General features: G+C 44.4%; 3 protein-coding genes across 5 annotated transcripts; all 3 read right to left on the bottom strand.

The window, feature by feature from the left end:
- Positions 1-13872: 13872 nt before the first annotated feature.
- On the bottom strand, positions 13873-15476 carry LOC123044222 (SPX domain-containing protein 6). Its single transcript, XM_044466900.1, has 2 exons — positions 14687-15476; positions 13873-14586 (listed from the first exon to the last, which is right to left on the bottom strand). Exons 1-2 carry the CDS (start codon positions 14885-14887, stop codon positions 14083-14085), a joined length of 705 nt encoding a protein of 234 aa, XP_044322835.1. The 5' UTR covers positions 14888-15476; the 3' UTR covers positions 13873-14082.
- Positions 15477-18374: 2898 nt separating this feature from the next.
- Positions 18375-37208, bottom strand: LOC123044221 (pentatricopeptide repeat-containing protein At1g63330). Of its 3 annotated transcripts, none has more exons than XM_044466897.1 (5): positions 36757-37208; positions 33425-36162; positions 32740-32819; positions 32564-32652; positions 18375-18601 (listed from the first exon to the last, which is right to left on the bottom strand). In XM_044466897.1, exon 2 carries the CDS (start codon positions 36007-36009, stop codon positions 33829-33831), a length of 2181 nt encoding a protein of 726 aa, XP_044322832.1. In that variant the 5' UTR covers positions 36010-36162; positions 36757-37208; the 3' UTR covers positions 18375-18601; positions 32564-32652; positions 32740-32819; positions 33425-33828. The 3 variants fall into 3 exon arrangements, with proteins under 3 accessions (XP_044322832.1, XP_044322834.1, XP_044322833.1); XM_044466899.1 differs by having other exon boundaries at positions 32564-32646; XM_044466898.1 differs by lacking the exon at positions 18375-18601 and adding an exon at positions 18630-19889.
- A 16878-nt stretch (positions 37209-54086) lies between these two features.
- LOC123044220 (uncharacterized) lies at positions 54087-60320 on the bottom strand. The gene is made up of 4 exons (XM_044466896.1): positions 59859-60320; positions 59675-59725; positions 54705-54838; positions 54087-54347 (listed from the first exon to the last, which is right to left on the bottom strand). Exons 1-4 carry the CDS (start codon positions 60240-60242, stop codon positions 54236-54238), a joined length of 681 nt encoding a protein of 226 aa, XP_044322831.1. The 5' UTR covers positions 60243-60320; the 3' UTR covers positions 54087-54235.
- Between the last annotated feature and the right edge of the window lie 11769 nt (positions 60321-72089).

Below are 72089 nucleotides of genomic sequence, written 5' to 3'. Positions count from 1 at the left end.
CCTCCCCACAGATTCCTTCTAGAAGGCTTAGATCGATGGCCCTTGATCGCCGCTAGGGTTAGATGGACGGTCCTTGTTCAGTGCTAGGGTTAGCGGGGTTTGGGAGGGGTTTTGAGCGGTCAAAGCTATGTTTGACCAGATTTCAAATGAGCATAATAAATTAAATAAAAATCAAAAAAATAAAAAACCTGCGCACATAGTCTTCTTATGCCATATACTAACGATTTAAGTTGATAAACAAGGTTTACATACATTTAAATGATAAGTTCATGTGTATTATGTGATATCTCGAGTATCTCAAACTCTCTTGTATGAAGTGAAGAGAAGTGTTTTGGGGAAATGAACATGAAAATTTCAAAAAACTCACCACAGCTTCATTTTGGAGTGACTAAGAAGGATCCAGGCTTAGTTTTTCATTTTGATGTTTTAGACTTGTTTAAATCTTGGTCAAAGTTAAGTTTGACCAGAATTCAAATGAGCAAAACAAATTTAAAAAAATTCAAATAATGGAAAAACCAGCGCACATAGTCTGTATATATAGAATATATGTGTAGGAAAGTTATTTGGCTGATTTAGACAATGTCGAAAAAAACCTTGCTTAGAAATGAGGTCGTTTACCCTACCTTTGGACCCCTCTTTTTAGCATATTTTTCATGAAAATTTCAAAAACCTCACCACAGCTTCATTTTGGATTGACTAAGGAGGATCCAAGCTTAGTTTTTTCATTTTGATGTTTTAGACTTGTTTAAATCTTGGTCAAAGTTAAGTTTCACTAGAATTCAAATGAGCAAAACAAATTTAAAAAATACAAGAGATTTAAATCAGCCAAACATGTGCTGATTCAAACATGTGCTCATTCAAACATCATCCAACAGATTTAAACATCATGTCAAACATAGTTCTAACATAGATCCAACATCATCCAACAAAAATACAACATTATTCATAATGTTTCATAATTATTCATAGCGTTGGGGCTTCTGTCTGTTCCTTGAGCTTCTTGCCATCACTTTTCTCCTCGTGCACCTTGTGCTCATTGCTTCTTCTCTTCTCCTCTTGGTTGTCGGTACCTTGCGCGTCTTATTCAAACCTATCATAGAGCTGTGCAAAACATAAAGGGTACTGAGATCATGTCAAGTGATAAATGTACAGTAGTATTTGACCCTTGCAATATTTACATACCTAGCAGAACTCACAAGAACATAAGGTTGGTCACCATTTGGAGCCTCACTTGGATCATCATTTGGAGCCTCACTTGGATCACCATGATCACCATTTGGAGCCTCACTTGGATCACCATGATCACCATTTGGAGCCTCACTTGAATCATTATTTGGAGGATATTTTGGATCATCGTCAAAATCATGCCGCTGTTGACCATCATCATTTGGAACCTCGTCAAAATCCTCATCTGATGCAACCGACTGTTGACCATCATTTTCATCATCTGTTGAGGCAACCGGCTGCTGACCAACATTTTCATCGGAGCCTTCATCGAAACTCTCTCCAAACGCTAGATCTACTGTGTTATCATAATACTTACCAAAATGACCAGACCCACCACACCTTGTGCACTTATGCTTCCTCGCTCCAAGTCCAGCTCCTTTGTTGCGAGGTCTGATTCGACTCTTCCTTAGTCTACCTGCTGCTCTCTTCGGAACTGGAGCGCAAAGCTTAAATCCAGGGTCCACCATGTCCCATTGTTGTTTTCCCTCCATAGCAGGCAAGGCATAAGCATATGTGGCTTTGAACCTTACAACAGAGTAGTAATCATGCACATATTGATGTATGTTCCCTGTTGGACCTGGGAGAGAAGTGATGAAAAACAAGGCATGAATGCATGGCAAACCCAGTTATCTGCCATTGCCTACAACTGCAAGTTCTAGCTTCTAAATCCACTGGATATCTCCATTCCCTCTTCTCTTTATCCAAATATGACATCTCTGATGTGGTACCCGAGCAAACAGTCATGTTCATTTCCAAGCCTGTTGTTTTCTGCTTCAGTTCATTCATCACGGCAGGGATGATAATGTGGCTGATGTCTACTACGCAACCTTCTTCTTGTAGACGTTGTTAGGCCTGCAAGTGCACAGGTTTGTAGGACAGTAGCAAATTTCCCTCAAGTGGATGACCTAAGGTTTATCAATCCGTGGGAGGCGTAGGATGAAGATGGTCTCTCTCAAACAACCCTGCAACCAAATAACAAAGAGTCTCTTGTGTCCCAAACACACCCAATACAATGGTAAATTGTATAGGTGCACTAGTTCGGCGAAGAGATGGTGATACAAGTGCAAAATAGATAGTAGATATAGGTTTTTGTAATCTGAAATAATAAAAACTGCAAGGTAACTAATGATAAGCGTAAACGGTATTGCAATGATAGGAAACAAGGCCTAGGGTTCATACTTTCACTAGTGCAAGTTCTCTTAACAATAATAACATAGATAGATCATATAACAATCCCTCAACATGCAACAAAGAGTCACTCCAAAGCCACTAATAGCGGAGAACAAACATAGAGATTATGGTAGGGTACGAAACCACCTCAAAGTTATCATTTCTGTTCTATTTATTCAAGAGTTCCCTATGCCCTGTAGGGGGGCGCCCCCCTATCTCTTGGGCTCCTCGAGTATCTTCTGACGTGGACTCCAAGTCTCCAGGATGATAATCTTCCAAAAAATCACGTTGCCGGAGGTTTCATTCCGTTTGGACTCTGTTTGATACTTCTTTTCTTCGAAATACTAAAACAAGCAATAAAACAGCAATATGGGCTGGGCCTCCGGTTAATATGTTAGTCCCAAAAGTAATATAAAAGTGTATAATAAAGCCCGTAATCATTCAAAACAGATAATAAAATAGCATGAATGCTTCATAAATTATAGATACATTGGAGACGTATCAGCATCCCCAAGCTTAATTCCTACTCGTCCTCGAGTAGGTAAATGATAAAAGAAAGAATTTATGAAGTGTGAATGCTAGAAGGTGCACAAGTTTGATCAATGATAATTTCAATCACCTTTTCTAGGATGATAATATGTCATAACAGTAGTTCATCTCATAAAATTTCTCATGATAAAGTAACAAGCAATTCACATGTTAAAGCATAGACCATAAACTTTCTTGAAAACTAGCAAACTTCATTCTCAGTCATCAAACAATTGCAATTCATCTTATTTTTAGGAATAGCAAACTCCACATACTCAACTATCATATAGTCTTCTACAATTGCTAACACTCACGCAATACTAATGGTTATGGAGTTTCAACCGAACACTGAGAAAGATAGGGGCTTATAGTGTTGCCTCCCAACGTATTCACCTTTGGGTGATGTCAACAATAATAGTTCATGCTAACTTACATCCAATTGGATATATATATCAGGATCACCCCAACACAAAGTGCTTGCCAAAGGATAAAATGAAAATGGGAAAGGTGAAGATCACCTTGACTCTTGCATAAAAGTAAAAGACATAAAGTAAAAGATAGGCCCTTCGCAGAGGGAAGCAGAGGTTGTCATGCGCTTTTATGGTTGGATGCACAAAATCTTAATGCGAATGAACGTCACTTTATATTGCCACTTGTATATGGACCTTTATTATGCGGTCTGTCACTTTTATTGCTTCCATAACAAGAGATCGTATAAAGCTATTTTCTTCACACCAAAAGATCATACATATTTAGAGAGCAATTTTTATTGCTTGCACCGATGACAACTTACTTGAAGGATCTTACTCAATCCATAGGTAGGTATGGTGGACTCTCATGGAAAAACTGGGTTTAAGGATATTTGGAAGCACAAGTAGTATCTCTACTTGGTGCAAGGAATTTTGGCTAGCAAGAGGGGGAAAGGCAAGCTCAACATGTTTGAATGATCCATGACAATATACTTTAACTGAGATGTCGGAAAACATAAACCATTACGTTGTCTTCCTTGTCCGACATCAACTCTTTAGCATGTCATACTTAATGAGTGCTCCCAACTATAAAAGATGTCTAGGATAGTATATTTATATGTGAAATCTCTCTTCCTTCAATATTCTTTCATGAATTGTTCAAATGACCAATACAATGCTTGCTAACCTTCAATAAATTCACAACCTCTACTTCTTAGATGTGAAGTCATTACTCCCCATGGGATAAGAAAATGAGACATATATAATTTCATATTTATGACAATCAACTCATTCAACCATTTACTCATAGGATATAAGTGAAGCACACGAGTAAATGACAAACTACTCCAAAAAGATATAAGTGAAGATCAGTGAGTAGCTAAATAATTATGCAACTATGCGAAGACTCCCTCTCATTTAAGAATTTCAGATCTTGGTATTGTATTCAAACAGCAAGCAAAACAAAATAAAATGACATTGCAAGGATAGCACAACTCATGTGAAGAAGCAAAAACTTAGGCTCAACCGATACTAACCGATAGTTGTTGAAGAAGAAAGGTGGGATGCCTAGCGGGGCATCCCCAAGCTTAGATGCTTGAGACTTCTTGAAATATTATCTTGGGGTGCCTTGGGCATCCCCAAGCTTGAGCTTTTGTGTCTCCTTAATTCCTCCCATATCATGGTTTCTCTATTTCTCAAAAAGCTTCATCCACAACAAACTCAACAAGAACTCGTGAGATAGGTTAGTATAAACCAATGCAAAACCTTATAATTTTCTACTGTAACAAATCACTAAAATTATTATTAAACATTGAATAATAAATGCCTCTGCATATTTAATACTCCTATCCTCAAATAGAATCATTAAACAAGCAAACATATGCAAACAATGCAACCATAACAGCAGTCTGCCAAAACAGTATAGTCTGTAAAGAATGCAAGAGTATCAATACTTCGATAGCTCCAAAAATTATGAAATAAAATTCCCACTGTAATAAATTTATCATAGCTCATTATGCAAAAAGTTTCAACATTATATCGTCCTCTGAATTTTCTGGGAATTTTTGCAACAGCGGTAAACTTTCTGTTTTCAAACAGCGACATGTATACTAGCAAAATAAGCATGGCAAAGGCTATCCTTGACTTTTTTTTAACTAAAAATAAAGATGCAAAACATTATTCTAACTAACAGAAAACAAACACTAATAAAAGAAAATGACACTCAAAGCAAAACACATATCATGTGGTGAATAAAAATATAGCTCCAAGTAAAGTTACCGATGAACGAGGACGAAAGAGGGGATGCCTTCCGGGGCATCCCCAAGCTTAGGCTCTTGGTTGTCCTTGAATATTACCTTGGGGTGCCTTGGTCATCCCCAAGCTTAGGCTCTTGCCACTCCTTATTCCATAGTCCATCGAATCTTTACCCAAAACTTGAAAACTCCACAACACAAAACTTAACAAAAAACTCGTAAGCTCCGTTAGTATAAGAAAATAAAACAACCACTTAGGGTACTGTAATTAACTCATTCTTTATTTATTTTGGTGTTAAACCTACTGTATTCCAAGTTCTCTATGGTTCATACCACTTAATACTAGCCATAGATGCATCAAAATAAGCAAACAACACACGAAATGTAGAATCTATCAAAAACAAAACAGTCTGTAGTAATCTGTATCAAACGTATACTTATTGAACTCCACAAATTCTACCAAATTAGGAAGTCCTAAGAAATTTGTGTACAAATCCAGAGCAAAAAGAATCAGATCAGAAGAACGTTTCTGTGAATTAAAAAAACTAATTTATTGGGTGCAAAAGTTTCTGATTCTCAGCAGGATCAACACAACTATCACCTTAAGCTATCCTAAAGGTCCTACTTGGCACTTTATTGAAACAAAAGCTATAAAACATGATTACTACAGTAGCATAATCATGTGAACACACAAAAACAGTAAGGATACATATTGGGTTGTCTCCCAACAAGCACTTTTCTTTAATGCCTTTCTAGCTAGGCATGATGATAGCAATGATGCTCACATAAAAGATAAGAATTGAAATATAACGGGAGCATCATGAAGCATATGACTAGCACATTTAAGTCTAACCCACTTCCTATGCATAGGGATTTTGTGAGCGAACAACTTATGGGAACAATGATCAACTAGCATAGGAAGGTAAAACAAGCTTAGCTTCAAAATTTTCAGCACATAGAGAGGAAACTTGATATTATTGCAATTCCTACAAGCATAAATTCCTCCCTCATAATAATTTTCAGTAGCATCATGAATGAATTCAACAATATAGACAGCACCTAAAGCATTCTTTTCATGATCTACAAGCATAGAAAATCTACTACTCTCCACATAAGCAAAATTCTTCTCATGAATAATAGTGGGAGCAAACTCAACAAAATAGTTATCATGTGAGGCATAATCCAATTGAAAACTAAAATCATGATGACAAGTTTCATGGTTATCATTATTCCTAATAGCATACAAGTCATCACAATAATCATCATAGATAGCAACTTTGTTCTCATAATCAATTGGAACCTCTTCCGAAATAGTGGAATCATCACTAAATAAAGTTGACACTCTTCCAAATCCACTTTCATATTCATCACAATAAGATTCAACATCCTCCAAAATAGTGGGATCACTACTTCCTAAAGTTGACACTCTTCCAAACCAACTTTCATCAATATAATCATCATAAATAGGAGGCATGCTATCATCAAAATAAATTTGCTCATCAAAGCTTAGGGGACAAAATATATCATATTCATCAAACATAGCTTCCCCAAGCTTGTGGCTTTGCATATCATTAGCATCATGGATATTCAAGGAATTCATACTAACAACATTGCAATCATGCTCATCATACAAAGATCTAGTACTAAGCATTTTAATGCATTCTTCTTCTAGCACTTGAGCACAATTTTCCTTTCCATCATTCTCACAAAAGATATTAAAAAGATGAAGCGTATGAGACAAACTCAATTCCATTTTCTTGTAGTTTTCTTTTATAGACTAAACTAGTGATAAAACAAGAAACAAAAAGATTCAATTGCAAGATCTAAAGATATACCTTCAAGCACTCACCTCCCCGGCAACGGCGCCAGAAAAGAGCTTGATGTCTACTATGCAACCTTCTTCTTATAGACGTTGTTGGTCCTGCAAGTGCACAGGTTTGTAGGACAATAGCAAATTTCCCTCAAGTGGATGACCTAAGGTTTATCAATCTGTGGGAGGCGTAGGATGAATATGGTCTCTCTCAAACAACCCTGCAACCAAATAACAAAGAGTCTCTTGTGTCCCCAACACACCCAATACAATGGTAAATTGTATAGGTGCACTAGTTCGGCGAAGAGATGGTGATACAAGTGCAAAATAGATAGTAGATATAGGGTTTTGTAATCTGAAATAATAAAAACAGCAAGGTAACTAATGATAATGAGTGTGAACGGTATTGCAATGATAGGAAACAAGGCCTAGGGTTCATACTTTCACTAGTGCAAGTTCTCTCAACAATAATAACATAGATAGATCATATAACAATCCCTCAACATGCAACAAAGAGTCACTCCAAAGCCACCAATAGCGGAGAACAAACATAGAGATTATGGTAGGGTACGAAATCACCTCAAAGTTATTCTTTCGGATCGATCTATTCAAGAGTTCGTACTAGAATAACACCTTAAGACACAAATCAACCAAAACCCTAATGTCACCTAGATACTCCATTGTCACCTCAAGTATCCATGGGCATGATTATATGATATGCATCACACAATCTCAGATTCATCCAACCAACACAAAGTACTTCAAAGAGTGCCCCAAAGTTTCTACCGGAGAGTCAAGAACGTGTGCCAACCACTATGCATAGGTTCATGGGAGAAACCCGCAAGTTGGTCACCAAAACATACATCAAGTGGCACGTGATATCCCATTGTCACCACAGATAAACACGGCAAGACATACATCAAGTGTTCTCAAATAAAGACTCAATCCGATAAGATAACTTCAAGAGGGAAACTCAATTCATCACAAGAGAGTAGAGGGGAGAAACATCATAAGATCCAACTATAATAACAAAGCTCGCGATACATCAAGATCGTGCCATAGAGAGAACACGAGAGAGAGAGAGAGAGAGAGAGAGATCAAACACATAGCTACTGGTACATACCCTCGGTGTCGAGGGTGAACTACTCCCTCCTTGTCATGGAGAGCGTCGGGATGATGAAGATGGCCACTGGTGATGGATTCCCCCTCCGGCAGGGTGCCGAAACAGGCTCCCGAGAGGTTTTTGGTGGCTACAGAGGCTTGTGGCGGCGGAACTTCTGATCTATCTTGATATTCGATGGTTTTAGGGTACGTAGGGTTATATAGGCGAAAGAAGTCGGTCGGGGGGTGCTCGAGGGGTCCACGAGACAGGGGGGCGTGCCCTGTAGGGGGCGCCCCCCCTATCTCCTGGGCTCCTCGAGTATCTTCTGACGTGGACTCCAAGTCTCCAGGATGATAATCTTCCAAAAAATCATGTTGCCGAAGGTTTCATTCCGTTTGGACTCCGTTTGATATTCCTTTTGTTCGAAATACTGAAACAGGCAATAAAACAACAATATGGGTTGGGCCTCCGGTTAATAGTTTAGTCCCAAAAGTAATATAAAAGTGTATAATAAAGCCCGTAATCATTCAAAATAGATAATAAAATAGCATGAATGCTTCGTAAATTATAGATACGTTGGAGACGTATCAGTGGTCCATGAATTTTGCCTCGGCTATTCCTGCGCGATAATGAAATTTCTGCATGTATTCTATCCTTATCATGTCAAGCAAATCCACCACATAATGACCCTTTAGTTTCTGGATCGTTGAGTTGAAAGACTCTGCTAGATTATTGTGCACATAGTCAACTTTGCTCAATTCACTGAATTGGCTTCTGGCCCATAACTTAGAGCGGTGTGTTTCCAAGTATTCTTTCACTTTGGTATTCATGTATAACTGCCTCAAGTGGTAGTTGTGCTTCTTCACACTACAAGTCAAAGATGCTGGCCATAAATTGTCGGTATACACCTTTCCTTTGAATTTCTTCATGAAATTTGTAGCAAGGTGACGCATGCATTCCCTATGCTCTACTCCAGAGAACACATTGTCCACGGCCACTTCTAAACCTTTGTAGGCATCTGTATGAATGACCAACCCATTGGGATGTGCAATAGCCCGGCGTAGATTATGCAAAAACCAAGTCCAGCTTTCCTCAGACACTGTCTCCAGCACACCGTAGGCAACTGGAAATACAAAACTGTGTGCATCAACTGCACAAGCTGCTACTAACTGTCCTTTAAACCCCCCTATGAGAAAAGTGGCATCAATAGCCAAATAAGGCCTGCAGCCTGCCAAAAAAACCCGGCGACAAGCCTCAAAGCAGACAAAAACCCTCCTAAAGCATTCCTTGGTCTTTGTCACTCCCCTGAATGTGTACTCCACGGTGTGGTGATCAATATCTACAATACTACCTGGGCTTGTCCTCTCCACTTCACCTTTGAATGAATACAACAATTGGAAACTTTCCTGCCAGTTACCATAAATAGAATCCATAACATGTTGTTTACCATTGAACAACCTCATGTATGGTAAATCTATCTTGAACTTATCTTTGATGTTCTTCTGCAAATCCTTTGGACCAACTTGCTGGTTTTCTTTCACCCACTTCTTTACTTCTTCTGCCACCCATCTTGACTTGGCTCTACTGATTGTATCATTCCTAAGGGTTGATTCCTGGCATGTGTGCTTAAAAGGGTTCGCTTTGACCTGAACATTAGTGCTATTTCGCATTTTAGATGTGAGCAGCCTCCATGAACAACCCTCAGTCGGACAGTGCACTCTGTAACGTACTTAATCGCTCTTGTCAACTTTGAAAGTACGTTCTACCTTGATGCAGTATGTCACAAGTGCATTTCTACACTCATTGATGGATGCAAAAACTATACCTTCTTCCATATGAGGGTTCAAAGGGTCCCATTCAACACCTGCAAGGTCTTCGTCCTCACCCACCGCGTCATCATCCACACGGACTGATTGTGACCCTCATCTTGGTTTTCAGCCCGAGGTGGCCGTCGTAAATTTTGAATAACATCAGAATATAACTTCTCTTCATCAACCCCAGAATTGTAGTCATCAGGCTCCATTTCAAGGGGGACCCTACTGCCGTTGCCCACACTTGACGAGCCACCACGTTGCCGTGCACCAAATGAACTGTTCTAGCTAGAGATGCCATTACGATGACTTGGTTCTCCCCGAGATGTTGCACCCGCCATCCTAGGTCCAAATGCCTACTGAAGCACATCAATTTGCAGCCTCACGTGAAAATTATCTTTCTCTTTATGCCTAGCAAACATGGTAGCTAGCTCTTCGTCATTACTAACTGTCACCCATTTCTTTTCCTCATCATAATATTTGTATACCACTTCATCAAGCAAACCCCAAGGATATTGGCTACAAAGTACCTCCCCAAATTGTCTGAAACTCCATTTACTAGCCATTGGCAACCGATAATCGAAACCTCCTTGGTATTTCTTCTTATCCTTTGCATCGAATATGTACCGGTTCCTTCTAATTTGCACCAAGAAAGCAAACCGCAACTCCATCCTAACCGACGAAAAATAGAGACGCAATCAGCACACTAATTGGGCAAATCTACTTGAATCAACTTTCCAAATGCACAAATAAGCTCAATCTAAACAGGATGCATAACTTACCCCTCGGGAACCCAGTCGTGGACGCGGCGGATCTCCGACCCGATGCCTGCCTCGCCAAATACTCTGGGGTCGCCGCTGCTCGCCATTTCGCCCTGGGGTTCTTCCTCCTAGTTCAAACAGCTCCAGCAGCTCCCCACCTTTGAGCGCTCCGCCCGGGCGCACGGAAGGAGGCCGCGCCGCGGGTCGAGCAGGTGGCGGGCGCCCCACCCGTGCCGTCGCAGGAAGGTGGCGGGCATCGCAGGTAGCGATGGAGCGTCGACGCAGGACGGTAGCGGCGGAGCAGGCTGTGCAGCTGGTGGCGGGGCAGCTGCTGGCTGTGGCGCAGGTGGCGGCGGCAGCGCAGGACGGCCAGCCGGCGGGGCAGAGTGATTTGGGGATCCTACGAATGATTTGGGGATTTAGTTGCACGAGCCTACATGTCAGCTCCGGACCCACGCCCACGTGGTCCCACGTGTAAGCTCCGGGCCCACAATCACTAACGCCGGCGAACGGAATGGACTCAAATATGACCGTTTGGCCTCGTCATAGTAGTTGTGCATGGACTAGGGGCAAAACTGAGCATAATTCGCATCTGAGGGCAAAACTGAGCACATGGACACCACTGAGGGCAAAAGGATAATTAACCCTTGTATTTTCTACCCTCCATCAATGCAATGATACGCTTCGTGCGTATTCACGAAAAAAATTAAGAAATTCTCGAAGAACCTAACATAAAAACCATTTGCAATTGCCATGGCCCACAATGAATGGTTGCTATCTACCGGGGTCCCTTTTTAAGCCCCGCACAGTAGAACAATTGTTCTATGGTAATTGTTGGTAAGATAATAATAAAGTATGCTACAGTGGCATAGAGAAAATAGAGGAAAAGAACAAAAAGAAATTTCTAGGCTAAAGATGCAAATTAACCAATGCAAGCTCTGGGAAACTGGTTATCTTTTTCTTTCCATTTTTTTACTTACGCCCGGTTTTTGCTGGGTTGGGATGCTTGTCCAGTATGTAAGAACCCATTATCTCTTTTTCTTTTTCTTTTTTTCTTTTTTGCAGGGAAGAACCCGTTATCTTCGTCACTTTCCACAAATGTTGGCATGTTTTGCGCCCCCTTTTCAAGGTTTAAAATTTTGGTTTGAGGCAAATTTCCAGACTTTCAGGTATCTCAGAAAGTCATGTCAGAATTGTATTCTTTAAAAATCTTCAGTTTAGGACTAACTTTCACCAAAATCTGCTTCGTATGTGGTGGCGCCACCATTTTAATCCCTTCTCTAGAGAAACAAATTCAAAAAAGTGAGGTGGCATTATGTGATGCATCTGCTGTCATCGTCTAGGGAGTAGTAATAAGCAAAGACTAATCGCCGGGGCCTGCTGTGCCTGGCGCCGTCTCACTCTCACCGACAGTTTTCCTCGTATAAAACTGCCACCCATCAACTCTCTACGTCTCTTTCAAATGTATGTGGACCTGTATGCGGATGCAACTTGGCGTTCTCCTTGTTGGAGTTTTGGCATTTCCGAGGGATATCCTCCGTGTTTGTTCTTTGGCAAATACGTGGGCTTTACTTCACTTCATCATCATGTGCCATCAATCTAGAACAAAGGATATTCCTCTCATCTTCCAACGAGAGGAACAGAGGAGATGCCAGATGCGTGCTGTGCGTGAGGAGTATTTATGTATTATCATAACCTCTGATTACTCATCGCAACCATTTTGTAATGAAAACCGGCAAAGCCTCCTATAATAGTCTTAGGTTCTTAGTAGCAGGGCAATCTTGAAAACAGACACTGTTAACGACCATTGATGTCGTCTTATGGCCCCTTCGCGACATTATTACGGCATATTCGTTTCGTCCAAGGAATCATCTTGCGCTTGCGTGGTTCGAGTTTGACAGAAATATTTCTCTAGTCACATAAACCCTGCGCGTCGAGCTGTTTTCATTATCACCCCGCGCGCCATCAGGCCTTATCATCTTCGCGATGGAGATTTCGGACTTCTGACTGAATAATGGGTTGACTCGTGTGATCTGAAGATTCTGGAAACAGCATGGCCGTTTGAGCAGATCATGTCACACCAGCTATCAACGTCCAACGTTTTTGCCCTGGCCTCTTGGCCCATCAGGAGCCACGAGGCTACGACTGAATGATTTGCTTGCTCGCTGTTGATTTGTTGAGCAATGCAGCTTCGTCATGCTAAAAAATTACTCGTTCATATTTTGCACTAGGGTGTGTTTAGATCTCAGTCGACGTCTCAGTCGCGTGACCAGCTGGGTAATGAAGCAACGTGAAGAACATCAGGGTTCTTCCGACGCACACAAGAAAAAATAAATCAGGGTTCTACCGGCTTGAGCTGATTACCACGGCTGCACCGGAGGCGGCTTTTTTCGGTTGAATACTTTCTGGACATGCTTCTTCCTTCTTATGCATGAATCAATTTGATTTCTCATGCACCAGAGGCGGCCGCGCATTTTAAAATGCATGGCCCATTTTTCATCCATCATGCAAAAAGAAAAACAGACTCGGCTTGCTATCTCATTGTTCGAGTTTTAGCATTTTGGAGGAATATTTAGAAATTCGGAATTGCCTTGCAAATTAAGTCCATCTTCCTTTGCACCTACTACCTACCGTCGATGCTGGAGCGAGAATATACCCATCATCTTCCAACATGAGAGGGAGAAAGAATCGATAAAAACAAAGAGAACGGCGCGGACTATGAAACTTGTTCTTACTCGCTGCAACAATTTTATGACAAGAAGCTGCTGAATCTCCAACCAAAATCGTAGGCTGTGCACATTGACAATAAATAGTTTATCTTCGTCGCTTTTGATGTAGTCTTCTGGCCGCTTCGCTACAATATCAAGGTATATTCGTTTCGGCGAAGGAATCATCTTGCGTAGCTCAAGCCTGACGGAATTGTTTCTCTAAACATATAAGCCCTCGGTGTCGATTTGCTTGATCCAGTCACATAGCATTATCAGCTTCAGACTAATGGATTAACTCGTGATTGGTCTGGAAAATCTGAAACGGTATAATCATTGGGGAACGATCAATTTTCTGTTGTACGTTTTGCCTTGACCTCTAGACTCATCAGGAGCCAGAGCTGAAAGAATTGCTAATCTGTTTCTTAGAAAATCAGAACCATAATTTTTGTTTAGCATCATGGCAGTTTGAATTAGATATAATTTTCTACGACGCACTCAATTAGATTTGACGCTGGGTCAGTGTCCCGACAAAGATTTAGGAGCATAATGCACAGTAGGATGAATTTGTATGCTCACACCTTGTTACCATCTTACACCAGCATGTGGAAAATGAAAAGGAGACAAAAAAGAAGTTAGAAACTACAGATAGCCAATTACATATCTGTGGGCTGTGGCTGTGGTGGCTGGGGAGACCACCAAGAAGAGGCCGGCGGGGATCATTGGACGGGGAATGGGGGGCGGCGGCTAGAAGGAGCGGAGCCAGTCCGAGTCCGGCAGGTTGAGCGGCGGCAGGGAGTGGCGGCCGCGCGTGGAGCTGCCGCTGCGCACGTCCTGCATGGCCAGGAGCGCCGACACGGTGTTGCGGAAGATCCTCTGCTCCGCGGCGACCAGGGCCTCGCGGTCCCGCCGCGCCGCCGCCTGCCCCTCGCCGGGCGCCGTGGGGAACACCGCCTCCATCATGGCCTCGCACTCCCTCACCATCAGGGACACCGCCTCCGCCGTGAAGAAGGGCTGCACTAGCACGGTCTCGATCACGGCGAGCCGGATCCCGGCGCCCGTGCGCTTGTCATACTTCTTGAGAATCTTGGCCAGGCCGATGTAGTTGACGCTGCTGTAGTTGAGCAGCAGCACCATCTCGCCGTGGAAGTTGACGATCTCCCTCCGGATCGCCGCGATCTCCGCCTCGTGCGCCGCCGCCGGCACCGCCGGCTTCCTCTCCAGCGCGCTCCTGATCGCCCCCTGCAGCTCCTGCTCGTACAACACAAAGAAAACAGTAATCGTCAGAGAAATTCACAGCGCAGGCGAAGCCATTGGGGCTGACTGGCTAGTGATCAGCGCAAACACATACCCTGTGCGTGATGATGAAGAACTCCTCCTGCTCGATGAAGAAGGCGTTGATCTTCTCGATCTGAACGTCGAGGCGGGCGACGAAGTCGGCCGGCGAGACGGCGCCGATGACGGGCTTGAGCTCGTTGTAGCTCAGGAACTCGTCCTTCCACGCCGGGAGGCTCTGCTCGATCTGCCTCTTGAGCCACTTTCCAAATTTCATGGCGTCCAAATCAATCAAGAGATCACCGACTGCCTTCGGCCCAATTAATCCGCAACCGATCGGCAGCTGGTAATCAACTAATGACCTCGTCTCCTCGAGAGCAATGCAACAACAATCTACGATATGAAGGGGAGCAAGCGGTGGTGTTGATGGATTAATGAGGGGTGAAGCGGCGACGAGTGCTGGTAATATAGGCGCGGCCAGCGTGTACGTACGTGGTTAGTGAGGTAAGCGGTTGGAGGAGAGGAAGAGGAAGAGGATGGTGACGTTCTCGGAATATTTACCGGCATATGCTAAGCGTGGCAAGGGGCGTGAGGCGTGGGGCGGTGTGCGTGAGGCCGCGCTATGGGCACCCGGTGGTTGAGAACCTTCTGCTCTGCTCTAGCTTAAATATTAATAGTATCACCGGTAGTATCTCGTTTGTCTCTCAAGAATTAAATTTTCTACAATCAATTTTTTCCTCAAAAAATGATTTCATAATACTTTCATAGAATTTGAATTTGATTTTAAAAACTCCAATTCAAATATTTATGTATGGATGTCGCACGAAAATGGAAGATATTATCTCCATGAAATCCCAATGTTTAGAATTTGAACCTTGTATTCACACAAAAAATTCACTCGAAATCATCTGAAATTTGACCAGCATTGTCCGCATACAAAGAAGCTATCTTTGAGCTTATCGGTAGGCCGGACCAGGTTTCATAAAGCGTCAGTATTTAAATTTATACCTTGTGTCTAGACTATAAATTGTCCACGAAGTAGTTTGAATTTTTTACAATTAGTGTTGTTTAGGTATCGAGGAGCAACTCTAGGCATATTGGCGGATCATTTCGTGCAAGTGAGTACCCACAAACTTTGATTTGTAACTATTCAACCTCACGTTTACACTATACAAATTTCGTAAAAATTGCTTGAAACTCCACGGGCACTATTGACGTACAAAGCAACTTTGAGCTTATGGGCGGATCATTTTGTGCAAGTGTGCCTGACATACTTGTACAGATGGTTTTTGTAAAACTTCGGTATTTAGATGTTTAACCTTGCAGTTACACTATAAAATTTTCACAAAAAATAGTAGGAATTTTTATGGGCACTCTCATGCGCAAACTGGCAAAGGCTTATGCACTCGTTAGGAAAGATGAAAAAACTGTGAAGGCTTATGCACCGTCTGGAAAAACATTGAACTTAGATTTTATTCATTTATTGAGTGCCTAGTTGGAAACCCAAGTTTAGAGGGGACGAAGTAGGGTGTGGACGTGGCGATTTCGGTGTCGGGGATGAGAGAGAAGGGCGTTCATTGGTCCTGGGACGACGGATAGAGAAAGAGTGGTGACTGGAATCCGGATCACACAAGAAGCATATTCCCGCAGGGAAACCGTGGGTGCAGCAGCGACTTTTGTTCCCCCGCAAGACGGGGGGCACTGCACTGCGCGAATTGAATTGTAGTCGCGTTCGCACGTAAAGGAGGAGCGACGAGAGGGAGATTCCATAGGATCTTCTCTTCTTGTTGGCCTTGGAGTTATGTGGCCTGCCTTGCCTGCCTTGATGGTTTTCCGGTGGGTGGGTGGTGTTCCCTTTGAAATCCGACAGTTTCTTAGGTGCTTCAGTGGGCTGCCTGATGATCCTTACGAGAGAAGAACGGGTCCAGAATATTTTATGGCATTATAAGCTTCGCGTGAGAAGCACTCTCCCCTCAGGCCCTCACCGTGTAGTATTTTATCCTGTTGAATTCAACATGGATTACAGATGGGGGCTGGATAGTGGTACTGGACGAAAAATATTGGGCCAATCGATATTTTCTAGACCGTCCGATCTAAAGCGAACAATCAGATGGCCTTCTACCACCTCCTCCGCCATTGTTCATCGTTTTACAGCCAGCCTCGCCGTCGTGCTGGGCCACCTCCCGTCCATCCCTAAGTCGGTGACCATCAGACTTTTTTTTATCCGATGAACCTGCACCCCCTCCCCTCCCACACCCCAAACCGTTAACCTTCGAAATCGCCTCCGCCTGCCGCTGGCTATGGCTCGTCCTGGTCAAGGCCTTGCCGGCGTCCCCAGGGCGAGCGTACCCGCTATGCTCGCCCCAGTGCTATCGGCGACGACCTCGATGCTCTGTTGTGCCTTCTTCCTTCCCAACACTGATCCAAATTCAATTTCCAGACAACTTACTTCCAACTAAATTGTTACATATGGGTGTTCAATAGTGGCCATGACCCTCAGAGCTCTCAGAGCTCCGGTTTAAAAAATAAGTAGTTTTCGTTCTTTCTTTTATGTGGTGATGCTTTTGAGGGAGATATTCAATATTTTTAGTGAACATGACGAAAACCAAAATGAAAAGAAGAATGGAATTCATGTTGAACTAACAAACCAATTTCCACAAAAAAAAAGAACTAACAAACCAAAACCAACCAGGAATATTTGCTACTGCCCAGAGAAGAACATTTTTCTAAAAAAAAGGAATATATCCAAAACTGCAAAATGTTGTTCTCGAAGCACGGTACCAGCAAGCCTTGAAAAAGAACACACTGTAGCATATAAACATGCAGAACCGCTCAATTGACATATTATTATTTTTTCTTTAAGATAATACTCCAAATATATATTCCCTCCCATATAAAGGATGGCCCTTAAGCCTAACCAGTTCCAGTTCATGGTTTATTCCGGAGCATATCCACGGATATCACGCTTTTGGCGTCTCATCACAAAGTGTTCTTCTGCCCTTTTTGTACGTCATCATTCTAAAGCTATGTACAAGTAGATACTTAGACTAGAAACAGTTAAAGATGGAGGAAACATTTGTTAGTGCAAAGCTCTAAATATATTATAGTTATTCCAGCTAGAGAGGCTTGTGCTCAATTATTTTGGAGATGGGGTTATCCTAGTAAACCTTTTGTAGATATTCTTTTCCTGGTGAAAAGTAATTGTTTCGTTATATATCCTTTGCAAGAACAAATGACCTATTGTTCCCTCTTCATTATACAAGTAGTACAAGTTAACTGTTGGTTAACCACATTTTGAAGGTGCTGATTGCCACTGGGCAGCCAAAAAATGAAGTAAATAATATGAGAGACATGAATTGATGTGCTTGGATCTTAATCTCATGATTAGAACACCTAAAACTAATCAGAGATCGGACACTCACGAGAAGGAGTTGAGATTTTTAGGGGGTGGCCCATGCCAGCGGCCGTGACCCTCCGGCGATGTGGACTTCGTTAGGGAAGAGGAAGCAGCAAGACGACAGTCATGTTGGGGGTCGCTAACACTACCATCTTTGGTGTCTGGTGGTGGCATATGACCATTCAAACCTCCTTATCTATGTTTTAGGATCGGTAGTTAGAAGTATAGGGGGTTTAACCCATAAAATGTGTTTGTGCATGCGCGCCAGAGATGCTAAGGGACTGAAACCAACTTTGGTTTTGGGTGCCAGGATAAACATGTGCGTAGGGTAAGAGACATTTCTCCCCCACTTTCTCTCGGTTTGTTATACCAGGAGATTAATTTCAACATTCTACCCCTTTATCATAAGGTTAACAAGCAAACATCATAGGCCAACTCTCGATAGAAATAACAGACCAAAATAAAGTGTTACAATGACAAAAGAAATGTCACTGAACCTCTGTACTTACAGTACCATATCTTGAAATGAAAAGCATAATACTTTATGGGAATTGGTTTATTTGACTGTCATCAAAAGGATCTCCGGACCTATGCCTGACAACATAACCATAGAAGGGTCAGTGATAAGCCTTTAGCAAGATGAACCACAAAACTTATGAGACAAACATCATATGTTTAATCTTGGATTCTACTTCCAACAACATTAATATAGTGTCAATAGTTTTGTTAACACAATTGACATGTTATTACTCGCATAGAGCATTGGGTGTTCATAATCACTATAACTGGTTTAAAGGTGTCGTCTACTACTTTTAATTTTGGGGAAAGAATTCCTTCGGAATACAACATGTCTGGTAGCCTCTTAGCATAACACGAACTAGTTTGCATCACTAATGATGCCATGGTTGTCCTTTCTTGAGCTTTCCCATGATGTAGCTCTTTCCACAAGAGTGGAGATGTAACATGACGTAGAGTAGAATTCATAATATCCACACACACCTCACATAAATAACAATTTAACAATTTCCGACCAACCTACAATTTCAAGGTTACTTGTATCCTTATAAGAGAGTGTGTAATCTTTTTTATTGTGCATACACTGCAAGACTTGGTGGCTGCTTTCGAGTAGTGTACATTTCTAGATTTAGTGTATGCCGAGTATCCCCAACATAAATAAGGATATGTTCATATTTGATTACATATGGTGCTTTTGACAACTGAAGCATAAAGAACTGGCATTATCAGGTCAGTTTTAACTGATTCCTCGGTCATTGAAATGTCACAATTTTATCACCCTTAACATTCGGAGCAGGTGAGACAGAGTACTTGAGCCTAATGTGTTTCCTACATACTCTATCGGTGCATATCAATACAATATGACTTATACTCCTTTTGGACTCATGTCCCGGTGAACCTCCATACAAATACTGCATGAGGCATCATCAAATCTCTTGGTTGGCCAATGAGATTTCATCCACAAAAGGCAGTGAAACTCACACCGCAGACTTAAGGTACCATTGTATAAGCGCTTGACTTAGTTCATAACTTGAATTATTCACAACATGCCATGTTTCCTATCTTTCATGACAAAACATTCATGTTGAGCCACGCAGGATATTTAAAAATTCAATCAGCATAAAAGCATGCCAGAGTGATAACACAAGCATCGTGACAATTCCTCAGTCAAGACAGGATGATGCCATTGTGATCAATCCCTTCTCTCTTTATTATGAGCCTTTTGGTGGCTACAGGCCATTGTTTGAGCCTCCCAAAAACTCCCTCAAAATTACGTTTAGTTTTGCAGAGCCATTTATGGCCTACCATTTTAACTCACTTAGAAAACTCTACTAAGTTCCATACACCAGAGCTCGTAGTCTTCACCCTATATGGCAACAATACACAATGAGCAATCATGCACCAATTAGTCATAGGGAAATATTGAGGCTCAACATTAGGTGATGCAATAGAGATTTCCTAGTCCTTCTTAGTCCATGATGCATAGGAACTCATATCGCATGATTTGTGTTCCTAGGCTCTTGGTGATTACTTTACTCTAGTAGAACATATATCACATTCTAGAGTCTAATGTCTTAACATGCATACATTTTAGTTCTTGGTCCACATCACTTTGGCCGGACAAGAACTCAATAAAAAACATGTCACATGATTATAAACAAAGTTCACCTGAAATATAATCACAAGCCACAGCAATGTTAATGTCATAACTGAGACTGGACCGACAAACTTGCTTCTTTAACATTAATGTGTGCTTTTCATTAGGGAGTAAGTACACATAAACAGGATAAAAGTAGTCACAACACCAGTGTGGTTTCCATTCATTAGCCAAATAAGACTTCTTGTTGGTTCCATCCTAATAGGAGAAGTACCACCGTTTTTTTGTTGTCAGTGCTATTGGTGTTAGTAAGCCTAAATGTGGTATAATAGAACAAGCTCGCAATTTCGATGATGTCTCATCATTTACACTTATCATGCATCTTAACTGTATCATAGCACACATGATCATTCAGTCAAAAGGTCACCTATCTCACCTCATGGCTAGGCTGACATCACAGACTTGGGAGTACAACTTAGCCGGGCATTTAAAATGCATCGACAAATACTTTAGTTTTTCCCAACAGGCACTAGCCAAACATTATTGGATCACATAGTGCGGTGCGAAAAACCAACCACACGGCCATTAGCATTCTGCTTGACATGGCCTCAACTCGTTAGCAATAATCACACCCTTAAGGAAGTGCAATAAGGATACCATCAAGATAGACTTCATGCCCAAATAAATTTCCTAATAAAATATTCAGAAACTTTAGGGAGTGAGTCATAATTGTGCTTAACATTAATATCATTCTACAATCTTAATATTTAACATTCAAATGGTACTAAAAATGAGATCAGCACTAAAAAAATCATAATAATGGCATCAACACTAATATCGCGTTAAAATTTTCTCAATAAAATTTTCCCTGGATTTATGCTAGAAATCATATTTATTTATTTGGAAAAATGGACTAGGAGATTTTATTTAGAAAACTTTAATGTGGTATTAATGCTGATGTCATAATTATGACATTTTCTATGTTGATACCAATTTTAGTATCAGTTTAATGTTTATATGTTAAGATAGTAAAATAATATTAATCTTGAGCACGATTATGAGTCACTCCTAAAGTTTTTGAATATTTCATTCAGATCTTTTATTTGAGAGCAAAAAGTTTATGTTGTTGTCATCCTCACTGCATTTCCTTAATAGGTTGAGGCCATCTCACGCTGAACGTTAATAGTCATGCAGTTCGATTTTGCACGTCGCACCGTGCCACTTAATAATGTTGGATCAGTGTGCCTATTGGGCAAAATTAAAGTCTCTTCATGGTGCACTTTATGTACTTTAATTTAGACATGCATTGGTTGATGCAATGAAGACCATGTTGACAAAATTATGATTAATTTTCGGAACGAGAAAGTTTTGTTTTGAAAATTTTATTAATATCATGGTCATTTTACAACAATTGTTGCTGAAAATTATTGGCAAAGCAAGCCATGTTATTTATCTAATCATTATCACTTACCAAACATTATTATTTGGCGAATCCTGATTTAATATCAATGTCCAAATTTTATTATTTGGAGAATTTATGATATTTTGAAGATTAATATTAATGTATTTTTCATCGTGAATGTTACACTAATAATGTTCACTTAGTGGGTGTCATGTTTATTATTACGGTTATACTAATGTCCAATATTAATGGCATTTTTATACCATGTCATTGAGAATTTTAATAACAAAATAAATACTATTGGTTATTGTAATTGTTGATGGCAACTTTTATTGTCAAATTTTACTAAACATTATGTAATTGAATGTGAGTCCTTTTGTCTGATGACACATTGGAATGCATTATGTTGTTGCTTTGTATCAATACTTCTTGTTAATTTAACCAATGTTTTTGCTGATCATTATATAATTTTAAGTTTATAACAACAACGACAACAACAAAGCCTTCAGTCCCAAACAAGTTAGGGTAGACTAGAGGTGAAACCCATAAGATCTCGCGACCAAGTCATGGATCTAGCACCTGGATAGCAAGCTTCCACGCACCCCTGTCCATGGCTAGTTCTTTGGTGATACTCCAATCCTTCAGATCTTTCTTTACGGACTCCTCGTTCGATCTACCCCGACCTCTCTTGTCATTATCAACACGCTTTGAAGCAGCACAAAGGTTGTGGAGGAGCAACTCCACTTTGCTGCTACAATGTGTATAACACAAGTGTTGAAGGAACAATTTCAACATGTTGCGCTAGATATCGCTCTAGAGGCAAATGTAGGCTGATATGGCAGCAAGAGTTCAATCCAAAATTCCTAGAGCACAAGATCTACTCCAAGACCTTAGATAAGAACAACAAGTTCTATTATAGGTAGTGGGTACATAGTCTGGTTTACAAAGTAGAGGTGAGGACCTCTATTTATAGGTTCACATACTTCTACTTATAGCTGGAACACTTTAGAAAACATTATTTAGGATTCATCTCTCTACTCACAACTACTTATAACTAGAGAACTCTAGAAACAGTGGGTAGGGTAAAGAAAACAAAAGAAATACTACACTAGAGTGGAAGCATCTAGAAGTAGCCAAACTGATCTGGCATGTGTTTTTCTTTCTTCTCATCTAGTGTTCCTCGTCATTCTCCCCTGGTTGTTTGGAACTCGCCCTCGAGTTATCTTCATAGAGCACTTCTTCTGGATGGTAGAGCGTCAAGTCCGCAACATTGAAAGTGTTGGAGATACCCATGTCACTTGGAAGATCTATCACATAAGCATCATTTATCTTCCTCACGATAGAGAAGGGCCCATATCTTCGCTGCCTAAGTTTCCCTTTAACACCTAAAGGCAGCCTCTCTTTTCAGAGGTAGACCATCACCTTATCACCGACTTGGAATGATTTTGGCCTCCTTTTGCAATCAGCAAGTTGTTTATATTTCTGATTTTGTGGTTCCAAAGCACCGCGAATCTCTTCAAATAACTCGGTGTAATTATCAGCAAAGGATAATGTTGATTTCGAGTTTCCCCTTGATGATAGTTTCACCAGGTCCACCACATGTGTTGGAACTTTAGTGTAGACAATTGAAAAAGGGCTCCTTCATGTGGATCTATGCTTGGAGTTACTGTAGGAGAACTCTGCAAGAGATAAAGCCATATCTCATTGCCCCTTTCTTTCTCCACAAATGCAACGGATCAGATTACCCAAAAACTTGTTCACCACTTCCGTTTGCCCACCTGTTTGTGGATGAGCAGTGCTAGAAAATTTTAGTTCAGTGTTGAATTGCTTCCACAAAGTGAGCCAAAATGCAGCAAGAAACTTGCTATCACGGTCTGAGACAATGGACCTTGAAACTCCATGAAGTCTGAACACTTCTCGAAAGAATAGGTTTGCCACATGATGAGCATCCGTTGTCTTGCGGCATGGGATGAAATGGGCCATCTTAGAGAATCTATCCACGATCACAAACACAACATCACCTCCTCGTCTTGTTCTTGGCAAGCCCAAGACGAAGTCCATAGAGATGTCCTCTCATGAAGCAACAGGAACAGGCAAAGGCATGTATAATCCCGTGTTCTGGACTTGGCCTTTGTAGGTTTGACATATAGGGCATCACTGGACAAACTTTCCAGCATCTCTCTTTACTTGTGGCCAAAAGTAGCGAGCTTCCAAATTAGCGATAGTCTTGTCCCATCCAACATGGCCACTAAGATCACTTGAATGGAGTTCTCTAATTAGTTTGTCACGCAGAGAACTCCTTGGGATGCACAAACGATCATTTTTGAAGAGATAGCCATCCTGCACCAAATAGTCGTCACCTAATGGCTGGCCCCTTAGGTGCTTCACCCAAACATGGCCAAAGTCTTCATCATCCTCATACAACTCCTTTATTTGATCCATGCCTGGAAGTTCAGCTTCAAAAGAAGTCAGGAGGCATGCACGACGACTCAAAGCATCGGCCACTCAGTTCGTTGACCCATATTTATGCACGATGAGATAGTTAAACCTCTCCAGATATGCTGCCCACCTCACTAGCATGCGGTCAACATGCTTTTGATTTCTAAAATGCTTCAATGATTGATGGTCACTATATACAATGAACTCTTTAGGCAGCAAATAAACTTCCCAAATTTTCAAGGTTGTGAAAACGGCATACAATTCTTGCTGATAGGTGCTCCATTTCTGTCTAGCTTCACTTAACTTCTCACTAAAGAAAGCAATGGGCTTCCTTTCTTGAGATAGAATAGCTCCAATGCCTACTCCACTTGCATCACACTCCAACCCAAAAGTCTTGTTGAAATCAGGTAGCACCAAGACAGGAGCTTGTGATAGTTTTTGTTTAATATCATTGAAACTAGCTTCAGTTGCTTCTGTCCACTGGAACTTTCCTTTCTTCAAACACTCGGCAATTGGTGCCATGATAGTGCTGAAATTCTTCACAAATCGCCTATAGAAAGTTGCAAGGCCATGAAAACTTCTTACCTCAGAAATGGTCTTCGGAGTTGGCCATTCTCGGATTGCTTCAACCTTAGAATCATCAACACGAATACCGTCACATGTTATGACGAATCCTAGAAAAAGAAGTTGTGTTTGCAGGAAAACACATTTCTTCAAGTTGACGTAGAGCTCATTTTCCCTTGGTACTTCTAGCACCTTCCGAATGTGGTCAAAGAGTTCATCCTCATCCTTGCTATAGATCAAGATGTCATCGAAATAGACCACAACAAAGTGGGACAAGAAGGGTCGAAGGACTTGATTCATTAAGCACATAAAGGTACTTGGTGCATTTGAGAGTCCAAATGGCATGACTAGCCATTCAAACAACCCTTCCTTTGTCTTGAAGGCGGTTTTCCATTCATCCCCAGGTTTGATACGGATTTGATGATATCCGCTTCTTAAATCTAGCTTTGTGAACACTCTTGCTCCACTAAGCTGATCCAACATATCATCCAAACGGGGAACCGGGAATCTATACCTTACAGTGATCTTATTAATGGCTCTACTGTCCGTACAGATGCGCCAAGATCCATCTTTCTTTGGCGTGAGTAGGGCTGGTACAACACATGGACTAATACTTTCTCGAATGTGCCCCTTTTGCAGCAATTCCTCCACTTTCTCCTTCAATATATATGCTCCTTTGGGCTCATTCGATAGTGTGGAAGATTAGGAAGACTTGCTCCCGGAATTAAGTCAATTCTATGTTGAATTCCTCTCATCGGTGGCGAGCCTTGTGGCTCTCCAAGTATGTTCTGAAATTCTACCAATAAACCACGTACCTTTGCTAGAATTTCAATAGTCGGGTGCTCTTCTCCTTTTACAACAAGTGCAGCACACAAATCTGCCTCCTTCAAGTCTTCCATAAACTCATGAGAGGTATGGGGGATAGTTAACATAGTATTCCCCTCCTCCTTAGAGGTATTACCTTCGGTTTTGTTTGGTAAGATAATGATCTTTCTCTTGTTACAAATGAAAGAGTAGAGTTTTCCTTGCCCTTGTGTGTAGTATCCACATCAAATTGCCAAGGTCTCCCAAGAAGAACATGGCTAGCGTCCATATCAACTACGTCACACAACACATTTGAGCAATAATGCTTGCTCAAGGAAAGTGACAGGTTGCATTGTTTGGTGATCCTCATATTTGTTAAGCTTCATGCACTAGCCAACACAACCAAAAGTCCGAACTGATGGAAAGGGCTAGTACAATCCACATATACTGTAACACCCCCTCTCACGTGTGACGGGGAAGACAAGTCAACACATACAACCGGAAGAGAGCGACGACGCGCGAAACTCACGTATGACTCAAGAGGCCTCTACGTGGACACAAAGGGGGGCTATCAGCAATTTTTAAATAAATTGCGCAAACCAGGACTTGAACTCAAGACCTTAGCTCCGATACCATGTTAAGCTCCATGCACTAGCCAACACAACCAAATGTCCAAACAGATGGAAAGGGCTAGTACAATCCACATATACTGTAACAATATTCACTCCTTTCTTGATCCACCCAATAGTGTAGGAGTTTGGATGATCATGAGTATCAGGCTTTAAATGGCTCACCAACTTCTGGGAGATAAGATTCTCGCAGCTGCAACTATCAATCACTAACTTGCATACCTTGCCATTCACTGTGCATTTGCTCTCAAATATTTTCTTCCGTTGTGTGTCGTCAGGTTGTGGTGTGGAACATAGGAGATGCTGAATCACACATACCACCTCTTCACCTTCTTCTTGACAAACCTCTTGTCCCTCTACATCTTCAGATTTGTATTCTTCCTCATCGCCTTCATCATCATGGATAGTTGTGTTAACAAATTTTCTTAGTGGGCAGCTGTTGGATATGTGTCCCTCTTCACCACATTTATAGCATTTTGGGCCTTCATTGGACTTGCCCTTGCCTCTAGTTTGCTTCTGGATGGGTCGTTTTGCCTTTGGTGGAGCCGTCTTTTCTTCCACTCTATTAGGCTGACTCCTAGACGAGCCTTTGGTATGAGGATATGGAGGATATTGGCCTTCTTGAAGCACGTTGAACAGCACATTATTGTGGCGGTCTTGCTCCAAGATTACATCTCCTTTGATGAACATCTTCTTCTTCTTTAGATGAATCTCCTTCAATGGTAGCAGGGGGGACACCCTTTCTTATCATCTCAACCAAACTGATCAAATCTCCGATTAAGATCTTCACGTGGCTCTTTGATTTGTTGTTATGCGGCATCCATCCTCTTCTCCAATTGCTCCATTGCTTGCTGCAGCTTGCTCTCGAAGAGGACAGCAAGAACTAGTATGGGTCAACGAGGCTCTGATGCCACCTGAAGCAGCACAAAGGTTGTGGAGGAGCAACTCCACTTTGCTGCTACAATGTGTACAGCACAAGTGTTGAAGGGATATCGCTCTAGAGGCAAATGTAGGCTGATATGGCAGCAAGAGTTCAATCCAGAACACCTAGAGCACAAGATCTACTCCAAGACCTTAGATAAGAACAAGTTCTATTATAGGTAGTGGGTACATAGTCTGATTTACAAAGTACTGAAACTGCACCTCTACTAAACCTAAAACCTTTCGATTTCAAGGTTTGTCTCCATAACTCTAACTTCCTACTGACCCCCATCTGACTATTATTGACTAGCACCACATCATCTGCAAAGAGCATACACCATGGGATATCTCCCTGTATATCCCTTGTGACCTCATCAATCACCAAAGCAAAAAGATGAGGTCTCAAAGCTGACCCTGGTGCAGTCCTGTTTTAATCGGGAAGTCAACAATGTCGCCATTACTTGTTCGAACACTCATCACAACATTATTGTACATGTCCTTGATGAGGGTAATGTACTTTGTTGGGACCTTGTGTTTCTCTAAGGCCTACCACATGACATTCCGTGGTATCTTATCATAGGCCTTCTCCAAGTCAATGAACACCATATGCAGGTCCTTCTTTTGCTCACTGTATCTCTCCATATGTTGTCGTACCAAGAAAATGGCTTCCATGGTCGACCTCCCGCGCATGAAACCAAACAGATTTTTGGTCACGCTTGTCATTCTTCTTAAGCGGTGCTCAATGACTCTCTCCCATAGCTTCATTGTATGGCTCATCAGCTTAATTCCACGGTAATTAGTACAACTCTGAACATCCCCCTTGTTCTTCAAGATTGGTACTAATATACTCAGCCTCGCCCATTCTTATGGCATCTTGTTTGCCCGAAAAATGAGGTTGAAGAGCTTGGTTAGCCATACTACCGCTATGTCCCCGAGGCCTCTCCACACCTCAATGGGGATACAGTCGGGGCCCATCGCCTTGCCTCCTTTCATCCTTTTTAAAGCCTCCTTGACCTCAGACTCCTAGATTCGCCACATAAAACGCCTGCTGGTATCATCAAAGGAGTCATCCAGTTCAATGGTAGAACTCTCATTCTCCCCATTGAATAGCTTGTTGAAGTACTCCCGCCATCTGCTTAATCTCCTCGTCCTTCACCAGGAGTTGGTCTGCTCCGTCCTTGATGCATTTGACTTGGTCAACATCCCTCGTCTTCCTCTCTCGGATCTTGGCCATCTTATACATGTCCCTTTCGCCTTCCTTTGTGTCTAACCGCTGGTAGAGGTCCTCATGCGCCCGACCCCTTGCTTCATTGACAGGTCGCTTTGCGGCCTTCTTCGCCATCTTGTACTTCTCTATGTTGTCTGCACTCCTATCTAGGTATAGGAGTCCGAAACAATTTTTCTTCTCCTTAATAGCCTTTTGGACACCATCATTCCACCACCAGGTATCTTTAGCTTCACTTCTACTTCCCCTGGACACTCCAAACTCCTCCAAGGCCACCTTACAAATGGAAGTCACCATCTCCATCCACATATTGTCCGCATCCCCTCCTTCCTCCCAAGGGCCCTCCTTAATAACCCTCTCCTTGAACGCCTGAGCTACCTCCCCCTTGAGCTTTCACCACTTCGTTCTAGCGACTTTGGCACGCTTATCCCTGGACACGAACCCGAAAGCGAAGTCAGCAACCACAAGCTTATACTGAGGGACAACACTCTCTCTAGGTATCACCTTACAGTCTAGGCACGCACGCCTATCTTCTCTTCTCGAGACGACGAAATCAATCTTGCTAGAGTGTTGACCACTACTAAAAGTCACTAGATGTGATTCTCTCTATTAAAGAGGGTGTTAGCTACGATCATGTCGTAGGCTAGAGCAAAGCTTAAGACATATTCTCCTTGATTCCTGATGCCATAGCCAAAGTCCCCCATGCACCCCTTCAAAACCTGTGTTAGATGTACCCACGTGGCCATTGAGGTCTCCTCCTATGAAGAGCTTCTCGCCAATGAGTACACTCCTAACCATGTCCTCCAAGCCTGCCAAGAACTCCCTCTTGGTTTTCTCATCGTGGCCTACTTGCGGGGCATACGCGCTAATAACATTGAGAACTAAGTCCCCAACTACCAGCTTGACCAAGATAATCCGGTCTCCACGTCTCTTGACATCTACCACTCCATACATGAGGCTCTTGTTGATCAAGATGCCTAACGCCATTTCTGCTTGCAGCCGTCCATGTGTACCGCAACTTGAAGCCGGTATCCTCCCACCTCCTTCGCCTTCTATCCCCTCCATTTGGTTTCTTGGATGCAAAGGATATCAACACCTCTCATCACCGCTGCATCAACTAGCTCCCGAAGCTTCCCTGTCAGGGACCCTACACTCCAGCTACCTAAGCGGATCCTCCTAGGTCCGACTAGTTTCCTTACCCTTCGCACTCGTCGAGTCAAATGCAAAGATCCTTGCTCATTTTCCACTACATCCAGGCACCGATGTAGCGCGTCACCAAGGATACGACGGCCCGATCCTGGCTCACTTGTCACCGTATCTAGATCAAGATACGGCGCACCATCGGGGGGGTGGGGGGTGACGGCCCGGCCATTGCCCATTTGACACCACGCGCGGGTTCCGATGTGGCGCGTTGCTGAGAGGGTTACGCCCCAACGAAAATCTTTTGGGTTTCTTTATTTAATTTTAAGTTTCTCTAAGCAAAATAAAACAAACAAAAACTTCTGATCAAATATTTAGTGAGCAGAAGTTGTTACAATATATGATAATATTCTGACTAGCGTTGATTATTTTTATGGTCAATTATAAATACATATGTTTCTTTTGGTTTTCAACTCAATGGCAACAATTAAACATGTTTCTAATTTAGATCAATTACAAAGTTAATTCACGGTTCAAGTTTTGTTACGACGCTCAAGTTATCATCTCTTTTTAGCAATGAACACCAACAATGGTACCATTTACTTGGACGATGGAGTTGATTTTCTCAAATGGAAGGAAAAGATCATTTTCATGCTTGGGCTTAACAACCTACAACATGCATTACATGGGAAGCTCCCACAACTCCTACCACTAACATTGAGAATTACATGGGGAAGCACCCACTCCATTTGATTTTCTCAAATGGAAGGAAAAGAGCATTTTCATGCTTGGGCTTAACAACCGACAACATGCATTACATGGAAAAGCTCCCACGACTCCTACCACTAACATTGAGATTACGCTAACAAAAAAAAGATTTACGACAATAAGGCAAAATAACGCGAGCGGTCCAATAAAGAAAAACCATCTCAGCTGAAATAAGAGATTGCAATTCCCGACTCAGACTATGCCAAGGAGTGCTTGGCCTCTAGTGAGGAGCATTTTAAGGGCACTTCACCCGATAAAGTTGAGACTTAAGGGTTTTGTCATAAGGACAATAAAGAATAACACATTAGAAGAAAATTTGATTCATGTTTTTGAGGTGAACCACTTGGTCTCTGTAATACAATGATTATGTGTGGTTTAAATCCCTAGTTAAGTTGAATTACAATCATGTGAGTTAGTCTAGCCATGGGGCGAGTTATTTTCATGAATATTTTGCAATGATCCTGTGTGCTTTGGTAGAATCAAACTGTAAGAGAAATGTAAATAATGAGACATCGAAATTGAGGTTGTTCTAGTATACCACATTCCGAGGGGGGGATGGAACAATCACTTATCCTAGTAAGACCATATCACCACAATTAAAGTAAGTTCTCTTATTAAGATGGGACCAACAAGAAGTCTTATTTGGAGAATGGATGAAAAACACGCTAATATTCTAACTCCTTGTTTTAACCATGACTATGTATACTTACTCCCTTATGACATCTGAAGCACACATTAATTCTAAAGTGGCAAGTTTGCCAATCTATGTCAATCATGATACTAATGTACCATGTGGATCAATGATGTTATAATCATGTGCCATGCTTCGTTAAGTTCTTCTCCATTTTCTATCCAATAGTAATGCGGATTAGAATAAAAAATTGTACTTGTTAAGACATTAGACTCTGGAGCATGATATATGTTCTACAAAAATAATGTGCTCATGGGAGTCGGGGCCTAGGAACATAAATCTTGAGGAGAAGCGATCTTACGTACTGAATATCCATGAAATCTTTGTTCATATGCATCATGTGGAACGAGGGCTATGAAATCCCAAATACAACACCTAGCTTTGAGCCTCAGCATTAAATGTTAATGGTCTTTTGCCATGTAGAATGAAGACTATGGGCTCTACTGATGTATGGAACTTAATAGAACTTAATAGAGTTTTCTAAACGAGTTAAAATGGTGGGGTGTAAATGGCTTTGCAAAATCAAACATGACTCCTGAGGAAAATCTCAAAAGGTTCAAACAAAGACTTGTAGTGAGGCGTGTAATAAAGAAAGAAGATATTGATCGTAATGACATCTCTTCTCTTGTATCGACTAAGCAATAGATGATGTTAGTGGTGTTTTAATTTTGACTTCATTAAGAATGTTTTACGTGGCTCAACTAGAAGATTTTGTCATGAAAGAAAGGTAACATAAATCGTGTTGTCAAATAATTCAAATTATGAACTAAGATGAGCATTCAGACAATGGTACCTTCATTCACCATCAAATCCCATTGACCAACCAAGAGTTTTCCTATCTCCCAATTATGACACAAGTGATCTTGGTGATTACTCACGCATTACTTGTATTGAGATTCACCAGGACATAGGCCCAAAAGAAACATATGACATAGGAGTACATCGGCACGGTGCAAAAGAAACACATTATACCTAGCTAAGAGAGGCGAAGACCATCCACCACCACCGGCCACCGCAAGGTTGTGCCGTGGGCATCCTACACATCTGTTGACCAACTCCTCGCTGCTCGGAGGCGCACGACCATGGGACTCTGCTTTTCAACTATGGTAATGACCCAACACTTCCACTAGAGTTTCATATACTCCCTCCGTCCGAAAAAGCTTGTTCCTCAAATGGATGTATCTAGCACCATCCATTTGAGGAACAAGCTTGGGACAAGCTTTTTCGGACGGAGGGAGTAGGCGCACTAGCTTAGGATAGGTAATGAAGTTAAACCTAAATCTAACAGTAATTGATGTGCGCGTTCTCTTGCGAAATAGCATGTCATATTCATGTATCAGGCTGCACTATATAAAAGAACAGTATTCTCTTTTCAAATGGTCAGATACAGGTAGCAATATTGATGTTTTGGCTCTTGAAATAAATAGTAGCCATGAAGAGTAACAAACAAAATGACTAAAATGTACCCATGAAATTCAAAGTTTTAGAAAGGAAGATTCCACCCCGAAATTGTTTACAGAATTAATGGAATCAATCAACCAAACACTCTTGTTATTAGATTTACATTTGTTAATACAAATTTGATTCCCCCAATCATGCGGCTTAGTTCAACTGTGGAAAGCTGGCAGCATTCACTTGTGTCTTGTGACATGAATTGTTATGTACTCCCTATGTTCCATAATTCTTGTCGTAGTTTTAGTTCGAAAAATTGAACCTATGAATTGTTATACTTCGGTACATGGCAATATGAATGTGAACACAGACAGAGACCAAAACTATATGATTTTTCTATCACACATAAAATATATGGTATAAAGAAAGTGTGATGCTGAAGGGAAAGAGGAACGTGAAGCAACGTACAAGTTTCTCAGCCTCAACTGCACAATTCTATTCAGAGCACACCGAGTGCCTTCTCCCATGCTTTCTGCTACAAGTATAATAGCCTGCACCTGGCACATTAGCACCATTTAAGTATCACCAACGAGATGGAAACTCGCTGGAATATGCTGTAGAAAATTCTGAGCAGAATCTGCTACCTCTTCCTCTTGAGCAGCACTCTGAAGATCAAGATCGTCTTTGATATGTTCATCCACAGAAGTCCATGTAACACGAAACCCTGGTAAAGGCATTAGCGGATATTAACACAAGCAACTCAATCGTCCAAAGGAAGATGCAAAACAATTTTCGTCAGAAATATTGCTGCAAATGATGTACATACAAAAACTAACCCAGTAGAGATAGAAACATTGAATGGTATTGAAATGATGGACAAGAAGTAAACTTGGAATACATGCAGCAGAAGGATGCGGAAAAGGTAACAAATACATACTTACACCGTTCTTTATATCTTTTTATTAATTTTTAGTCGTTTTTGGACTATAGTTTGCTCAATTTACAGAATTAAAACTAAATCCACCTAAACTTTCAATGGGAAAACAGATGTACAAATCAGTATGCGTGCAAAGAGGGTCCAAAGGTGCTCTGATTTTATTAAACAACAAAGGTATGTATGAGACTCACCAACTCATACAACGACCTATTAGCTTAAGATATTATCGGTGCAGAACATTTCCCTGCAGCATGGTATAATACCAATATACCATTTCGAGAGGTTCCTTTTCTAAGGTTGGCATGGAACCAAGTGGTGTAGAAAACCGACAGTAGAATTTTGGTGTGCATAAGGACTGAAAAAAAAAGGAAAACAATATAACAGCTGCAAACCTGGTGAACTGTGGGTTATCATATACATCTCTGAGATTGCCTAGATGCTGCCTAACACTGCTCACATGACACACAGACACCAGTCTAGATCTGATCCTGGGTCTGTAATGACATGCTGTATGCCAGATCTGATCAATCACGGCTGCTCTCTGCTTTCAGCTCAATGAAAATGCTTGTCAATTGACTATCAAATAAGAAAACTTAAGGAATACATGGATAGGCGTGCTTATGTCTTTAGGCCACTTCGATACACATGGCCCTCGCATTTCTAGTATCACCTGTACAAGCTCGCTACAAGCGCTGAGAGCTGCTCACTGTATACCAAGTTTTTCAACTGCTCTCCCTCTCCACCACCAATGAATTGTTGAAAGTAGTCGTTCACCCATAGAGCTCAATATGAAAACTTATGATATATCCTTGTCTTCCAGGGAGTCCTGAAAACTATCTCCATCATTGCCAAATCCCAATATACTACTCAGCTTGTCATCCGGTGTAATGCCTGCCTGGAGCATACTGTTATACATCATATGAGCTTTCTTCTCATCTCCAGTTTTGAAGTATCCAACTATCATATCTGTATAAGTTACTACAGTAAGTGTAAGCCCCTTATTTATCATTTCTTCCATCAACCACTGTGCGCCATCCATCGCAAGCACTTTACTGAAGCCCCCAATTAAACAAGTATAAACAAAAGCATCTGCTGATAAGCCCCCTTTCTCCATCTCTCTAAAAATTTCCAAAGCTGCCTCCATGTTTGAACGCTTACAATAGCAATCAATAAGAGATGTATACAAAATCCTGTCTGGTGTCAATCCTTCCCAAATCATATGCTTAAACAATGTCACAGCTTCAGAAAGTCTGTCATTATGGCAAAGACCATTTATTAGGCTAGTATATGTGAATATATTAGGTTTTGTACCCTCATCCAACATTTTATGAAACAATCTGAAAGCCTCCTGAAGTCTCAGTGCTTTCACACAGCCATTAATAATAATACTATAAATGAAAGTATCAGGAACACAGCCTCTTTTTATCATGTCTGCAAAAAAGGCCCACACATCATCGCATTTGTTGACCTTGCACAGACCATTTATGATAACTCTGTACATACAAAGGTTAGGAACAATTCCAAGATGGCGTACTTTATCCAGGAATAGGAGGGCTTCATCGATCATCCCTTCTTTGCTGAAACTGTCAACTAGAATGGTGCATGTCACAATGTTCGGGCTTATTCCCTTCTCAAACATGAGTTCGAATACTCCCAATGCTTCTTTGAGGTAACTATGTCTACAGAATGCATATATCAGACTAGTATAGTTGTAAGCATCTGGAATAAAATTATGATGAACCATGTTATTCCAAAGGTCATAGACAACCTCTAGATCCAAATGTTGGCAACAACCATCAAGAAAAATGCTGTAAACTATGTGGTCATGCTTGACACCTTGTTCTTTGAGCCTCCTAAACAGGTCAAATGCCAATTCAACCTTTCCAGCTCTGCAAAGACCATGCAGAAGTGAAGTATAACTGACCAGAGTAGGAGCAATCCCATTTCTTACCATTTCGACAAGCACGTCATAGCCTGCCAATAGATCCCCTTGCTTACATAACCCATCAACTAATATACTATAGCTATGGGCATCTGGGATAAACCCACCCTTCTTCATCCCATCAAACACCTCCATGGCTTTCTGAACCTGATCCTCGTGACAGAAACCATGAATCACAGCATTGTAACAATAACTGTTGCGAGGGTAGCCTCTCTGACAAAGCATTTGAAGAAAGTTCCATGCAGATGACACATGTCTGGTACGGCAAAGCCCATAGAGGTAAGTGCCATAGGTTACCGCATTCGGTTTCATGCCTTTCATTTCCATTTCACATAGAAGCTCAAATGCTTCCTCCAAGCATAACCTATCTCCATGTGTATAAGCACTCATCAAAACTGAATAAGAGTACACATTTGGTGACGGACCAGATGTATTCATATCATCAAACAAACTCCTCGCAGACATGATTTGATTCCTCTCCACTAAACACTTCAGCAGGAAGTTGCACAACTGCAGCTCAACTCCAACCTTCTTGGCCTCAATGTAAGTGAGAAGAGCATCCTCAAACATTGACAACTCTACAAAAACCCGAATAACTGTAGCATGAACTTGTAGTAATGTCATTGACCCACCCAAATTACTGACCAAAATAGGTGCCAACTCAAACAACTCTGGGCCGGCACTTCCACAGTAATCAACAATGCTCTGCATGAAGCACCGGATCTCTCTGATTCTTCGCGGCAAGAAGGGTTGCATAAGCAATGCAAACAGCCCAACTGACCGGGATAGCCCATATAACTTCACACACTCCCTGAAGGTAATCTTCCTGGCCTTGTTCCAGTTTGATGTACGAACTGCTAGTGTGATCAAGGGAGGAAGACACTGGTTTTTATACTCACTGTAAAAGAAGCTTCCAGTAGGTTCTTGATGATCTAAGCTCTTCAAGCAACAAGCCACAGAGTAAAGTCGCAATGCCGGAGGGTAGCTTCTTTCTACAAGGGCTTGACGCATGAAACTTAGCACTGCTCGGTGCATAGAAGAGGGCCGCCAATCCCCTCCTTACACTGACAGCATAAGCCGAAGAAGGAAGAATGTCCACTACTTTTGTACTTCATGGAGCAAACTTCCTTGAAAAGTTAACAGTGAGGACCACCCAGGAAATAATAAGACAAGTTACATGAAAATTTCCTGCAAAAAAAAACGTTGTAACTGTTATCCTCAGTGTCAAGGCTCACTTAGAGCAACAAATCGAAGCTTTCTGTTTTCAAAACATATGGTGCAGGATTAAATTTAGGTTGGCGGGAACCATTGTACCTGATTAAAAGCACCCAACCAAGGAATGACATTTAAAGAAGGGAACAACAGTGGAAATCTGTCTAGCAAAAGAAAGGACTCGAACATGAACAAAAAAACAGCAGATATAGTATGTTTATTGTTAGAAGAGAGCAGCTACATCCACAATGAGGACTTAAATCATGCAAACATAGCAAGGATGTTATTTTGGCAGAATTAATTTGTACACAGATGTTTTCAGCTGGGCACGATTCAGACAGAATATGACATTACAATTTGGGCCAGATTAAAGCTGGGAGCATAAATATTGCAGACAGCAAAGGTAAATTATATGCAGTCGGATGGAAAGAAAAAAGCTAGGAACCTTATAGGAAAAATCTCGTTGCCAGTACTCACTACTACAACAGAAATGTGGCCTAGCTTTGCATAATAATGAACACTTGAGGTCAGCAGCTGTGGAGCCAGGATTGCGAAAGAGCCGGGGCGAACCTTTTATTGGAAAATCAACCTGAGCCAGTTAGCACAGCTTCGATTAACAGTGTAGGCCGAGGATTTGAGGGGAGACAGCCCGCTGTCGCCGCTCGCAGCCGGCAACCTCTCCTTGTCGCTCTGTCCCCGCTGGAAATGGCTGATGCGCCCCACTCCGGTGAGGTCCTGCGGCGCCTGGCCGTGGGGGGCTCTCAATCTCGGGCGCCGAAGCAAAGGGGCGATTGAGGAATTACCGCAGCCCGAGCCGGCGCGTCCCCCGCTTGGCCGCTGAATCAGTCACGCGCTCAAGCCGCCGGCCGTCGCCCCGCACTCTCACCGCTAGTGGCGCAGCCGAACATGCTCGCCGAGCCCCGCCGCCTACGCCCGCCGCCCGCCGCCGCGCGCCCGAGTTCTGCTGGGGTTTAACGAAGTTTTTTGTTGGCCTCTGCTCCTCGGCTAGGTATGCTGGGAATCCAACGCAGGTGCGGTTTCATCCAACGGACACGATCCATCGTTGCAGCGTGAGATAGGAGCCGCTGCAGTAGCGTCACTGCCAGGTGGGCCCGCGAGACACCGACGAGGGGCGGAAGTGGCGTGAACTGTATTACAAAGCCCGAATGACTAGCATGAACTTGTATCGATAAAAAAAAAGACGCGTCTAGCCGGCACCCAGCCGCCCAATATGATTAGCGAACGGCCGGTCATTTAAGGAAATATTTCGTCCCCTTTCATAATCAGAAAATATTTCTCATCTAATCCATTTTCCTTGCTACGTATTAAATAGCAACACATCCATATGTTTCGGCGCATACGTTTTGTTTTCCTATGCATTTATTTGTGGTTTCAGAATTTTAAAAAGGTATAACTTTTAATCCGGACATCGGAATTGTGGTCTGTTTTCACCGTTGAAATCTTCACGACATGCTCTTCAAAACTAGATCCCGCATGGGTATGTTTCGACGAACTAGTCTACCTGCCAACTAAACATCAATATGTGTGCAACTAGACTACATGCCGCGCCAACTGAGCATATATGTGTGCCAATAATCTTTTTGTCAACTAAATATCAATGTGTGTACAACTAGACTAAATTCCCGCGCCAATTGAGCATATGTGTTTGTCAATAGTCCTGACTACTAAATATTAATGTGTGTGCAACTAGACTATATTGCCGCGCCAACTGAGTATATGTGTGTGTAACTAGTCTTGACAACTAAATATCAATATGTGTGCAACTAGACTACATTGCGGCGTCAATTGCGCATATGTGTGCAACTAGTGTCCTGCCAACTAAACATCAATATGTGTGCAACTAGACTAAATTACAAGTCAACTTAGCATGTGTGTGTGCAACTAGTCCTTCTGGCAACTAAACATCAATGTGTGTTCAACTAGACTATATTATAAGCCAACTAAAACATCAATTTGTGTACAATTACATTAAATTACAGGCCAACTAATTTTTAAAAAAAATTGCACCATGTAGTACTAAAAGTTGCACAATGTAGTAGTTTAGTTGCACCATATAGCATCAAAGTTGACATAAAAAAGTTCGTCGAAACATATCCATGCGGGATCTAGTTTCAAAGATCCCGTCGCGATGAATTTAATGGTAAAAACGGAATTGAATTCCGACGTGTGGTTTAAAAGATGCGGTTTTAAAAGAATTTAAAATCCCAAAATAAAAGTAGGTGAATCTGTATTCTTTATCTGATGGGACTAGCGTGAACACATTTAATGCCAGTACCAACATGAGGAGGAAGGCAAGGAGCAGGGGCAGCGCAGCGGTGAGCCTCAAACCAGGTGGCACCTGCCCCATGCGCGAGCGAGATCGAGCAGCCCGAGCCGGCTGCTCGGTTCGACTAAAAAGCGCACGGGCACTTTTTAGATTTCAGGGGGAAAAAAGCACTGGATCTCTCTGTTCTTCGCGGCGAGAAGGGTCTCGTAAGCAATGCGCAAACAGCCCAATTGACCGGATCTTTCTGTTCGCTTCTCTCCGAGCACCGGAGTATCTCACTTCTGTTGGTCTGCCCATACCCCAGCGACTGGACGAGAATTGAATCAGCCACAGAGCCAATGTAATTTCCTGCTCATGCAACCCAAGCGGGCGAACGCATTGCGCTAGTCGTCCGCAAACTTGTTGAACGAAAAATATTTGCACTACTGCGTACCTTAATACTCCCTGTGTATTTCTTTACGGATGGAGTACTAAGGTTAATTTGCCGCAGAATACATAGCGTGCGTGACCCCAATGTGTAGCTGAGTTTGGTTGGTGGCTTATGACAGGCGCAGCTTCGGTCAAATTTTGGGCGGCGGCCAGGAAGTCAAGCTCGGTATGGCCAGCAACGAGTCAGCCAAGGAAGTTGACCACGTGTTAGCACCAGTTCACCTTGACCTCAGTCCTCAGTCCAGAATTGCATCATTCTCTGCGTGGTGCAAGTCACATGGTTTGACTGTGCGGCCACAGTCACAAGTCAAATTGTCGATTGTGAACCTATGTTACGATAAAACCAAAAATCCCAAAGTATCAACCTATAAAATGTGCAGATTGCATCTTTGGACGAACACTTAATTCGTCTACCATAAGTTCATTTTCGGCGCTGCACAATATTTCCAAATTGGAGCATCCTAAGTACACGGTGCATGCATGTTCATAAATCGAAGACCATTTGTTGCCTCTTCAATTTCTCATTCTACCTCACACAGAGACGAGCATTCTATGCCAACCAAGCTGGCCTACCAACAATTGTATATTACTAAGCGTTCACTTCCCATCCAGAAGCAGCACAGCGAGTCATCTAGTTTTGTGAAAAGTGTCAAAATACTCTTAACAGATGATTGATCATTTCTTCTACCGTCGATGTATTGGCTAGACGAATCATTTAAACTTTTAGCCGGCCCTGCGGTGGTAATATCCCGCAAGTTTCCTCGCTTGTCTATCATTCTCTGCGTGTATCAGCATATATATCAGAGATCAAGAGATGCAACAAGTATAAGCACAGACGTGGTAAGTATTAGCATTACGGACACATACATTTAGTCTTCTGCCGAGCTATATTTGTCACAGCCCTAGATTAGCCTTGTTGTCTTTGCTTGATATTCATGTCATCATGTCTAAATTTAAATGAAATTTGAATTGAGCAATTTTCAAAGCCTCAGAAACCTTCTAAAAATGATCAACATTAAAATCTTCTCAAAGAAGTCCAAGAAAATGTTCCTCTTAGTCTCTGAAAATATTGCAAAGAGGTAAAACTCAAAACAATATTTTTGGTATCTCAGAGTTAATTATTTTGGGCCTTTGAATTAAATAAATAACTATTTGCATTGGATATGTATTTGTTAATTAATTAATATATGTCCAATAATTCTGATCTTTGATGAAGGGCTTTGGAATAATCCAACTAGTCCCTACCATAACTATCAGAAGCAATAAAAATGATTTAGTGTCTAAAACTAAATCAAAACAAACTACAGAAAAAAATAGAAAACAAAACAGAAATATAAAACAGAGCACTTACCTGGCCTACTTACCTGGCTGGCCCAGTTACGGCCCAGCTCCTCCAGCAGCCCAGCCCACCTCCTCCTCCCTGTCGCCTTCCTCCTCGTGCCAGTAGGCAGAGGAGGGACACGGCGCACGCGCCCGAGCTCGCCACGCCACCACCCTGCTCGTCTGCATCGCCTGGCCACCGCGACGCCTCGCGTCATCTCCTCGGCGCTGCCCCGACCCCCTGGACTCCCTCTCTCTCCCCCAAACGCTCTCCCCTCCTCTGTTCTTTCCGCCACCGAACGCGTCCGTCGCCGCCGACGAGCGTCGCCGTGGCCACAGCCACTGCCTCGCCTCGTCGTTGCGCCCAGAGGCTCCGCCTCGACCCCCTCTTCCTCTCCACCAACCCATGCCCCGCCGGACGCCCTGCATCGCCGCCCACGCCATCTTCCCCATCTCCGGCCGCCCGAGATCGCCGGTGCCCGCTCGCCACCTCCGAAGCCTCCCCGAGCCCACCGAGCTCTACTCCCGACCCCTTGTGAGCTCCTACGCCTTTCCCCTCTCTCCCCGCAGTCTAACTCGCCCTCTAGCACTAGCGCTGCCGCGCCCGAGAGCTTGCTGCCGCCGTCCATGGCGCCGCCGCGGCCACAGCTGCTGCCACTCGCTTCCGAGCGTTGCCCCGTGCTCAGCACGCTCCCAGGAGCCGGGCGCGCCCACCAGTTCGACCTACCGTTCCCCCTAGCGCCAACCCGCACCAACCCCGAGCTCCGGCCGCCGCCGCGAGCCTGATTCCGGCGAGCCCGTTCGACCTCAGCCCCCTCCCCGCTTGCTTAGATGGATGCGGCTGAGCGCCAGCTACGCGTAGATGATCGTTGCCGCTGTTTTGGTCGCCGGAGGGCGTTCCCCGAGCCCCTCCGCCGCGTCTGGACTCGCCGGCGGCTAAACGCCGGCGACCGTTGACCCTTGACCGGCGTGGGTTGACCCCACTGCCCGGTTTGACTCTCCCCTCTCTCCCACTGACATGCGGGCCCCGCCCGGCTAACCAAGTTAGTTAGGGTTAATTTTAATTAGGTTAGTTAGTCCAGACACTGACACGCAGGGCCCACAGGTCAGTTTGACCTGGACCAACCCGTTGACCTGCTGACGTCACTATGAGGTCATGCTGACGCAATAATTCCTTTCTGGAATTTAAATAAATCTTAAATGATTTAATATTTTCAGAAAATGTCCAAAACTTCTAAAAATCATATAAAATCAACCGTAACTCAGAATGAAATAAATGATATATGAAAAATGATCAGAAAAATCCAATCTATCCATCTGTACCATTTTAATGCATGTTAGAACAACTTATAGCTGCTGTTTAGCACAAATCAATTAAATGGCATTTAAACTCTCACATATGGAGTTTGAATTTGAACCTAGTGTTCAAACCAACCCCATTTAACCTGTTGCTAGATGCATTAGCCCAAAACACATTCGTATTGCCATGTCATAGCATGCATCATATTGTGCATTGCATTGATCGTGTTTCTTCTGTGTTTGCCGGTGTTGTTCCCCCTCGGTAGACGCTGTACCGATGATGTGATCATTGACACTAATGAAGACTCAATGTTATCTTCAGAAGTGCCAGGCAAGCAAAACCCCCTTGTTCATTCCGATACAATCCTACTCTCTCGCCCTGCTCTCTTTTACTGCATTAGGACAACAACGAGTCATTTGTTACTTGCTGCGGTAGCTGAACCCCTTTATCCTCTGCATGACCTGTCATTGCCACAGTAAATAGATGAAACCCACTAGTATGAGTAGGAGTTGCTTGAGCCCTGTTGTGCCTACTCATTCATGTTTGTTTGTCATGCCTGCTACTGCTTAGAGTTGAGTCAGGTCTGATTCATCGGGAATGAATCAGAGGTGTGTGAACATGTCCTACTGTGTGTGAGCTAAATGTGTGAACACGATTTGGTAAAGGTATCGGTGAGAGGCCATGTAGGAGTACATGGTGGGTTGTCTCATTGAAGCCGTCCTTAGGAACTGAGTTCTGTGTTTGTGATCCATGATTCAGCTACTTCCATGCATTGGGCCCTGAAATATGACCCCGCTCGACTTCTTATTCACCCTAGTCCTCTGTCCAGGAGTTGCAAGTAGTTTCTGGTGTTTGTAGCTTACTGGAGGCCGTGGACAGCGCTGACCCTAGGGGTGGGCTGTGATGCGGTAGGTACGTGGCACGGTGTACCGGATGCCCGTTAGGTGTCTCGGGAACCCTGTTCACATCGTTTGGGGCTGTGAGCGAAACCCCGGCCGGATCTCCTCATGGATGGAACCCGAATAGGCGATAAACCTGGACTAGAGACTTGAGTGTTTAGGTAGGTCGTGGTCTACACCCACGTCGGCTTTCGCTTGAAGTCTGCCGAGCACATGTCGTGTGCAGACGCTAAGTGGTGGAAACATGTATGAAGAAGTACACCCCTGCAGGGTTAACATCATCTATTCGAATAGCCGTGTCCGCGGTAAAGGACTTCTGGGTTGCTTATATCAGTTCATAGACAAGTGAAAGTGGATACCCTAAAATACGCAAGATAAGCGTGAGTGCTATGGATGGCGTTCTCATAGGGAGACGGGAGCGGATCCATAGTGGTGTATTGATTTGGTGAATATGTGGACTCGTGTGCGCCACCTCAAAAGAGTTGCTTGCAGTCGTAGTTCAGGATAGCCACCGAGTCAAAGCTGGCTTGCTGCAGTTAAACCCCCACCATCCCTTTGTTGATAATGATGCATATGTAGTTAGTTCTGATGTAAGTCTTGCTGGGTACATTTGTACTCATGTTTGCCTATTTTATGTTTTTGCAGAGAGACTTCGGTCTCGCTAGTAGTTCTGCGTGGACTTCGACGTTTAGCTTGTTACCTCAGCTACGATCTTGTGCCCTCGGCAGGATCTGGTAGATAGTCAGGCTTCTCAGCCTTTTTCATTTATAGATGTCTGTACTCAGACATGATAGCTTCCGCTTGTGCTTTGACTTGTATGCTCTGAATGTTGGGTCATGAGACCCCTGTTTGTAATATCTCGCTCCTCGGAGCCTAATGAATAAATACTTGAGTTTAGAGTCATGTTGTGATGCCATGTTGTATTTGCACATATCGAGCATATTGTGTGTATGTTATTGAAATGCTTGGTATGTGTGGGATCTGACTATCTAGTTGTTTATCCTTAGTAGCCTCTCTTACCGGGAAATGTCTCCTAGTGTTCCACTGAGCCATGGTAGCTTGCTACTGCTCCGGAACACTTAGGCTGGCCGGCATGTGTCCTTCTTCGTTCCTGTGTCTGTCCCTTCGGGGAAATGTCACGCGATGAATACCGGAGTCCTGTTAGCCCGCTACAGCCCGGTTCACCGGAGTCCTGCTAGCCCAGTGCTACAGCCTGGATTCACTCGCTGATGACCGACACGTTCGATGCTGGGTCATGGATGCCTGTCCCTGTAAGCTTGTGCCACTTTGGGTTCACGACTAGCCATGTCAGTCCCGGGTTCTCTGTCATATGGATGCTAGCGGCACTATCATATACGTGAGCCAAAAGGCGCAAACGGTCCCGGGCCAGGTAAGGTGGCACCCGTGGGAATACCGTGCGTGAGGCCGCAAAGTGATATGATGTGTTATATGCTAGATCGGTGTGGCATTGAGTCGGGGTCTTAACAGCGTTGGTATCAGAGCCAGGTTGACTGCCTGTAGGATTACCAAGCCAAACTGGTCGAAGTCGAGTCTAGAAATTCTTTAGTTATACGTAGGGGAATTGATTGTGGGTTGAAACGTAAGGCTCTTTTTACTCCTTATACCTCATGGCCTTCTGATCTGAGTCATCATCTTCTCTTCTACGGGGATTAAGAACTAGGCTATCCCTTCTTTCTATCAGGATCACGTGTTACTAATCCGTAGACTTATAGAATTGTTGGACTTAAGCCTCTGTTCAGTTTCTAATACCTCCATACGTTAACTGTTGATCTCGAAACCTTGATATTGTGCTTCCGAGTGGTTATGCCACCATTTTTGTAGCATGTCTCAAATCTTTTTGAGCATTTATAGCCGTTATGCTGTCCGAGTCATCCCAGGTTTCTAAACAATCTGATGCACTTGCAAACCCTTTCCCTCCAATTTTTTTTATGTTCCTTTGGGCCAGGTTAATCACACTAATTTCTGAGTTGAGGTATTCTATTGCCTCGACATATATGTTGGAGTTATCATTATGACCCTAGGTGTCCTAGGGGATCATCTAGTGGTCTAGCCATGATCTGTGTTTCCAGTGTGATGATTCCGGCCGTCATTATCGAAAGCATCCCGTGATGCCATTTAGTTAGTAGGCATTCTATTTCTGGGTTCTGAACCCGAGATTCACCCCATTTACCTCATGTTGATAGTGTTGCTAGTTCCTTTAGAAAATTAGTAACTTTTGCATTAGTCCTCGAGGTCCATGGTATTTTCCTTCTTCCAAATACTATGAACCACTTATGGCAGTAGTTTGTTGGATCAAAAGATCATAAAAGGAGTGCTCTCGATGGGTTCTCTATTCTATATTGCGACTCTGCTAGTTCAACTTTTCTGCATGGGTTATCCGGAAAATTTTTTGTTGAACTTGGTTCAACATACTAATCTATGCATCCACAACTCAGAAAATATATGTTCCTTTGAGTTGTCCCCCTTTAGTTGTCTTCTGACCCGCGTCTATCAATTGATAGTCAAGAGTATGTATGCATTCGTTCATCGATGCCTATTATTCTTGTGGTCCGTCAAGCCATTCTATTCTGGAATGACTAGGAGAAACAAACTCCAGAACCTGACCCATACCCAGGGTTGGGTCTAAGCAGTTGTGCTCCGCAGATCAAATTGCTAATCCAGCTTTTGTTCTGTTCTACCTTGGAGTATTACCATCTTTTATATCGGGATTATTATAGGAACTGCACACCATCCTATGAACTCTTGGTACAGTGATACTTCTTGCCATCATTGTTCATTCCTCGGTTCATGTGCTATGGTAACCAGAATGCCGACAAGTGAATCATGGTGTGTGAAATCAATACTCCTAGCAACTCCGTTGCTTGGTAGTTAAATGGACGATAACCTCATTCTTAGCGTGTTGATTATTGAATCGTCACCCTAAGGTTGATTGTGCTACCTAGTCCTTATTTCTGGTGCACTCTCCGATCAATGAGTTAGGATAGTGCCAATCCTTGCTTATTTGATCATATCGTCTTGCTCTGGAAAGCGAGATTGTTCTCGAGCTTACTAACATATCGGTGGTTCGTGATTTTCCGAATATCTTCTCGGAAGTATTACCAGGTTGTCACCTGGCCGCTATGTTGAGTTCGTGACCAAGTTGGTTTTCTTATAAATCACTCCTTCTCCAAGAATCTGTGTTGGATATTCCTGAGCTAGTTGGTTGAGCTAGACAACAACTTGGAGAGTTGGGAGATAAAAGCTTGTCTGACTTAGTTCATGTTAAGGGATATCTTCTTGTGTGTGTGTGTGTGTTGAAGAAGGATGACATCTCCACCGATTGGTCCTCGTGATCAGTTGTTGGATCTATTGTCTTGTCAAAACGTGTGAGTATGGGCTATCGTCAAGTCAAATCAGAAACCAACGATGTTCGTAATGTTGTCTTACTCGTGGTTGATCCCTCGAGCATACACCATTCCATCTTTTGGTCTGACCAATACTATCACCTTGTTCACATAATGGCGGAATTCCAGTGATATGAAAATTCTGATGAGTTGTTGTTGAGCCCATCAGCAACATTTTATCTCCTCCATAATTCATGATGAACATCAAGCTAGCGTTGGAAACTTGTGTAAGCATTATCTTCGTGTTCCGCTCATGAGGTATATGTTCGGATGAAAGGAGTGACTTCCTCTGATTCACGTGCATTTGGTGCAAGTTGTCGCCGTGAGTTCGGGAAAGATTGTTTTTGTTTTCTTTGGAATCATCCCAAGTCAGTCATGCATGTGCGAAGTATTCTATGGTCTGATAGACTGATCATCTTCATTCTATACGTATCCCTAGTACACCAAGCCACTGATTGATTTATTCAAGGAGAAGAAGCTCCTTCTTAAGAGTATACCTTACGTAAGGACTTTGATATCCTCGATGATGGTTCCCCACCGGAACTCGGTAGTGTTTTATTGTAAGACTACCATGTGATCATGTTTGTCTGGGACAACATGTTCACATGTGTGTAGCAGAACCAGCTCATGTTTTGGAGCTTGCTATCGTAGTTCATCTCCCGAGAATCCCGCAACGTCATTTCGTCGATTTGTGTTGCAAACTTTCATTTTTCTTCCTAGACCCGATGGGTCTGGAATATTCTGACACCAACCAGATCTGAATCTCAGGCAGACTTGATGGTTGGAATGTTTCCCAAGAACTACAATACTGGTCCCTCTATAACCGGTAAAGTGGATGTCATGGCCAACACACCCCGCCGGAAGACCTGTTATTGTAATATCTTGTTTGAGGAAGTTGGTCACCTCCCCATAAGGACTTCGTAGGATTTACTCCTTAGATGTTCCTTATGGATTTCTTTTGTGTTTCCAAAGTACGACCTTTACTTGATGTTCTAGATACCAGACCATTTCAAGGAATGGGATACGCTAGTACATCAAGGAGAACATTAGAAGCGGAGTGCTAAATGTCTCTCGGTCGATCATGCAGATTTCGTCCCCTTGGCCTCGCTAAGGTGAAATCTGAGAAAGTGTTATCCTCCTTTGCATCTGCATCGTCCATCGCTAGTCATCATGGTAGTATGATGTGTTGTCAGCACCCTTGACATGGATGTTGGTAAAACCTTGATGATTATGGAAATGCTCAAGTTCTTGAGAGCACGCACAAGCGCTAGGTGTTACCATCGGCACTAACTGGGATTGCTCTCAGTTTCCTCGGTTATGCTATAACTTTTCAAAACAGTGGACTCACTCTCTATTGTTGAGCTTCCCCCCCCCCCCCAGTTACTAAAATCATCCCTTGTGTTGTCTTCAACAAGGTAATCCACATCATCCATTCTGGCCCGGAATGTCATTCCACCGAACTCCTCCAAATGATCGATTGTGATTTGCCCTAGGCTGATATAGAGAGTTTCAATGATCTTTGAATCAAAGGTAATTCTTTTTGCCACTTAAGGGGATATATCTACGAGTCATGGTCCCTAAGGTGTCTCGTTGTGATATCATGACAACCCAACTCCTCGCTACATGGACAACCGTTCCCCACCCTCTTAGGTGTGAAATTGTTGTCTATCTAGTGAACCATCATCATCTGTTTCACTCCATCCCCTAGATGTGTGTCTCGTGTCTCAGCTCGAGAGATGTTTATATCTCACCCCATGAGCTGATCCTGAGTTGTTCGGTCTTCGAGAAGATAGATTCTTCTAGAGTTTCCTTTCCTCTTCTCGTCATGTTAGTTGGAGTTCCCAGAACAAGACGACAAGACAAAGATGGTGATTGAATCAACGCCCCTATGAAGTGCACCTGGATCGTGAGTATTATACTAGTTTCCGTTCCCCCTTCATCTTACCCTACGCTTGAATCTCGGGACGAGATTCTTGTTTAGTGGGGGGTGAGTTGTCACAGCCCTAGATTAGCCTTGTTGTCTTTGCTTGATATTCATGTCATCATGTCTAAATTTAAATGAAATTTGAATTGAGGAATTTTCAAAGCCTCAGAAACCTTCTAAAAATGATCAACATTAAAATCTTCTCAAAGAAGTCCAAGAAAATGTTCCTCTTAGTCTCTGAAAATATTGCAAAGAGGTAAAACTCAAAACAATATTTTTGGTATCTCAGAGTTAATTATTTTGGGCCTTTGAATTAAATAAATAACTATTTGCATTGGATATGTATTTGTTAATTAATTAATATATGTCCAATAATTCTGATCTTTGATGAAGGGCTTTGGAATAATCCAACTAGTCCCTACCATAACTATCAGAAGCAATAAAAATGATTTAGTGTCTAAAACTAAATCAAAACAAACTACAGAAAAAAATAGAAAACAAAACAGAAATATAAAACAGAGCACTTACCTGGCCTACTTACCTGGCTGGCCCAGTTACGGCCCAGCTCCTCCAGCAGCCCAGCCCACCTCCTCCTCCCTGTCGCCTTCCTCCTCGTGCCAGTAGGCAGAGGAGGGACACGGCGCACGCGCCCGAGCTCGCCACGCCACCACCCTGCTCGTCTGCATCGCCTGGCCACCGCGACGCCTCGCGTCATCTCCTCGGCGCTGCCCCGACCCCCTGGACTCCCTCTCTCTCCCCCAAACGCTCTCCCCTCCTCTGTTCTTTCCGCCACCGAACGCGTCCGTCGCCGCCGACGAGCGTCGCCGTGGCCACAGCCACTGCCTCGCCTCGTCGTTGCGCCCAGAGGCTCCGCCTCGACCCCCTCTTCCTCTCCACCAACCCATGCCCCGCCGGACGCCCTGCATCGCCGCCCACGCCATCTTCCCCATCTCCGGCCGCCCGAGATCGCCGGTGCCCGCTCGCCACCTCCGAAGCCTCCCCGAGCCCACCGAGCTCTACTCCCGACCCCTTGTGAGCTCCTACGCCTTTCCCCTCTCTCCCCGCAGTCTAACTCGCCCTCTAGCACTAGCGCTGCCGCGCCCGAGAGCTTGCTGCCGCCGTCCATGGCGCCGCCGCGGCCACAGCTGCTGCCACTCGCTTCCGAGCGTTGCCCCGTGCTCAGCACGCTCCCAGGAGCCGGGCGCGCCCACCAGTTCGACCTACCGTTCCCCTAGCGCCAACCCGCACCAACCCCGAGCTCCGGCCGCCGCCGCGAGCCTGATTCCGGCGAGCCCGTTCGACCTCAGCCCCTCCCGCTTGCTTAGATGGGTGCGGCTGAGCGCCAGCTACGCGTAGATGATCGCTGCCGCTGTTTTGGTCGCCGGAGGGTGTTCCCCGAGCCCCTCCGCCGCGTCTGGACTCGTCGGCGGCTAAACGCCGGCGACCGTTGACCCTTGACCGGCGTGGGTTGACCCCACTGCCCGGTTTGACTCTCCCCTCTCTCCCACTGACATGCGGGCCCCGCCCGGCTAAACAAGTTAGTTAGGGTTAATTTTAATTAGGTTAGTTAGTCCAGACACTGACACGCAGGGCCCACAGGTCAGTTTGACCTGGACCAGCCCGTTGACCTGCTGACGTCACTATGAGGTCATGCTGACGCAATAATTCCTTTCTGGAATTTAAATAAATTTTAAATGATTTAATATTTTCAGAAAATGTCCAAAACTTCTAAAAATCATATAAAATCAACCGTAACTCAGAATGAAATAAATTATATATGAAAAATGATCAGAAAAATCCAATCTATCCATCTGTACCATTTTCATGCATGTTAGAACAACTTATAGCTGTTGTTTAGCACAAATCAATTAAATGGCATTTAAACTCTCACATATGGAGTTTGAATTTGAACCTAGTGTTCAAACCAACCCCATTTAACCTGTTGCTAGATGCATTAGCCCAAAACACATTCGTATTGCCATGTCATAGCATGCATCATATTGTGCATTGCATTGATCGTGTTTCTTCTGTGTTTGCCGGTGTTGTTCCTCCTCGGTAGACGCTGTACCGATGATGTGATCATTGACACTGATGAAGACTCAATGTTATCTTCAGAAGTGCCAGGCAAGCAAAACCCCCTTGTTCATTCCGATACAATCCTACTCTCTCGCCCTGCTCTCTTTTACTGCATTAGGACAACAACGAGTCATTTGTTACTTGCTGCGGTAGCTGAACCCCTTTATCCTCTGCATGACCTGTCATTGCCACAGTAAATAGATGAAACCCACTAGTATGAGTAGGAGTTGCTTGAGCCCTGTTGTGCCTACTCATTCATGTTTGTTTGTCATGCATGCTACTGCTTAGAGTTGAGTCAGGTCTGATTCATCGGGAATGAATCAGAGGTGTGTGAACATGTCCTACTGTGTGTGAGCTAAATGTGTGAACACGATTTGGTAAAGGTATCAGTGAGAGGCCATGTAGGAGTACATGGTGGGTTGTCTCATTGAAGCCGTCCTTAGGAACTGAGTTCTGTGTTTGTGATCCATGATTCAGCTACTACCATGCATTGGGCCCTAAAATATGACCCCGCTCGACTTCTTATTCACCCTAGTCCTCTGTCCAGGAGTTGCAAGTAGTTTCTGGTGTTTGTAGCTTACTGGAGGCCGTGGACAGCGCTGACCGTAGGGGTGGACTGTGATGCGGTAGGTACATGGCATGGTGTACCGGATGCCCGTTAGGTGTCTCGGGAACCCTGTTCACATCGTTTGGGGCTGTGAGCGAAACTCCGGCCGGATCTCCTCATGGATGGAACCCGAATAGGCGATAAACCTGGACTAGAGACTTGAGTGTTTAGGTAGGTCGTGGTCTACACCCACGTCGGCTTTCGCTTGAAGTCTGCCGAGCACATGTCGTGTGCAGACGCTAAGTGGTGGAAACATGTATGAAGAAGTACACCCCTGCAGGGTTAACATCATCTATTCGAATAGTCGTGTCCGCGGTAAAGGACTTCTGGGTTGCTTATATCAGTTCATAGACAAGTGAAAGTGGATACTCTAAAATACGCAAGATAAGCGTGAGTGCTATGGATGGCGTTCTCGTAGGGAGACGGGAGCGGTTCCATAGTGGTGTATTGGTATGGTGAATATGTGGACTCGTGTGCGCCACCTCAAAAGAGTTACTTGCAGTCGTAGTTCAGGTTAGCCACCGAGTCAAAGCTGGCTTGATGCAGTTAAACCCCCACCATCCCTTTGTTGATAATGATGCATATGTAGTTAGTTCTGATGTAAGTCTTGTTGGGTACATTTGTACTCACGTTTGCCTATTTTATGTTTTTGTAGAGAGACTTCGGTCTCGCTAGTAGTTCTGCGTGGACTTCGACGTTTAGCTTGTTACCTCAGCTACGATCTTGTGCCCTCGGCAGGATCTGGTAGATAGTCAGGCTTCTCAGCCTTTTTCATTTATAGATGTCTGTACTCAGACATGATAGCTTCCGCTTGTGCTTTGACTTGTATGCTCTGAATGTTGGGTCATGAGACCCCTGTTTGTAATATCTCGCTCCTCGGAGCCTAATGAATAAATACTTGAGTTGTAGAGTCATGTTGTGATGCCATGTTGTATTTGCACATATCGAGCATATTGTGTGTATGTTATTGAAATGCTTGGTATGTGTGGGATCTGACTATCTAGTTGTTTATCCTTAGTAGCCTCTCTTACCGGGAAATGTCTCCTAGTGTTCCACTGAGCCATGGTAGCTTGCTACTGCTCCGGAACACTTAGGCTGGCCGACATGTGTCCTTCTTCGTTCCTGTGTCTGTCCCCTCGGGGAAATGTCACGCGATGAATACCGGAGTCCTGTTAGCCCGCTACAGCCCGGTTCACCGGAGTCCTGCTAGCCCAGTGCTACAGCCTGGATTCACTCGCTGATGACCGACACGTTCGTTGCTGGGTCATGTATGCCTGTCCCTGTAAGTTAGTGCCACTTTGGGTTCACGACTAGCCATGTCAGCCCGGGTTCTCTGTCATATGGATGCTAGCGGCACTATCATATACGTGAGCCAAAAGGCGCAAACGGTCCCGGGCCAGGTAAGGTGGCACCCGTGGGAATACCGTGCGTGAGGCCGCAAAGTGATATGATGTGTTATATGCTAGATCGGTGTGGCATTGAGTCGGGGTCTTAACAGCGTTGGTATCAGAGCCAGGTTGACTGCCTGTAGGATTACCAAGCCAAACTGGTCGAAGTCGAGTCTAGAAATTCTTTAGTTATATGTAGGGGAATTGATTGTGGGTTGAAACGTAAGGCTCTTTTACTCCTTATACCTCATGGCCTTCTGATCTGAGTCATCATCTTCTCTTCTACGGGGATTAAGAACTAGGCTATCCCTTCTTTCTATCAGGATCACGTGTTACTAATCCGTAGACTTATAGAATTGTTGGACTTAAGCCTCTGTTCAGTTTCTAATACCTCCGTACGTTAACTGTTGATCTCGAAACCTTGATATTGTGCTTCCGAGTGGTTATGCCACCATTTTTGTAGCATGTCTCAAATTTTTTTGAGCATTTATAGCCGTTATGCTGTCCGAGTCATCCCAGGTTTCTAAACAATCTGATGCACTTGCAAACCCTTTCCCTCCAATTTTTTTTATGTTCCTTTGGGCCAGGTTAATCACACTAATTTCTGAGTTGAGGTATTCTATTGCCTCGACATATATGTTGGAGTTATCATTATGACCCTAGGTGTCCTAGGGGATCATCTAGTGGTCTAGCCATGATCTGTGTTTCCAGTGTGATGATTCCGGCCGTCATTATCGAAAGCATCCCGTGATGCCATTTAGTTAGTAGGCATTCTATTTCTGGGTTCTGAACCCGAGATTCACCCCATTTACCTCATGTTGATAGTGTTGCTAGTTCCTTTAGGAAATTAGTAACTTTTGCATTAGTCCTCGAGGTCCATGGTATTTTCCTTCTTCCAAATACTATGAACCACTTATGGCAGTAGTTTGTTGGATCAAAAGATCATAACAGGAGTGCTCTCGATGGGTTCTCTATTCTATATTGCGACTCTGCTAGTTCAACTTTTCTGCATGGGTTATCCGGAAAATTTTTGTTGAACTTGGTTCAACATACTAATCTATGCATCCACAACTCAGAAAAACATATGTTCCTTTGAGTTGTCCCCCTTTAGTTGTCTTCTGACCGTCGTCTATCAATTGATAGTCAAGAGTATGTATGCATTCGTTCATCGATGCCTATTATTCTTGTGGTCCGTCAAGCCATTCTATTCTGGAATGACTAGGAGAAACAAACTCCAGAACCTGACCCATATCCAGGGTTGGGTCAAAGAAGTTGTGCTCCGCAGATCAAATTGCTAATCCAGCTTTTGTTCTGTTCTACCTTGGAGTATTACCATCTTTTATATCGGGATTATTATAGGAACTGCACACCATCCTATGAACTCTTGGTACAGTGATACTTCTTGCCATCATTGTTCATTCCTCGGTTCATGTGCTATGGTAACCAGAATGTCGACAAGTGAATCATGGTGTGAAATCAATACTCCTAGCAACTCCGTTGCTTGGTAGTTAAATGGACGATAACCTCATTCTTAGCGTGTTGATTATTGAATCGTCACCCTAAGGTTGATTGTGCTACCTAGTCCTTATTTCTGGTGCACTCTCCGATCAATGAGTTAGGATAGTGCCAATCCTTGCTTATTTGATCATATCGCCTGGATTCACTCGCTGATGACCGACACGTTCGTTGCTGGGTCATGTATGCCTGTCCCTGTAAGTTAGTGCCACTTTGGGTTCACGACTAGCCATGTCAGCCCGGGTTCTCTGTCATATGGATGCTAGCGGCACTATCATATACGTGAGCCAAAAGGCGCAAACGGTCCCGGGCCAGGTAAGGTGGCACCCGTGGGAATACCGTGCGTGAGGCCGCAAAGTGATATGATGTGTTATATGCTAGATCGGTGTGGCATTGAGTCGGGGTCTTAACAGCGTTGGTATCAGAGCCAGGTTGACTGCCTGTAGGATTACCAAGCCAAACTGGTCGAAGTCGAGTCTAGAAATTCTTTAGTTATACGTAGGGGAATTGATTGTGGGTTGAAACGTAAGGCTCTTTTACTCCTTATACCTCATGGCCTTCTGATCTGAGTCATCATCTTCTCTTCTACAGGGATTAAGAACTAGGATATCCCTTCTTTCTATCAGGATCACGTGTTACTAATCCGTAGACTTATAGAATTGTTGGACTTAAGCCTCTGTTCAGTTTCTACTACCTCCGTACGTTAACTGTTGATCTCGAAACCTTGATATTGTGCTTCCGAGTGGTTATGCCACCATTTTTGTAGCATGTCTCAAATCTTTTTGAGCATTTATAGCCGTTATGTTGTCCGAGTCATCCCAGGTTTCTAAACAATCTGATGCACTTGCAAACCCTTTCCCTCCAGTTTTTTTTATGTTTCTTTGGGCCAGGTTAATCACACTAATTTCTGAGTTGAGGTATTCTATTGCCTCGACATATATGTTGAGGAATTCCATCTTCTACTGCTTGAACAATATTGGTTGACTTGTTCACACCGTCCGCTATCACTTGGCTGCAAATGGTTGTTTCAGAAACAGACAATAAGAGATGAGCTAATGAGTTGAATAATTATCCACAGTTCTCATGCTTATGACAGATTCAATTTTCGACTAAATATGTCTACGGTGTTAACTGTAAGCAACTTTAAATCAATATCACATTCAGTATGCGGATTTAAAACTTAGTTTGGTCTACAGATGTGAAACTGAGTGCAGGTCAGCTGCAATTAATGTGTGCCGAATAATATAAACCTACATCAATTTGCAACGATAGTGCTACGACATAGATAGATAAATCTTTGGTTTTCCATAACCAAAAAAATAGATGAACATCCATGTGAAACTCAGGCATATAGTTATCTTGCGTTTACCTCAAGTCGCTAAGTTCAAGGGTGAAATCACTGATTTCCATGCCAGAGAGTCTTACAGCTGTCATCGTGCTCGGTAACTCATCCAGAGCTGCATCAGCCAGCAGAGCAAATGAATTTGCAGCTCTCCTCATAGCCTGTTGAATAGAACTGAGTCTGAAAACTCAATCAAATAAAAACCATACAAATGGCTATGAAATATCGATTTTGCACCTCCAAATTAAGAAATTAAGTAGTGCGTTAAAGGGGCAAAACAATGTGTGGAAGCTGAGGGGTATTTTCACAGCACATAACCATCCTCCCAACCTGTCATTTTCAGACACCACACGTTCTCTTATTTCAATCTTCAGCAATCAGCTCCTCAACTCCCATAACTTTTTCTTTTTCATTCCCCCTTATCGTCAAAATAACCATTGCTTCTCCTAACTCGCGCACACATAACATAAATTGCCACAAAGTATATTAGTTGATACAGCATGTTATAAACATTGGTTTTATGACTAATGAGATGCCACATTATTAGCAGCTCCAAAACAGAGATAATATGTTAACACTGGCACTTGAAATATATACATGGAATTCCATGTGGGTCCAGTCATGAGTTCCAGATTTTCTGTTGAAGAGAGAAGAGTGTTGTCAGGTAAGCCCAAAAAATAGATTTGTGGGAACGCTTGGGTCGGAGGGTAGTTCATTAGAGGGACGAGATGCTCCTTTCTCTCCATCACCCAACTCCAAGCACTTCCAACCCCAGGTAGGGGGGATTCGCAATCTCTTGGTGATGTCCTCCTTGAAGGTCCTCGTGGGTGACGTCTGGCAGTGTAGACGCAAGGGCAACTCTAACTTTAGCTAGCGTCCAAGGGCCACATTGGCTATCGCCGGGTTTTAAGGCAACCCTAGCATTCAGCTAGACCAAAGGCACTCCAGCACTAGGCTAGTCCGAGGTCAACTCTAGCTCTAGGCTAGTCCAAAGGCAACTCTAGCACTAGGCTAATCCAATGGGAGCTCTAGCACTAGTTTAGTCTCCGGGCAAATGTGACCGGGTTCAAAGGGGCAGCGCCCCTCGCGGCAGTCCCTCGTGAGTTCGGGTAGCGCCCGTAACCTCAACGTCATGTGGATCCACACTGCGACCCCAACCGCGTGAATGTCCAACATTAGCAACGCCGGCTGCAGCGCCTAGCTCTGCTCTGTGCCTAGCCAAGGAGAGGCAGTTGCGCCTATTTGCCATGTTCCATACCTTGCCATGCCAAGTCGGTCGCGCCACTCTGCCTTCTCCAGGTTTGGCCGCATCTGGGTGACTGTGGCTTCATCTAGCGTTCCTAATTAATTTATGCGTGGCTTGGGGTAGATCAGTGTGATTTGGGGTAGATCCGTGTGATTTGGTGGTAGATCAGTGTGATCTTAATTGATGTGCAGTCCATGTATTAGGGTGATCGTTGGTATAAGGGTTGGTTCTACACATTGTAATTCTGATCCTTGTACCAGCTCTACCCTTCTACATGAAGGCATGCAGTGAAGATCATCACCGTTGTAGTTCGGGTCCATGTGTAATATGCTTATGTTCTTCATTGCAGTGCTCTGCACGCAAGTTGGTCCTCAACAATGCTGCTCAGGGCAGCTGCTCCAAGGGCAAGGAGGTAGCAGAAGGCAGCGCCTCCAAGAGGCGTCGGGGGAGACCGGTGAATGTTGGGCAGTAGGTCCAACCCACTTCTGTGGGTTGCATTTACTTCCTATCCCCGATGCCTCCAGTGAGGACTTGTCCTCCATCCCAAGGAGATCACTCTCAAGACTAACACTGGATGCAACTGGATGGTGAGGCTCCGGGAGGGTTGCCATGGATCAAGGGTGGCCCGGCTTCGCCGGAGCTCGCCAATTGCAAATCCAGTATTTCCTCATCTTCAAGGTCACTGTGTTCGACCGTTCATGCGCAGAGCTGGTGATCAAGTGTGCTCAACACAACCCAAAACTTGCTAGGGTCGAAGAGTGAGGGCTTTGTAATCTCTGTCGTCGTTAGTGTCAAGGTCCTGAACTCGTATTATGGGTATGACTGTGTGTTGCACTTGCCTTACTGTTGCTATTATGCCTATGACTCTGTGTGCTGGTAATCTCACCACTAGAAGAAGAGGTGTCTTGCACGTAACCAAACAGCAGCACATTGCATCTAGGGATCTAGGGAGAACATGCTTACAACCAAACGTCCCCCCCCCCACTGCCTCTTTCAAGTGAGGAAGGCCATATATATAGGGAAATAGTTCAGGAAATCACATGGCATGCCATTATGCTACATACATTGGTGCGCCCATCTTTCTTAACATGGTGAGTGGTGTAGGAATATTACTAAGACATCTAGCATATTCCTTTTTTTTTTCTAGAATACACATAGCATGTGTATCATCTACTCCCTCCGTCCGAAAATACTTGTCATCAAAATGGATAAAAAGATATGTATCTAGAACTAAAATACGTCTAGATACGTCCCCTTTTATCCATTTTGATGACAAGTATTTCCGGACGGAGGGAGTATTAAAGAAGAAGAGGCAAAAAAGCCAAGTACAATGCCTTTTGGCTATTACAACACTAATCTCCAGGATTAGCAACCGCACCCACTATGCCTACCACGAGCATGCCTCATCCAGTCCAACCTCTAGCCGAAGACCTCGAGGAAAAACAGGGAGCAACCAGACCGCATCATGATTGAAGCCGCAGACCTTTGCAACAACCATGTCTCTAGAACAGCCTGGACCAACGTGCCCCTCACCTATGCGCCTAGAAGGAATCGGCATATGGACAGCGGGGCCGGCCAGACCTGCAGGAAGCATTGTCGAGGAAGTGTTGATGTCGGTGTACATTGCACCCGAAGGCCCACGCCTGAGCAGCAACCACCATGGGGGACTCCACGAGCAACCTGGACGACGCATCCAACGAGGGGGGCGACCCCATGGCACCGGCGTTGCCGCCTAGTCCAAAGAGCCGGATCTAGGGTTTCCCCTGCTGCACGAGCAAGGGAGTTGTGTCAGAGCCATGACAACGCCTCCAAGGAGTGGAAGGCACCCGCAGGCGTCACCGGCGGCAGACTCGGCCACGTGTAGCAAGAATTTTTCCCAAGCCATGACCACAACTCCCAAAGTCCACCGATGCTAGAGCAAACAGGAGTATGCCGGCAAGGCCAACCACCGCAGCAGGAGGAGACACACCTCGTCGCATCTCCGCCACCACCACCACCAAGCCAACAAGATCCTGGGCAGCCTCAGCGGCCCGACCTCAGACTCAAACCCTTGCACCACGCAAGTATGCATCCAAGTCAGGCCCCGGCAGCTCCTCCCAGCACCACGCCTATAAGAGCACCGCCTTAGCACCAAGCCGCGGGATTTTGTGGAGCGCAGATGCCTGCCGCTGAGCGTCACAACGCCAGCACCAAGGACACCAAAGCCACACCGGGCTGCAGCGTCATCGACTCCCCTCCCATACCCAAACTGTGAGGCCGCATCGTCTGGCCAAGGGCACAGCGCCGCCAAAGTACTCGAAGCCGCTCACCAAGGGGCTGACACGCCGAGCTACAGCCCACCCCATCGCCAGACCTGACCGTCGTGCCATCCCCATGGCCACGGCTGGCCGGCGCTACCAAGAGTTCACCAAGGCCGTCGTCCAGAACCGATCTCCGCCACTCGTGCAAGAAAAGGCCGGAGGACCCCGTCTCTTTGGGAGGGGGGCACATCGCCACCGCGGCCGAAGTCAGTGCCAGCGAGGGAGTCGCGTGGGGCACCTGTGGTGGGCTAAGGTTTCAAAAAAATGAGATCCACCCCCAGGTGCCCCCACGCAGGCACCCCGGACATATTTTTATAGAAGAAGCCCACCCGGGTGAGGCATCAGAAATTCGCTCCCGACGGGATTCAAACCCTGGGCGCAGGATACACCATTGAGTTCCCTTGCCACTAGGCTACTGCGTAGTTCTTAGTGGGCTAAGGTTCCGACCCCCAAAGCCGCCACGGGGGAAGGGTCAAGGGGGGAATCCAGCATGAGAGAGTGGTGTGCGTTTGGCAATACTCCCTCTCTTCATGTTTAAATGGCTCATCTCAAAATTCTCAACAACCAAGAAATATGGTGAGTGGAGGGGCATGAGTTTCATGGGTTCAAATTTTCCCAATAAAATGCGCCTCACATGTTCGACTCCTGAAGTGATAATGCAGCACCCTCCCTCTAGTTGGAGATATGCAATGGGCATACGATACTAGTGTATGATACTACTTCTACAATGCATAGTATCATAAGTTTAGATTGCCTCATTTACTGTCATGCATGACACAATGTAGTACAACATTTAATATGATATGGTATCTTGCCAAATCTTCTCTTTCCTCATTTAATTGTGTGCCACCTCAGCAAAAATGTCTAGTTGGCATGCATGATACCGCTTATGATACTCCCGCTCCAAACAGCCTGAGTGTAATTCCCCCTCTCTTATCTCCATGGATTAAATGTTGCGTCGGCTTCAAAGCATTTTTAACTCACCGAGACTCAAAATGGGGCTAATATAACGGAAATCTGAAAATTTTGAGATAGGCCCTCTAAACCAGAAGGGAGAGAGTATTTGGGAAGGGGAATGTGAGTTAAGAGCGGAGAATTGTATTGACACTAGAAATAGGATGAGTAGTTTTATTCCGAATGCTTTGTTTGGCACATGATAAGAATTATGTGTGAGAATTTGAGGAAACTTTATTCCTTTGTTTGGTTCGCGGGAATCAACGAGGGAATAGATAAGGGAAGATAATGTAAGTTATGGTGAAGGGTTAGGATGGACTCACTAAAACAATTCCTTTCCAAATAAAACGGTGAGAGTTGGAGTATAAATTCTCATGCCTAATCCCTTCTCAATTTCCACTCCCCCACACCAAACAACAAATTTAAAATCTCGTGCTCATTCATTTCCCGTTTTCTAGTAACATCAACTCGAAATTGCATTGAGAAGCCAGACTTACGAGCATCGTAGGAATCGCCACCGCTACCATGCTGATGAAGGCAACGGATGTCTGGAGAAGGCAACAAAAGATGGGGGAAATAAGAGGCACTCCATGACCTCAAGATTGCAGCAATACGGAAGAATTAATCTTTCAAAAACTCAAATAAAAACTGAAACTAGATGGCAGAGACTCAGTGTCTCACCGTGACGGCGACGAAGGTCAGGAGGAAGAACACCGGGTCCCCAAGACCAGCGCGGACCGCAAGGTGATGGGCCGGAGGGCCCGCCGGGTCCCCGGCGCCAACGCTCTCCACGTATCCCTCCGCCCCTTCTTGCGCCCCCCGCGCCTCATCCTCCGTCGCTCCATTCTCCTCCTCCTCCTCCCCCACTAACGCCGCCGCCGTCTCGCTCTTGGCTTCGGAAGCGCTGGAGAGGCGTTTCTTGGGGAGAGGAGGTGGTGGCTGTGGAGCTCGCAGGGAGGCGAGGGGAGGGCGCGCGCGGCAGGGAGTTGGTGGCACGAAGACGGGGCGGAGGGGGCGGGGAGGCGGCAGGCGGAGGAGGCCGTGGAGCTGGCGCGCTGCCGCCATACGGGAACGCCTTTGCTGCGTGCAAACCCGTCGAGCGAGTAGCCGCACTTAATTTTGGTGAAATGAATTTGTTGGATTTTTTCTTTTTTTTAAAACTGGTGAAAAAACGATATTTAGGTTTTGCATGGTACAACAAGTCATGACTTCCCACATTTGATCTTTCAACCATGTCAGAGCGGGGTACGGAACAATAGCAAATCGAGATTGGAGGACAACAAATGCCCGCTCGACATCCTTCCTGCAAGCCTCCTGACACTTGGCAAAGTAGGAGTTCTTGCCTCCTAGCACAAGGGTTGAGGTAGTCTTCATAAATGTGGACCATCTCAGATAGATGCCATCTGCTAGGTAGTATCCTTTATTGTAGTGGTGCCCATTAACCTCAAAGTTCACCGGAGGAGCGTGACCTTCAACAAGCTTAGCAAAGACATTCGAGCACTGCAGAACGTTGATGTCATTGTGAGTTCCTGGCATACCAGAGAAGGAGTACCAACAGAGGTCATGTGTGGCCACTGCCTCAAGTACCATATTGCAAGCTCCTTTGGCGCCTTTGTACATCCCCGCCAAGCAAGTGGACAGTTTTTCCATGCCGAGAGCATGAAGTCGATGCTTCTAAGCATCCCAGGGAATCCTCTTGTTGCATTCTATGCTAGGATCCGAGCAGTGTCTTCAGCATTGGATGATAGCAAGTATTGTGGTCCAAACACTGCCACCACTGCCCTGCAGAACTTGTACAAACACTCAATGGTTGTGGACTCGACCATGCGTCCATAGTCTTTCAGTTTATCACCGGGAACTCCGTATGCAAGTATCCTCATAGCTGTCGTGCACTTCTAGAGTGAGGTGAATCCAAGTGTGCCGGTGCAATCCTTCATGCACTTGAAGTAGCTATCGAACTCCCGGGTGGAATTCACAATCCTGAGGAAGAGCTTTCGGCTCATCCGATAACGGCGCCGAAATACTTTCTCGTCGTGCATTGGAGCATCGGCGAAGTAGTTGGCGTAGAGAAAGCAATAGCCCTCCAAACGATGCATCTGCTTACTCTTCTGGTGGCCCGGCGCTGAGCCACCTCGCCACGGCTTTGCATTGCTCGCGAATAGGCCGACCAGAGCGGCGAGGACCATGAGGCGCTCTTCGTTCTAGGCGTCGGCCTCGGCTTCCTCCTCTAGCAACACCACGAACGCCTCCTCGTCGTCCGAGTCCATCGGCGAGCAGACAAACCGCCGAACACCTGGCGGACGTGGTAGGCGCGTAGCCGCCGGTATCCCCGCATGTGCCGGAGCGCCAGAAAGCTCGCCCATGAGTGGAATGGAGGATGCAGCGGTGAACCCTTTCTTTTCCGGCGGGAAAATGGCCTTCCTAGCGGCGGTGGGCAAGTGGGCTTCGCCGGGATCGGCACGGCGGCGGAAGGGGTAGTGCGCGGGGGGCGAAGATGGACGTGCAAAAGTCATTTTTCGCCTGACAGTGGTGGCCCATGCGCCGTTTTTCCTTCCACCGGAGCCCCCAAGCGCCCCCAGTGCCCTGGGTTCGGCCTGGGATCGCCGGGCCAAAAATGGGCCTAGCCGGCGGAATTCAGCGTCCTTGGGGGCGACTAGTTTCTTTTACGCCGGTGTAAAAAAACTCGCCACGTGAAGGCCGTTGGGGGCGCGAGTGAAGATGCTCTTACACATGTTGAGATATGCGTGTTGACCAGCTGCTCTTTTAAGCCGGAGTCACGCATCTCGTGTCCAATGGTACAACGCACTGAGTGATCGTATGCAAAATTGTTAAACAAAAAATGTGGACCAAATGACCCTAAAAAGAATGTGGACCAAATTTTTAGCGGTACTACCAAAAAAATAAGGTCACTATATCATAGAAATTAGTTTATGTACCCTAGGGTTTCTCGAGTCCTCCGGCCATCTAGCCGCCGTGAGTTTTCTCGTCGATCTCCAATACTCGACCGCCTTCTCCGTCCTTTACCTCATCTCATCAATGGGCTACTAGGAGGAGCGGCATAGGGTTCAACGTCGTTTTGAATTTAATTGGATCTTGCAATCAACACCTTCAGTCTCAAACTTAATATTTACCCTTATGTGAACTAGCAAACGTGATACTTAGTGGCATCATGTCAACTAGTGAGCGGAGCAAAGTCTTGTATCCTTTTAGCCCATGTATGACTACTGATGTTAGGGTAGGGCGTGTAGCATATTGAATATCCTTACGAGTGCAATCACCGATGAGTACTTAGATGGGGCTTTACATGACCGATTGTTTTCAATACCTCATTGACATAGTCCGCAGAATTCTAGCAAGTTGGGAAGATAAGTGTTAATTAAGGTTGTGCCACATGCAATTTCTGCTTATGATGTTTAGGGCCTGTTCGAAACCTCTCCAAACTTGTTGTGGAATTATCACGTCAGATGTCCTAGTGAAAGAACTTAGTCATGGAGCCATCGCGACTAGGTTAGCTTAGAGGGGTTAAACCAGACAAAGGACACAGGGAGTTTATACTGGTTCGGCCCCTTGCGGTGAAGGTAAAAGACTACTCCAGTTGAGGTGGAATTGATGGGGGCTCGATAACCAGGGAGCGAATACGCTTTGCCTAGTTCTCGAGTTGTTGTTTTTTGTCCCTGAACGCCGCCGGGTCGTCCCTTTATATACAGAGGTTGACGCCCGGCCGGTCTACAGAATCCCGAGGGCGGCTCATACAAGTGTCCGGCTCGGTTTCTTCCTATCCCTAACTTACACCACAAGTTACACATCTCAAGGTGGTTTACCTACATGGGCTCTAATCCGCCATTGGGCTCTGGGCCTCTAAGCTTCTGTATTTAAAGCGCCATAGTCTTCGTCTTCATGGGTTTCTATACAGATGACTCCTTGTGAGTATAATCTGGCCCCACCTGGGCGGTTTATACTCAGTAGTTATATCCCCAACATTAGGCCCCAGATTGGTTTGAACTTGTTCATGTCAATCTTTAACTTAGAGAAATTCTGAATTGAACATCCTTGTCTTGATCTTGTAAACCGCTGTGACGTCATCTTCTGGAATCGCCACAAACCACCATGACATCATCTTCGTAAAAAATCCTTAAATACTTCCCTTTATTAATTGATCTCTCAAGACCGAGGCGACAGATGTGCCCTATTCTCCGTTTTGGGCTCCTCGATTCTCGCGCCTGCCTACTTATCCATTTGCCTTATAAATAGGACCAGACGGTCTTTTTCTTTCCCCTTCCGTGCCTCTTCGCCTCTTCTTCCTCCTCGCAACGCCCGAGCCCTAAAGCTCCGCCGCCGCCCTCGACCTTCAAGCTCTGCATCACCACTGGCCGCTGCATCGACCTGAATGTACCGGAGAACCGCGGCACTTCTCCGCCGCTCCTGTGAAGCCGGTAAGCCTTCCTTCTTCAACCCTAGATCTCCATTAGGGTTTCATGCGTTCGTCGGCGTTCATCAGTGTTTGTCGGTGTTCACTGCTTTGCCTTACTGTCCCATCGTATCCTGATGAACTTGATATCTTCCTGACGCGGCCGAAGCTATAGTTTATTTTTTCTCACCATAGCATCCCTTCGTCCATGAACAGATCCCATTTGGACATTTACTGTTCTGCTGTCGCCATTTTAGGGCTCTGGAATTTTTCCTTTTTCTGAACTGCGCTAGATCCATAATTATAACTTTAGCTTGTGAAACCTGTTTCTACAACACTTAGTAATTTTCAGATATGTTTCTTCCATACCACTATAAGCGGTTTAACCTTTAGAAAATCATAATTCGCCAGATACCATTAGCCCTCTCTTAAACTGCCAACTTTACCTGAACATCAGTATCCGGTTTATCGTGCACATATGCTCTGATTGACTCCTTCCCCCGGCCTGACACCGGTTTATGCATATCAGTCGTGAACCGTAAACCGGCGTTTGAACTTCTTTTACAACTTGTCATCAAAAATGGCCAAACAGTTCTCCTCTTGCAATTGGGTTCCCTCCCGGGTTACAGAAGAGCAACTGACTGGGTATGTTTTGACTGGCGCTTTAGCAAAACAAGAAATCATCCATTGGAGAGCCCTGGGTACTGAGAATCCTCATGAACCTCAAGATGGAGAAGTAGTTGTGTTTGTACATCATATGGATCGAGGGTTTAGCCCTCCCGGATAAAAAAAATTCCGAGATGTACTTGCCAGCTTCCAACTCCACCCTCAAGACATTGGACCGAACTCTGTGTCCAACCTTTGCAATTTCCAAGTGTTTTGTGAGGCTTACCTGCAAGAAGAACCGACCGTTCAATTTTTCAGAGACTTCTTTCACTTGAACCGCCGTACTGAGTTTACCGACGGCCCCAAAACTGAACTGGTGGTGTGTCGATTCAAAAAAAGGAAAGAAGTCAATTTTCCTCATGCCAAACATCACAGCCACCCCAAAGACTGGAATCAGATATGGTTTTACTGCCGGAATACTGCTCCTGATGATGAAAATCCTCTGCCGGGTTATCGTGCTCACAGGCTCAGTAATGAACATCCATTGGCTGAACGGCTTACTGCCAGGGAATGATCGAAATATGCACCACAGATTTCTAAGATCCGGGCTTTTATGGCAAACGGTTTAACCGGTATTGACCTTGTCCGCTGCTGGGTTTTGTGGAGGATCTTGCCCTTAAGCCGGCGTCCCGGTTTAATGTGCGAATACACGGGAGACTTGAAAGACCCTCAACGTCATACTGATATTCAGTTAACTGATGAAGAGATTACTGTAGCTGTCAAAAAGATGTTAGATGAACCGATACCTAAGTGCAGCAAGACTGGGCTGCGTCCCTTTTATGCCTCTAACAAGCCGCCAACTGTAAGTATTGTATCTTTCTGCTTTAATCCGCCCCCCTTTTGACACTTTCTGGCGACCTTCTGTTTATCTTTGCAGGGCAATGATCCATTCTGGAAGAGGAAACCTCAAGACAAACCGGCAAAGCCACAAGACAAACCGGTGAGAGCGCCTCACATTAAGACCAAGGTCACAAAGAGGCCAACAAAGAAGAGAACCGCCGAGTCCCCTGATCCGGCCGAAGATGTTGATGACTCGGAATCAGAGGTAGAACTTGATTCCCTTGGCTCATTTTTCATGCACCTTATTGACAATGATCATTATCAGGATGATGCGGAAGCCAGTCGCGCTGACCATGTAGAGGTAATTTCCCTTTCTTCTGATTCCGATCATGTGCCAATATAAAAACTCCGTCACGCAGTCCGGAAAGTAAAACATTCACATCCTCTCGCTTATTTGGGTCCGCACTTTTCTTTGAAGACACAACAACATGAAGCTCGTCGCACGACCCGACATAATATAATGGCCAACAAGTTACCTCCTCCGGTTTACTGGATACTCCGGTTCAAAAACACCGACCAGAGGTCTCTTGTACTTCTAATATTTGTTATCCCAAGGCGGGTTACTTCCGATATCCGCTTAATCTGTCTGATTTGAATTATCAGGGAACTTCTAATCCATCCTCCAGCGATTCATCAACCACACAGATGCCTCCACTCAAGACCATTCTTGGGTAAGTATGATAAACTTATTTTTATGCCTTGCTCTGGTTTATTATACTGATCTATGTATTTTATTATTTTCAGCGCCAAAGCCAGACTTAGCAAGAAAGCCAAGCTGGTTATTCCAACTGATGATAATCCAGCTACTGAACCGGAGAGGACCTCAGAGGCTCTTGACCAAAATGCTGACATTACTCTGGATGATCCGGTACCGCAGGGTCAGGATACTTTCATTGATCAGCCAGAAGCTAATCCCACTAGTCATCATGCTGATCCTCCAAGCCCGGCTGCCAATCCACCAAGCCCAGCTACCGGCCCACCAAGCCCAGCTGCCGATCCACCAAGCCAAGACAAGATTGTTGATGGCACGATAGATGATGTAGTAATTACCGGTGTTGGTCACACTTCTCCTGGCAATCCTGTCGCTTTATCAAAGCACAGTGCCAAGGAAGAATTCTCTGCTGTGGTCAAGGGCAAGTGGAAAACAAACTTATCCAGCTGTGCTCACCTCAGTGCTCAGGAACTCCACTCTGGATATCTAAACCGCCTGTATACAAGTCGTGATTACGAGGCCGGTTTAGTTAACTTGATGAAGGAACGCTATGAGGTAATTCCTGTTCAACCGTTTCATAAATTTTTTCTTTTGTTTTATATCAACTCCAGTGTAGCCCCCAAGGACCGGTTTATCTCTTCAAGATGAACCGAGACTTTGATAAGAGACTTCAACTGTGTAGCCCCCAAGGGCCGGTTTATCTCTTCAAGATGAACCGATACTTCATGTTGTAAAGCTTGTCCTGGTTGAATTCCTTCACATCCGGTTTATCTGATCAAGTAAGCATTAGCCCCCAAGTGCCAAGATTAATACTTGTATTGAGCCTTGGGACTTAAAATATCAGTTAAGAAGAAGCAATCCGCATTAGCCCCCAAGTGCCAAGTGTACAACTGGTTATGTGCTTGGGACTTTGAAAAAGTACTACCAATTTATTATCTGTCTTTTGCAGGCTGACTTAACCAACAAGGATTCTCAAATCGCCGACCTTTAGGAAAACATTAAGTCCCAGCAAGCCGAAACCTCCAAAGCCAAAGATGAATTGAAAGGTGCTTTAACATCCATGGAACAATTGGAGGATGGCTTCAAAAATGAGCGGGCATGCTGGGAGACTAAAAAAACCACTTTGCTAAAACGGGCAGAAGATGCTGAAGCGACATTTAAACCAGTGGCGGAAGAGCTAAGTGGCTTAAAGCGGCAAATCAATGCTATGACTTCTACTGTCTTTGGTAAGTACTCTTCTTCATGAGTTTTTCTTAAACATCTTAGGAACTGCCGGCTTAACATCAATCTCTTAAACCATTGTAGGTAGTCGTGTTGCTCATCTTAGCTCAGATATGCGGAAGAAATTGAAGGCTGCCTATACCTTGATAGAGCAGTTGTATACCGGTGCTCAACGGTTCATCCACGCAGCCTCGTACAATAAACCGCCGCCAACATTAATCAAGGACACATTGGCCAAATTATCCATGACACCTGCCCAGCTACAAGAGGTGAAAAGATCTGCTGCAAGGGCTAGCGCTTTATCCGCGCTGACTCCGGCTAAGGCTTGGATAGCTGATCTTGATCCGGAAGACATTGCAAATGGCTATCCTAGCCAAAAAGAAGACGGGTCGGAATTTGACAATGATGCCCTTAAAGCCTTGACAAAAGAGATGCGCCCACTTGCGAGTAGATTGGCCGAAGAGACTGATTTGTCTTTCCACCAGTCCATCTATGATGCAGACAATAGACGGATCGATGCATCGGTTCATGAAGCCCAAAATCTAATCCCACCCATCCGTAAGCACACTTAACCCCCTGATGTTGAACCGTCAGATCTTATAAGCGATGAAGTTGTCTTCCGAGCTTTGTCTGGAATTGACTGGGCAAACATTGACTTCCAGCCAGTGGATGGGAAGGAGGAGGGTGAACCGGCGCAAGAGGATCCATCAACTTCACGTCAACCTGGTGACGAATCTTAATCCAGCAGCTGGCTTTATTTCCACAGATTGCATCCTGTGCAACAAAAAGTTATTCTTTTGGGCATCCAAGAGCCTTGTAATAGGCTAGTTGAAATACTTTGATCTTGCACTGCACGTTTAATCTGTCATGATTATTGCTATGCTGGCTTATGTGACTTCGTAATTTCATGCAATCCTTGTTTCTGCACATAAAAAATTATCCTGGCGGTTTACCGCCAGACGGGTCATAATGCCCAGATAAAGCCCGACTTATAACCAAGGCTGCAAGGATATCAAAATATGAAATAGATCATACCTGTGATATTGAATCATATCATTGGTTTACCAACTTTATTGTAGTAAGGGTGATAACCCAAATCTAGAGTGCTGATAACTCCTCACCATGCTTTGCCGGTTTAAACTGAAGCCATGCCGAGTTATGATAAACACCGGATGATCATCCTGGCGACATATAGTCAATGCCAGACCGGGTTAACAATCACCAATTTATAATTAAATGTGGTCTAACAACTTGTTGCTGAAAGCCAAGCCGGGTTAACAAACACCGGGTTAATTTGATGACTTATAGTCATGCCGGGTCAATAGACGCCGGTTCAACATAAAACCTTATGAAAAGAGAAAAATCTTGACAGACAAAGGCAAATGAAATCTTGTAGTCGAGGCTTTTCAAGGGCTGCCAGGCCCAAATCCGAGGCTTTTCATGGGCTGCCAGGCCGCTGAGTCAAACCATTTTGCAAAGCCTTTTAAGATGGGCCTCCAATTAACCAATCATCGCTTTAACTTTGACAAGTTCAGGGTCTGTGTAAGATTGACTTGTCAAACGTTCGGCGGGTTATACCAGGATTACCTAGAAGGAGTGGCTTACTTGATGAAGGCAGGTTAACCCGGGTTTTTAGGTGAATACACCTGGCTTCCAAGCCTGGCTCGATAGCCTATTACAAGGGTCCTTTCAAACTCTTTGTTGCTTTGCACAAAGAGCCCCCAAGTAACTTTGTGAGCTGTGCTCAATAGTGCCTATGTTTGAGCTGTGCTTAGCAACAAGACTCTCTTTGTCCCCTTGAGTGTGAAGCTCCCAAGCTTTGTTGTGGCGTGATAGCCGAATTAATGGACAAAACTCCGCTTTATCAGCTGAAGCCCCCATGTAACCAAGAAATATTGGAAAAAATGGCAGATGTCATGCGTTTAGCAAGGATGCCGGTTTATTATATGGATCATAATATATACATTGTCAATATATGTAAATAATAGGAGCCTATGGCTCAGGTGTAGTAAGGCCGAAGATGAGCGATGTTCCATGGCCGACGGGTCTCCTCCTTCGATTTGCGTGAGTCTTTATGCTCTCGAACGTCAATGAGGCAGTATGATCCATTGTGCAGATTCTTGCTGACAACAAAGGGCCCTTCCCAAGGTGGGGATAACTTGTGCATATCCGTCTGATCCTGGATGAGCGAGAGCACTAAGTCTCCTTCTTGAAAGGTTCTTGTTTTAACCCGACGGCTGTGATAACGCCGCAGGTCTTGCTGATAAACCGCCGAATGAACCAACACCATGTCCCATTCTTCATCTAACAGGTCCAATGCTTCTTGACGCACTTTCTCGTTGTTTGCTTCAACATAATTGGCAACCCGGGGCGAGTCATGACGAATATCACTTGGGAGTATCGCCTCTGCCCCGTAAACCATGAAGAAAGGTGCATAACTCGTAGATCGATTTGGGGTGGTGTTTATGCTCCATAACACAGAAGGTAATTCCTCCACCCAACAACCAGGCGTCCTCTTCAAAGGAACCATAAGTCGGGGCTTGATACCCTTCAAGATTTCCTGATTAGCTCTCTCAGCTTGACCATTAGACTGGGGGTGGGCCACTAATGACACATCAAGCCGGATGTGCTCTCTTTGATAGAAATCCTCCATCTCACCTTTGGAGAGGTTCGTGCCATTATCTGTGATGATGATGTGGGGAAAACCGAAGCGGAAGATCACCTTCTTTATGAATTGAACCACCGTGGCTGCATCACACTTGCTTACTGGCTCCGCTTCAACCCATTTAGTGAACTTGTCAACCGCCACCAACAGGTGGGTCTTCTTATCTTTGGACCGCTTAAAAGGTCCTACCATGTCAAGCCCCCAAGTGGCAAACGGCCAAGTGATTGGAATCATCCTTAGCTCCTGAGCCGGAACATGAGCTCGGCGTTAGAATTTCTCACAACCGTTGCACCCCCGCACCAAGTCCTCAGCATCAGCATGAGCCGTCAGCCAATAGAAGCCATGACGAAAAGCTTTAGCAACCAAGGATTTTGAACCGGCGTGGTGACCACAGTCTCCTTCGTGGATCTCATGCAGAATCTCACGGCCTTCTTCAGGGGAAACACAGTGCTGGAACACACCCAAGACACTGCAGTGGTGTAACTCGCCATTGTGAATAACCATGGACTTGGACCGCCGGATTATCTGTCTTCCCAAACTTCATCTTCTGGTAACTCACCCCGGTTCATATATGCCAAATATGGAACCATACAATCCGAAATAATATGCAGAGCAGCCACCAATTGAGACTCTGGATCAGGAACAACCAGGTCCTCCTATGTTGGCAGCTTAACTGACGGGTTATGTAGAATATCCATAAAGGTATTGGGCAGCACCGGTTTATGCTGAGACCCCAACCGGCTTAAAGCATCCGCTACTTCATTTTTGCACCGATCAATGTGCTCAACCTGATAACCCTTGAAGTGACCAGCAACAATATCTACCTCTCGTCGGTAAGCCGCCATGAGGGGATCCTTAGAATCCCAAGTACCCGAAACTTGCCGAGCCACCAGATCAGAGTCTCCAAAGCATCGTACCCGGCTTAAGTTCATTTCCTTAGCCACTCTAAGACCATGGAGCAAGGTCTCGTACTCAGCTGCATTGTTAGTACAAGGAAATATTAAGCGGAGAACATAACAAATTTTATCACCTCGAGGGGAAGTAAGAACAACTCCAGCCCCCAAGCCCTCCAATTGCCTAGACCCATCGAAGTGGATTGTCCAGTATGTGTTATCCCGTTTGTCTTCCGGCGCCTGCAACTCTATCCAGTCATTGATGAAGTCCACAAGGTCCTGGGACTTGATAGCTTTCCGAGGCATATATTTCAACCCGTGCGGTCCAAGCTCAATAGCCCACTTAGCAATCCGGCCAGTTGCCTCTCTGTTCTGGATTATATCTCCCAAAGGAGCAGAACTTACCACTGTGATGGGATGGCCCTGAAAGTATTGCTTAAGCTTCCGACTGGCCACGAAAACTCCATAGACAAGCTTCTGCCAATGCGGATATCTTTGCTTTGACTCGATGAGCACTTCACTGATATAATAAACCGGCCTTTGAACCGGATATTCCTTCCCAGCTTCCTTGCGTTCAACCACAATAGCCACACTGACGGCTCGGGCGTTAGCAGCCACATATAGCAACATCGGCTCCTTATCGACCGGAGCAGCAAGAACCGGCGGCTCAGCCAACTGCTTCTTCAAGTCCTCAAACGCCGCATTAGCAGCATCACTCCAGACAAAATTATTTGTCTTCTTCAACATCTGATACAGAGGGATTGCCTTCTCTCCCTAACGGCTGATAAACCGGCTCTGGGCCGCAATATGACCCGCTAGATGTTGAACATCATTGATACACGTCGGTTTAGCCAGAGATGTAATAGCCTTGATCTTTTCCGGATTAGCCTCAATACCCCTGTTAGACACCAGAAAACCTAAGAGCTTGCCTACTGGAACACCGAAAACGCACTTGGCCGGATTGAGCATCATCTTATAAACCTAAAGATTGTCAAATGTCTCCTTCAGGTCATCTATCAGTGTCTCCTTCTTCCTGGACTTTACCACAATATTGTCCACATAAGCATGAACATTACGCCCAATTTAAGTATGAAGACAATTCTACACACATCGCTAATAAGTCGCCTAGGCACTCTTGAGCCCAAAAGGCATAGATACATAACAGAAGGCTCCAAAGGGAGTTATAAAAGCTGTTTTCTTTTGGTCCTTAACTACTCTCTTGATCTGATGATAATCAGAATAAGCATCTAAGAAACTCAAACGCTCACAATCCGCCGTAGCATCAATGATCTGATCAATACGAGGGAGAGCAAAAGGATCGGCCAGACAAGCCTTGTTCAAGTCCGTGTAATCCACGCACATGCGCCAAGTGTCATTCTTCTTAAGCATCAGTACCGGATTAGCCAGCCACTCCGGATGAAAAACCTCATGATAAACCCTGCTGCCAAAAGCCGAGCTACCTCCTCACCAATGGCCTTGCGCCTTTCTTCATTGAAGCGGTGAAGAA

This window comes from Triticum aestivum, chromosome 2B (genome assembly GCF_018294505.1).
Source record: "Triticum aestivum cultivar Chinese Spring chromosome 2B, IWGSC CS RefSeq v2.1, whole genome shotgun sequence".
NCBI lineage: Eukaryota > Viridiplantae > Streptophyta > Magnoliopsida > Poales > Poaceae > Triticum > Triticum aestivum.
This window is presented reverse-complemented; position numbering and strand designations above follow the sequence as displayed.

Bases quoted from the DNA above. Each gene is read 5' to 3' on its own strand.
- LOC123044222 (XM_044466900.1), bottom strand. From the start codon at position 14,887: ATGAAATTTGGAAAGTGGCTCAAGAGGCAGATCGAGCAGAGCCTCCCG. The intron at 14,587-14,686 runs GTATGTGTTTGC...TTGTACGAGCAG, and splicing joins TCTTCATCATCACGCACAGG to GAGCTGCAGGGGGCGATCAG.
- LOC123044220 (XM_044466896.1), bottom strand. From the start codon at position 60,242: ATGGCGGCAGCGCGCCAGCTCCACGGCCTCCTCCGCCTGCCGCCTCCC. The intron at 59,726-59,858 runs GTGAGACACTGA...TGCCTTCTCCAG, and splicing joins TGACCTTCGTCGCCGTCACG to ACATCCGTTGCCTTCATCAG. The intron at 54,839-59,674 runs GTAAGTCTGGCT...TCTATTCAACAG, and splicing joins TGGCGATTCCTACGATGCTC to GCTATGAGGAGAGCTGCAAA.
- LOC123044221 (XM_044466897.1), bottom strand. From the start codon at position 36,009: ATGCACCGAGCAGTGCTAAGTTTCATGCGTCAAGCCCTTGTAGAAAGA.